The sequence below is a fragment of the Helicoverpa zea genome, chromosome 28 (assembly GCF_022581195.2).
Source record: "Helicoverpa zea isolate HzStark_Cry1AcR chromosome 28, ilHelZeax1.1, whole genome shotgun sequence".
Taxonomy (NCBI): domain Eukaryota; kingdom Metazoa; phylum Arthropoda; class Insecta; order Lepidoptera; family Noctuidae; genus Helicoverpa; species Helicoverpa zea.
This window is the reverse complement of record NC_061479.1, coordinates 1,234,885-1,306,973: the sequence shown is the minus strand read 5'-3', so window position 1 is coordinate 1,306,973 and position 72,089 is coordinate 1,234,885. Positions and strand designations below refer to the sequence as shown.

At 40.8% G+C, this 72,089-nt stretch overlaps 2 protein-coding genes across 2 annotated transcripts; both read left to right on the top strand.

The window, feature by feature from the left end:
- The first annotated feature begins 46,258 nt into the window (after window positions 1-46,258).
- On the top strand, window positions 46,259-68,606 carry LOC124643818 (fatty acyl-CoA reductase wat-like). Its single transcript, XM_047182923.1, has 10 exons — window positions 46,259-46,455; window positions 57,421-57,514; window positions 58,104-58,226; window positions 61,141-61,295; window positions 61,821-61,937; window positions 62,827-62,936; window positions 63,867-63,928; window positions 64,557-64,776; window positions 65,720-65,900; window positions 66,799-68,606. The coding sequence occupies exons 1-10, from the start codon at window positions 46,262-46,264 to the stop codon at window positions 67,154-67,156; spliced, it is 1,614 nt and encodes a 537-aa protein (XP_047038879.1). The 5' UTR covers window positions 46,259-46,261; the 3' UTR covers window positions 67,157-68,606.
- Window positions 68,607-69,203: 597 nt separating this feature from the next.
- LOC124643786 lies at window positions 69,204-71,849 on the top strand. The gene is given in 3 exon segments (XM_047182881.1): window positions 69,204-69,255; window positions 69,258-69,455; window positions 70,120-71,849. Coding segments are annotated over 3 exon segments (1,968 nt in total). The 3' UTR covers window positions 71,838-71,849.
- Window positions 71,850-72,089: the final 240 nt, after the last annotated feature.

The following is a 72,089-nucleotide window of genomic DNA, read 5'->3' as shown; positions in this document are numbered from 1 at the left end:
GGGATCGCTTTGCGCACTGTACACTTATGGCAATAAACCAATAAATCACTTCTGCGCAGGTGAAGGTCAGGGCTCAATATCCTTGCCGATGATTATACCAGCGCCGCGGTAACTCGCGCGAACAATCCCGCAGATGCAATCCACGCTAAAGCATGATATAAAATGCAAACCGGTTATCAATATGATACAATTTACTGTATATTACGCAGGCAGACCGCAATGACGCATGGACCTGACTGTTGTTGTACGGAAATTTTATTTATTCGTGGGAATTTAACAATTCTCATTATACCGTCTTAATAAATTGTTAGGGTTTTGGTAAAAGGTTCCGGGGGTAATTTTATGAATATTTTTTATTGGACTGTTTCTTTTAACCGACTTCAAAAAAGGAGTTTGACGGATTAATTGTATCTCCCGTTTGACTTAACGAAAATTTAGGTGGTTGCAATATATTTCTTTTATCTCGCGGAATTAACGGTACATATTTTTTCCATTCAACATTTTAAAATATAATTTTTCAGACTTAGCAGAAGTTTATATTATTGAAGTCACTTTTTTTTGGTTTACAATACAATAAGCCTTAAAATTCAGCCCGCGGTTTTACCTGCATCCGGTGGGACTACTTCTCATATCCGGATAAAAACAGCCTTCCTCGGTAAATAAATTAGTTCCTGAGATTAGCGCGTCAGACAAACTAACATACTCTTCAGCTTAATAAATTTGTCAGTAAGTATAGATATTAAGGACACAGGTATAGTTAGTCCCTTTATTAATTCTACATTTTATTCACTATTCCACTTATCTACTTACACCCCAAAATTTCAGTCACATTCTGTTAACCCATTTAAAGCTAACTTACCCCAAAACCATTAAACCGACTCCATCCAAAAAAAAAATAACCCATTTATAGCTAAGTATATCTTGGACACCAATGGCTGATAAAAAAGGTGATGGAAAACATCTCAAGGAAACCTGGACTATATAGTCTGAAATCACTAACACGCATTGAGCGAGCGTGGTGATTAATGCTCACTCCTTCTCCGTGTGAGAGGAGGCCGCAGCCCAGCAGTGGGACGATAAAAAGGCTGTAACAGTAAAGCTAAGTACCTTATATAATAACAAATGAACTCTACTTTAAAAAATTAAACTACTATCCAAGGAACCGCCTAGCCCGATAAAGACTGCACTAAATCCAGGCCTAGGTCACATGGTAACACTCTCGACATGCCTTACATTACATCATGTAGTCGCCAACTTTCCCCACGTGATGTTACAGCGAGGAGTGAGAACTCGGTGCTTGTAGAAAGTTCCTGTTTGTGGGAGTTTGTAATGGTTGAAGTTGCGGTCTTATGTGCGGTTTGAGTGTGGAGTTGAAAGTTAATTTGTTATATTATATATGATATAATAAGTACAACAAAAGTCGGTAAAAGCCACTAATATTATAAAGCCGAAGAGCTTGTGCGGTCTTCCTTGTGAGAACTTCTTCGAGCACTGAATAATATATAGCTTTCCTCAATAAGTGGGCTATATAACACCGTAAAAAAATGAGAAAAATCTGTCGAAATTAACATAAGCCTAGTTCCACGAAAAAAGAAAGAAAGATTAAATCTAATTTGTTGACACTCAGAAATATGAAAGAAAATAATGTGTGTACCTACGGATTATTATGCACTTAAGTGAAAGTCGACCAAAAATCTAGAAAGTTTTACTTCTACCACAATTTCAACTTTGTCAGTAACTTAATGAATAAGCAGGTCATTATGTGAATTACATATTGCGCTCACTTATTCTATACCTGCCTATATAACTATATAACTAGACAGTACGCGACTTAACTATTTTAACCGGAAAATAACAAAAAAGAAAGTAAAAACAAAATAGTTTGTCCTATTTTCATTAATAGGACAAATTGACTGCCTCGTTGGTCTAGCTGTCGCAAGTGCGACTGCTATTCAAGCTCAGTTCAGTGCTGCGCAAGTCTCGGGTTCGATTCCCGAGTCTGGCCCAAAATTTGTGGGTTTTAGAAGACTTTCACAAAGCAGCCCGGAGCCTGGAAGTTGGTGATTCATTCACTCGTGCATCGGAGAGCACGTTAATGTCGGTCCTGCGCCTGTTCTCTCTCCGGTCGTGTCGGATTGCCGTCCCGTCGCGCTATTAGGGTGAAGGAATAGGGAGTGCACCTGTGTCCAAGCAAATGCTTGTGCACTATAATATGTCCTGCGCAATTGGCTGCGTAGTTGGTTATATAACAGTTGAGAACAGCCACCGTGGTCGAAATCAACCATGGGGTCTATTATTAGTCAAAAGCCTTGAAAGATTGTTGACAAGCTGTCTCCGGGTAACAGAATTGAGGAGGTCAGATAGGCACTCGCTGCATGTGGCACACAGGTACTCAGCTGCATCCAGTTATACTGGAAGTCGACCAAATCATAGTTAGGAAAAGGCTAGGCCATGGTAATGATAATTTAATTTACAATACTGTAACTGTATACCCGACATAACACTGAAAATCTGACCGCTCATCAAAAATAATAATTTGATGACTTTTTAAATACAATGTTATTGTTTCAGTTGAATGCACTCAAAAACAAAAGGGTTATTGTGTATTAAAATTTCATCATACAAAGAATAATAATTTGTGATGAATTACTTATTAACATTTATACAAAATTTTTGGTATACTTAAATCATTTTTTCTTTTGTCTTATTTAAATTAATGCATAAGTTTGGTTCGTTGTTAATTACTGTGTGAAACGGCAGGACTAATTATGATGAAACTTGGCATAGAAAAGTACCTACCTGGCAGACAACTGTAGTACAATTTTAGATTATACAGGGTGTGTCGTTCACAATCACATTTAATCCTATCGCATATACTTAATGATATTCTATGGCGAATTGTAAAAAAAATAACCTAATCCATTCAGTGGTTTAACCACAGGAGTCATTTTTAGTTTTTATAATTTACAACATCATGTGTAAAGCAGAGATAAAGTTAGGAATATCGAATGTTTTGACCAGTTGACAGCTGTCAGTTTTCAAGGGAGAATTTCAGTTGTTTGTAATGACTGACTTTTATATGGTGTTCTAATTTTCGCACATTTTTATTCTATTTAGGTACTTTGTTTGAAAAAAACATTTTTTTATTTTTACGTATTTTTATTTTTTCTTTGTGTTAATCGACATATTATATTAACCAGTAAATTAACGCATTTCATTCAATGTGAACGACACACCCGATATAGAACGAGCCGTTTTCCCAGTTTCACCCGCGTCCCGTGGGAGCTACTGTCTGTGCCAGGATAATATTAGTCTATGTTACTCGTTGAGAGAGTAACTTTCGAACAGTGAAAGAAATCAAATCAGTTCAGTAGTTTCGTAGCCTTAGCTTAGGTTACAAAAAATAAACAAAAAATCCTTTACATTATTTTAGTGTGGATTAAGTAGAACACAGTATTCAATAGTATCTATACAAAAACTGCCCTGTATGTATTGGCTACCTGCGTATCGGTTGCGCGGGTAACTGGGTTGAGGAGGTCAGATAGGCAGTCGCTCCTTGTGGCACACTGGTACTCAGCTGCATCCGGCTAGACTGGAAGCCGACCCCAACATAGTTGGGAAAAGGCTAGGCAGATGATTGATTTGCTAGACAGCAAACTTTTATAGCTACCGCGGAACATATTATATTGGATTGTATTGCGCAGTTTAAAGTAATTGACTTTTTAATTTATTAAGATTTAATCGCGTTTATGTCTGTGCATAATTACCATTTTAACAAATTGTAATTATTACATGCGATTGTACCTTTTGTATGCTCGGGTTACTTTTATGAAATTTTCTTTATTGTTATCTCAAAAACCCCTGAACGGATATGCATAATATAATGTTAACCAGTGGATAAAGTTATGAGTAACGTTGAGCCTACCTGCACACTGCATACTAAACAGTTGACCGACAGTTAATGGGTGTCCAAATTTTTCTTTAAGAAAATCTTGATTCCAATCAAAGTTTTCAGTCCGTCTGATACCGGCTAAATACCTGATCTTTGTAATGTGCGTACTATCATTCATCTTCATACTGATTTATGAGCCCAAACAAACTATCGACCGACTAAAAGTTTGACGTGTACTTCTAATTATCTGCATCTCTTTCTATTTATCTGCATCTCTTTCTATTCTAGAGTTAGAATTTATGAGAGAGTTCTCATAACGGGCCAGCTGGAAGAGATTTCTAATAAAATAAGCTGTGCCTTTGTACTATCTGTTCTATTTTTCTTCTTCTCTGTATTTTGTGTGTGTACATAAACTGTAAACTGTTAAATAAATGCGCTTACTACCATTCATCTTCATACTGATTTGGGCCCGAACACGTAATCGAGCACGTGAATGTCAGTCCTGCTTGTGATCTCTCTCCGGTGGTGTGGGATTGTCATCCCATCGCGCAATGAGAGAGAAAGAACAGTGAGTGCATTTGTATCCAAGCAAATGCTTGTGCACTATAATATATCCTGCACAGTTGACTCATCTCCTTATATGAGAACAGCCGCCAAGAGCGATAATCGGCTAGGAGGACATCATCATCATCAACCAGCCTAAAAAAACTATCGGCCGACTAAAAGTTTGCAGTACTCTTAAACTATAAAACTCAGAACAAAAGACTGATAGAACCGGCACAACAATAGCTACATTTTTAAAGTTAAATGATAATCATTGAAACTAATTACTGACCTAGAGTTAAACCAGTTACGTTAAGTTTACAAAGGAAATCGTGTTTATCTGTAATAGCCCTAAACCAGTCTGTGATATATGCGTAAAGACCACAGATTTGAATAATCTATACATTAGATACTCAACGGCCATTTCGTCTATTGCAGACGATTTATGTGGTGGTGTCTGTGATACAACGCCTTTCGTGGCTGAACAGACCGATACGAGAGCGACATCTCTTACCACAGGCTTGACAAGAGAAGTAACTGGACATTAGTGTCGAACTATGTTCATGTCTTTTCTGTCTCTTGTCAGCAAGCATTCCGAACCAGGCTTCATCGCAAAATTTGCGACCCTCTGCAACACGTTTGCGCCATTCAGGACGTTTTTCCGCGAGCTTCTCCCAGTCACGGTGGTCGATTTTAAATGCTGCCATGTCTCGCTTGATGCAGTCTTTGAAACGAAGCAATGGCCTCCCAACATCTCTTTTTGCATTCGCTACTGCACCAAGAAGAACACGTCGTGGTAATCGAGAGGGTTCCATCCTATGCACATGCCCTAGCCAACGCAGACGTCTCTGTTTGAGGAGCGCCATCAGACTAGGCAGCTGTGCAATTTCTAGAACCTTCTCGTTTGTGATCCTGTCTTGCCATGTTATACCCAAGATCTTTCGTAAGCAACGCATGTAAAAGCAGTTAAGACGACGTTCTTGTTTTGCATACGATGTCCAGGTTTCAGCTCCGTACAAGAGTATGCTTAAGATGGAAGCCTGAAAGACAACCATCTTGGTCTTAGTAGTAAGGTGCTTATTGTACCATACCCTTGTACCTAGCTTCCCGAACATGGTTGCCGCCTTGCCGATGCGGATGTCGATCTCGGCATTAAGCAAGAGATTGTTCGACACAGTCGACCCTAAATAACTGAACTTGTCTACTACTTCTAACGGCGCGCCATCGAGTGAAATCGCCGGGGTGGTAGAAGCACCTTGTGTTAGCACAACTGTTTTTTTGGGATTTATAGACATGGCAAACAGAGAGCAGGCGTGCGAAAATTTATCCACCATGGACTGGAGCTCTTGTGCGGAATTAGACACGAAGGCTGCGTCATCAGCGAAGAGAAGACTATCAACGAAAAGATCCTCACGGGTTTTCTTAGATTTCAGGAGAGAGATATTAAACAGCTTTCCGTCTGTCCTCGTGTGCAGATGGATACCCTGTTGGTTGTCACCGAAAGCTGCACGTAATATCAGCGAGAAGTAAATTCCAAACAGGGTAGGAGCTAAGACGCAGCCTTGTCTGACACCTCTACATACGTCAAACGGCTCAGATGTACCGCCATTAAAAACTACTGCGCCCTTCATACCCTCGTGGAAAGATTTGACGAGGCTCAGGATCTTAGGTGGACACCCAATGCTCTCCAATGCGGAGTACATACCCTCCCTGCTGACTGTATCGAAGGCTTTATTAAGGTCAACGAACGCCACGAACAGGGGAGTTTTCTGCTCTCTACATTTCTCCTGCAACTGTCGGAGTATAAAGATCATATCCACTGTGGAACGCTGGGGACGAAAACCACACTGGGACTCAGGATATACGCGTTCTGCAAGCTTTTGGAGTCTAGATAGGATGACTCGACCAAAGAGTTTGCCAACAATGCTCAGAAGAGAAATGCCGCGGTAACAGTTACAATCGCCACGATCGCCTTTCCCTTTATATAATGTGACGATGTTAGCGTCTCGCATATCTTGTGTTACTTCTCCTGCCTCCCAGCATTTACACAGTAGATTGTGCAGAATCGGTCCCACGCAGTGAAGTTTTATAATCTCAGCCTGAATGCCATCTCCACCGGGACTCTTACCGCTTTTAAGCTGATTGACAGCCCTGATGAACTCCTCTACGGACGGTGGGTCATCTAGCTCGGTCATTACATCCAGTTTGGGCAAGTTCTGCACTGCCTCTTGTTGTAAATATACCGGACGTGCATAGAGACCGGTGTAATGCTCAACCCAGCGGTCGAGTTGCTTTTGGCTATCCCTGATGATAGCCCCATTGGCGTCCTTAAGAGGCGCTGTCTTTTTTGCAACTGGGCCAAGGGCCCGTTTAATACCTTCATAGACACCACTGATGTCTCCCCTATCTGCACACTTCTGAATAGTGTGGCCGAGGTTAATCCAGTACAAGTTGGTAAAGTTTTCCCACGTTTTCCCACTCATCACTTATATTTGTATTAGCATTCCATGTAGCAAGCTGGGCTTGAACCATACACTTAAATTTTTTGATATTTTCGTCGACCCTGATATTGGAAAGGTTAATCTTCGAAATCAAACCCGGAACGGAGTCTCCGTTAGACGTGAGTAGAGTTCAACTTGAAATACGCGGCAGATTCCTGCATCCAACCTAGCTCCACACGTATTGGTTCGCCTTTCCTGTGGGACCGGCTAGCGAGGCCGAGAGGGTAATGTAGGTCCTGGGCAACCCTGCGTTTCCTTAATTCCGTCCCAGGCGGTGTAATGTCTGTGGAGAGGTCAGTCCACCCGCGTCAGCCTTGCTGCGTGGGCAACAACACGGGAAGTGGCAGTTACCAGTAATAAGTCTGCACATATGGACGTAAGTGCGGACGCTAGGGGTCACTTTCGACAGTGGGAGGGCCCATCGTAGGTCCATTGTTCGATTACCGCCCGCTTCAACCCGGGCAGCCCCCGGTCAGTTAGGTATCGTTCCGTCCCGGTGCTGGTCTGTTCCTTTTGGGTGTAGGGAGCACTAGTTTTAAGCTAGATGGCTGGTACCGTTATCTGGTACACCTGCTGGTACAAAGAAGCAGTTTAATAAAAGTATGCCCCGCCAATCCATGCGCATTGCAACATGGAATGTCCGTACTATGAGGACAGGTCTCCCCGACACCTGTGGAGGCTCGCAATTACATTCCGCACAAGATCTGCGCAAAACTGCTGTAATCGATACAGAGCTAAGCAGGCTTAATATATCGGTCTGTGCTTTACAAGAGACTAGATTACCCGACGAAGGCTCAATGCGCGAAACCTCATACACATTTTTCTGGAAGGGAAAAGACTCCGCTGATGTTCGCGAACATGGTGTTGGATTTGCCGTCCATAACAATTTATTGTCTGCCATAGAAGATCCTCGTGGAATCTCAGAACGAATTATGGTCATAAGGCTCAATAGTAATTGCGGTTTCGTTACTCTTATTTCCGCATACGCTCCGACACTAACATCTACGGGCGAGTCAAAGGACCGTTTCTACGACCAACTAGCCGAGACAGTAAAGAATGTCAGTAAGGGCGATCGCCTCTACATCCTTGGCGACTTCAACGCTCGTGTTGGCAAGGATCACTCCTCATGGCCAAACTGTATTGGTTACCACGGTATTGGCACGATGAATGACAATGGCCAACGTTTACTAGAATTTTGTTCTGAACATCTATTATGTGTGACCAATACATATTTTAAAGGCAAGGAGTCTCGCAAAGTTTCCTGGAAACACCCACGATCCGGTCACTGGCATCAATTGGATGTAGTACTTTCCAGAACCAAGGATCTTCGCGAAATCCTCCACACACGTTCGTTCCAAAGCGCCGACTGCGACACCGACCACCCCTTAGTAGCAGCACGTGTAGCCTTCACTCACAAAAGGATTTATTCATCCAGAACATTAGATACACTGCACGACAATAAAAGTGGGCTAGTACTAATGTCGGTCCTGCTTGCGATCTCTCTCCGGTGGTGTCGGATTGTCGTCTCATCGCGCTAAGAGAGTGAAGAAATAGTGAGTGCACTTGTGTCTGAGCAAATGCTTGTAATAATTAAATGTCCTGCGCAGCTGACTGATCTATTTACGTGAGAAAAGCCGCCGTGGCCGAAATCGGCCTGGACGCTTTTATTAACAAAAGGTTATCTAGAGTATGCCAAATAGCACAGTAAAGAAAAATATGTAATGAGAAACGCTGTGGATGGGTTGCACTCTTAAATCACAGAATTAAATTGACATTAACAGAGTGACTGTGACAGAGTGCACGGCTAGTAAAGGTATGGTTATAAATAAGTAAATAGTGCAATCCATCGTATAATTTCAATCGACTACCCAAAGAGCTCTGGCTCATAGAGACGCCATGGCCACGTCGCTAGCGGCGCATGCCTGGCTACTTCTGGCATCCGCTGGTCGCCAAGTCGAGTGGCCATGGAGTCTCGACAGTCAATTATTTACGTCGTCGCTGAAGAAATCGCACGCTGACTGGCGACCACACTGGCGACTGAGTGAGCGAAGTGCGATGTACCGTGTACATTATAGTGGCAACAGTGGCATCGTCGCCAAGCTGCCAGAGTATCCAGGAGCCACGTAGAGAAGTGTAGCTCCTGGCCACGCTTCCAATTTGGTGACGTTGCCAAACCGTCGCCAAGTGAGTGAGGTACCATACATTTCAATATTAACTGCTTGGATACTTAGCCGGCGACGTCGCCATAGGCGTCCTAATGAGGCAGAGCTCTTTAGGTTCTCAATTCGGATGTTTTTTTTTTTTTCTAAAATTAAATAGAGTAGATGCTAACGGCGCTTTCAAACAAGCATTTTCCTCTCAGTTTTGTACGCGCGACACGCCACGCAAAATAGCTAACACATATAATGGTAAAACTGTTCCACATTCGTGGCACTACAGTGTACTTAACTTAAACGCAATAATTTGTTAGGCACTCAGTTCGCAAAATTATTGTCAATTTACTCAAAGTAGGTACAAAGTCGAAAATGACACTTACCTATATGTAAAAAAAACAATAATTTTAAACATAAACTTGATATGGGTCATATAAGAACCACTTTCTTAAATATTATGTGTGGCATAACCGAGTTTTATGCGATTTCGACGTCGTTTTTTCAAAATGTCGTATAGGTAGGTATATTCAGCGAAAGGATTTTGACCTTCGGGTCAAAAACCTATTGAGTAATCTGTACTAACATCATATTAAAAAGCCGAAAAGTTTGTTTGTTTAAAATCGCTAATCACAGGTTAGGTAGGCCCGTTAGAAAAACAATTCGGTGTGAGATAGCTCATTTATGAATGAAGGCTATTAGGCCTGGGCTGCAGGATTGTTCGCGCGAGTTACCGCGGCTCTGGAACATAAACGGCCTACGATGGAACACGACGGTTTTTAGTCAGTAAGAGTCTGACACTCCCTCACTGCTGCTAACCCACAGCGGGATGTTTGATGATTTTTGACGTCGTTACAAAAAATGATAGTTCAGTAATTAATGAAGGTTTTTAAGCCTGCACACTGAAGACTAAACTGTCGGCCGACAGTTTCGAATTTGAAGGCAGGATTTTCGATCATTGTAATGTGCGTACTACCATTCATTTTCATACTGAATTATGAGCCCAAAAAAAACATCTATAGACTAAACTTTTCAGTATGCGAGGGCTCTCAAAACACAATATTTATTTTTGTACCGGTCCAAAAACATTGTAAGGTACAAAAAGGATTCAAAAGCAGTGTTTTAAGAGGAACACGTTAATTGAAGCTGGCAAATATTTTTCCCTCATATTTGCATAATGAGAAGTAATTTTTGAAAGATTTTTCGAAAGGACATGGTCTAATGCAAATATTAATTTTGGGACTAACTTAAACAGAAAATAAAATGGTTGGATGACATGCTACTTACAAAGAGTGTTTAAAGTATGAATGTGGATGGATAGAGAGGCGGAGGTAGACCGAAGAAAAGATGGATTGATTGCCTGAAAGATGACATAAGTAAATAAGAAGGGAGTGGATGCAAGTATGACGGCTGACAGAGAGGAATGGAAGCGGAAAACATATTGCACCGACCACAAATAATTTGGGAACAAGATAGAAGAAGCATATTATAACGGTTATTGTTACAAAAATATACGTAGAATCTGAGTACGTGAAGTAGTTCTTACAAGATACGATGAAAATCGGAAACCAATTATATTATCAATTTTCTATCTTCTTATTTACCTAAATATTCCTGAGGAATAACTATTTCTTTTAGTGAAAACCTTACGAAAATTCCCGTCGTTTCTAAGTTATCACGCGCAATCAGTCAGTTTTATAATATTAAAATAATGATCATATACATAATAATGAAACCAACAATAATTTTGTATGCAACACAAAAAACGTGTTCTTATGACATTCACAAAATAAATACAAATAATTTACTTAAACATCGGAAGTATTCAAGTTATTGCAATATTAGTATGCCGTGTCAAGCAATTTTACTACTACTTACTCATGATTTTGTCGCAGTATGCAATAATGTGCATTGCTTTGTGCACACAGCTTTATTTCTATTAATTAATATTAATAACCACTATCTATTGTCTGAACTTTGAACATCCTTGGCAGTCGTTACTGGTAGTCAGAAGCCAGTATGTTTGACATCAGTCTTACCATAGAGTTTTGGGTTGCTCAGGTAACTGGGTTGAAGTGGTCAGATAGGCAGTCGCTTCATGTAAAACACTGGTACTCAGCTGCATCTGGTACCTAAGACTGGAAGCCGACCCCAAAATAGTTGGGAATCGGCTAGGCAGATAATAATAATTCATCAGCTTCACTACATAGTATAAAACAAAGTCGCTTTTTCTGTACCTATGTCTCTTTGTACGCTTAATTTTTTTAAACTACGCAACCGATTTTCATGCGGTTTTTTTTAATAGATAGAGTGATTAAAGAGGAAGGTTTATATGTATAATAACATACATTAAATAGTGGGGAAATACTGTTATCCCGTGCGAAGTGGGAGTGGGTCGCTAGTCTGCTATAAATTGTCTATCTTATTTTTCATGCCCTGTTCCTAATTTTATTTGTTGGCACGATATGTTTTCCGCTTCCATTCTTCCCTGCCACTCGTCATACAGTCTCACTATCACGTTTCATAAGATACAGCCTGGTGACAGGCGAACAGACAGACAACGAAGTTCTGGTCCCATTTTACCCATGGTTTACGGATCCCTAAAAATATTGCAGACCATATCTCACGTTTGCATATTATCTAAACCTGTTTACCCTTTCCAAAAGGTATCGTAATACCCGGGTAACTGGATTGAGGAAGCCAGATAGGCAGTCGCTCCTTGTAAAACACTGGTACTCAGCTGCATCTGGTTAGACTGGAAGCCGACCCCAACATAGTTGGGATAGTGTTAAACAGTCTTATTATCAAAGGATTTATAATATTATTAGACCCGTAAGTGTTCACCGACAACATAAACGTCTATTTTCTTTTAAAAAACTTCTAAGTATTTTCACAGGTTAAAAGTATTTTTTTAGACCACGGCCCAAATTCAAAAACGTCAGTTTTTTTTTTATCTTTTCAAAGCAAACATTTTTTTTAAGAAAACTGTCGTCTAAAAGACAGTCAGACAATCTGACCTTTCTATTGTTTACAAAACGGGTCACACAATAGGTACACAACGACCACAGCCGAAAATTGCCGATCGGGCTTTCCGAGCCGTGACGTCAGATGCGCGCGCGCATCTCACGTACGAATTATGAAATGGCCAGTCAGCAGTCCGTTTCTGACCGGGAATGAAACAACACGTCTGTGGCTTATGGTCGACCGTAAACTAAAATTGAAAATTTTTAGTTTTGACGGTTTTTAGTTTTTAATTTTTTTCGTAGTAAAAAGTGCAGTTTGTGTGTTTTTTTTTCGCTGTTTGTGTTTTTTTTTTAATTTAGCAGGTGAGTTTTAATTTTTTTATTTCGTAAATATTTTTTTGTTTAAATTGTAAATTATTTTAGTGTTGTTGTTTTCAAAGAAATATTATACAATACTTAGACAATTTTAGTGCCAATAAATTCTAACTAAGTTGCGTACTTACAAAGTAGTTTATTTTGCAAACATTTAACTTAATAATGCTTAGTGAAGTTTATGGTTATTTTGCTATTGTATTTAAGTTTTGCGGTTATTTGTGAATTTGTCAATGTCTATTATTATTAATTTTATTGACCAATAAAACTTAGACTTAGGTTTTCAAATAATATATTGTAGCTACTTAACAGTGTTGTAGATACTTCCAAAGTAGGCTTTTCTTTATTTATTCGTATTTTGTAACTTTTGTTTTTTATACTTTTTAAAAATATTTTTTGAGAAAAAATATTAATTCCTATCTAAACAGACATATAAAGCGAGCAACACCGCAGGCATAAATTAGTATACAATAGACGCATTCTTAAATGATTTACGATAATATTTTTTAGAATATACCAAAACCCCTTCCCCTAAGTCCGAAAAATACTTAGCTCAAAACCACATCAAAATCGGTACAGCCTCACGTGAGATAATTGCGCACAAACATGCATACATAGATACAAATGTTCAGGACAAACTATGAACCTCTTTTTTATTTGGTGTCGGTAAAAAAAAAACGAATTTAACTGTTATAAAAAATATGTGTAAAATGTTACCAACATACAAATTAAAGTTTCCCATTTATTAGTAGTGATCAAATGATTCAGTCAATCTATTGTTTGAAAAGAATTCAAATACACAATTAAAATGGAAAGTACGCAAACGATTTGCTTTTCAAATTGTCTAAAAGGCAACCTTTGGAAAGTCAACAAGCTAAATAATTATGCTAGACTAGCTTCCGCTCGCGGCTTCGCCCGCGTAGAGTTCGGTTATATCGCGGTTCCAAGAAAATTCTTCAAAAGTCCGGGATAAAAACTATCCTATGTTCTTTCTCAAGGTCAACTCTATCTCTGTACCAAATTTTATTAAAATCGGTTCATTGGTTTAGACGTGAAAGCGTAACAGACAGACAGAGTTACTTTCGCATTTATAATATTAGTAGGGATTGTTAAAAAGTATGCAATTGGAACGTATTCGTTTGAAATAGGCCTGTCACAGCCTTTTCATCGTCCCACTGCTGGGCTGCGGCCTCCTCTCACACGGAGAACGATTGAGCATTAATCACCACGCTTGCTCAAAGCGGGTTGGTGATTTCCGACTATATAGTCCAGCTTTCCTCGAGCCAGCGATTGATGTCTAAGGTACACTTAGAAAGTACATACAAACTTAGAAAAGTTGCATTGGTATTTGCCTGACTTGGAATCGAACCCACACACTCATACATGAGAGGTTGATGCTTTACCCACTAGGCCACCACGACTTTTTTGAAATAACAAAGTTAAAAATGTAGTCAGTTTCCACATGCATCTCGAAGTAACTGTTTCCCGCACCTGGATAAAAAGTACCCTGACTTAGACGAAAAGTAGACCTTTCTTAGACTCTAGACTTAAAAAAATTGTTTCTGTAGTTTTCACATGAAAAGACAGAATTACTTACGCATTTATAATATATGCAAATGAACCAATAAGTACATTTTTTTATAAATAATGTAAAAATATACATACTAATAAGTATTTTACTTGCCAAGCATCGAACCTGCACTCCTAAGTTTGAAATGCACACCTGACTTATTAACCACTGTGCTACTGGCTTCATCACAATATTTCTTTGTTCTTCCCAGAAATCAAATTAAGATAGGTAAATAAAGTTGTAACTTTAATTCCTCAATTGACTAAGATATCAATAAATGATGCAAAACAAATTCTTAGAAAATCAATACCGCGTGGATTTACGTAGATGATAATCTTATTAAGAATGCAATATTCTAATAAATACCTACTGCTTATAATAAATTGGCTTCTATCTATTGGACTGATACAACCTGGTTTGACCACCTATGTCTTGACGAGATCCTCCGTCATTCGGAAGTCACATTACTGTTAATATTACAGCCTTTTTATCGTCCCACTGCTGGGCGGCGGCCTCCTCTCACACGGAGAAGGATTGAGCATTAATCACCACGCTTGCTCAATGCGGCTTGGTGATTTCAGACTATATAGTCCAGGTTTCCTCAAGATGTTTTCCTTCACCTTTTTATCAGCCATTGGTGTTCAAGATATACTTAGAAAGTACCTACATACAAACTTAGAAAAGTTGCAATGGTACTTGCCTGAACTGGAATCGAACCTACGCCCTCATACTCGAGAAGTTGGTTCTTTACCTACTAGGCCAAAACGACTTCGTAGCAACGACTCCATAAAATTCGATAAGTTCCAACTGTCATTTGAACATTTGCAGTCAACTTTGGCAGCCGTTACGGGTAGTCAGAAGCCAGGAAGTGTTACAACCAGTCTTGCTAAGGGGTATTGGGTTGCCCGGGTAACTGGGTTGATTAGATCAGATAGGAAGTTGAGGAGGTCAGATAGGCAGTTGAGGAGGTCAGATAGGCAGTTGAGGAGGTCAGATAGGCAGTTGAGGAGGTCAGATAGGTACTTGCTCCATATGACACATTGCATACTCAGCTGCATCTGGTTAGACTGGAAGCCGACCCCAACATAGTTGAGACAAGGCTAGGCAGATGAAATGTGTATACTCTTTGATTTCTGTATATTTTTAGAACTTTAAAGAGTATCTAGAAGTAAGAAAGTCTGTTGTGCTTCTATGAAAATAAAAAATTGGTAAAAAAACTTTTAAGTTAAACGGTTTTATCTTATGTGCACTGAAAACTAAAAAAAATAAAAAAAGAGTACTTACCTGTCAACCTACGTAGGTGGTCCCGGTCATATTAGACTAAAATAAAAACGTGGGGCCCATTAACTATAGCTGTAGTACTTTCTTCTAGAGGTATAATAGGTGTGGATTGCATCGACTTACTATAATCGTAACTGGAGATTTTGAAAATCAATAATCAGCCGTAGCGGCTTCACCAGCGAACGCCGAGCTCATGATCTACCAAAGTATAAAGATATGCTTTGCCATAGGTAGGATTTCAGAGGGCCCCACGTTTTTATTTTAGTCTAATATGACCGGGACCACCTACGTAGGTTGACAGGTAAGTACTCTTTTTTTATTTTTTAGTTTTCAGTGCACATAAGATAAAACCGTTTAACTTAAAAGTTTTTTTACCAATTTTTTATTTTCTAGTTTTTAGTATTTAATGATAATGCCTACCGAATATTCTTCATTCTATATATGGTTCAGCAGCGGTGAGGGAGTGCTAGACTCTTACTGACTAAAAACCGTTGTGTTTCGTCATAGGCCTTTTATGTACCACGACCACGGTCACTCTTTCGGACAATCCCGCAGCCCAGGCAGGCCTTGGCCCTGTTGGGCCCTGCTGGGGTTGCTGACAGTATTCTACTTGAGTAGCCCTTTCATTTGATACCCATATTGAGGGGGTTGTAGAAAAATATGTAATCTGCCATTTTGTATCGGCGGCCATATTGGATTTACAATGTTATTGATATGACTATATTGTATTGTCATCGGAATTAAAGGTGTGTACCAAATTTCAGATCAATTTGACAACAGGAAGGTACTTAAATTTGAATTACTAAATTTGACCCAAGAATAAATAAAACAAACGGGTTGAGCTAAATAAAACCGTTTAAATAGGTGCAAGAGGAATTAGGCATAAAACGTGTAGTCTTCCAAGTAATTTATTGTAGAACACCCAGGATTATGGCACCTATCTCAGTAGCAGAAGTTAATGAATTAGGTATGTTATCAAAAGATTTTTAGGGGAAATTAGAAATAAATTATAAACACTTTAGGTGTACTTACCCAGCAAATATATTTCTTTCCAATACACAACTTCCAATACACTTCAGCGTTATTTCAAATATAATAGTTATAATCTTTAGCTCACGGTTACAATTATAGTTGTTCCAGAGATGATTACTCGGCGACGTCCAAAGTAAGACTGCGCCGGGCATGGCACAACTCCGCAAGAAAGAATTATCCCCTCCATTATTTCATCACAGTGATTGCACAAACTCTTGTCGGGTAGTTGTGCCATTCCCGGACATAGATGGCGCCAGTGTCTTTACTAAATCATTTATTTATCATGCAAACATATTGGTAGCTAACAGTCGGCCATCCAATTACATTAAACGTCCTCGTATAATTCAACACCACATGGTGAATAACATAATAATTAATACTTAATCGTATAGTAACACTTTCTTGAAAATAGCGTACAATTTATGAATGACAATAATTCGCATAGCTTTTCCATAGGTACATAATATTATATATTAACAATTAGTTATACATTGGCACAATCAAGCCATATTTTATAACAAATAATAACATCAATTCATGTAATCAATAGGTAGGATTAGTATGTGGGCTTTATTTCATGGCCCGTGAAGACTTTCTTTAGACATTATTTCATGGTCTAAAGGCCTTCTATAGTTAGTACTAATGGGCATTATTTCATGGCCCTTGTACGATGACTGGCATTATTTCATGGCCAGAGGAGACCTCAAAAGACATTATTTCATGGTCCTGAGGTCTCTTAAGAAAATATCAGTAATGAGCATTATTTCATGGCCCAAATACCGAGAAAAAAAAAACTAATTTGAACTGAAATAAAGAATGATTATTGATTTATAAGGCTGAAATAAAATTATTAAAACATAATAATTCTTCAATCATATTTGTAATTTAATATTACTCACTATCATCGCCAGAAGATTCATCATGCGGTCTATTGAAGTTCAACCAAGCCTTAATTTTGTCGCTTGCCACTACCGTTGAATATGATCGGTTAGACTTTCGAGTGAGAGGGGTGTCCTCAATTTGGTACCTATCAAAGTCATACACCTTTGTAATTCTATAAGGTCCCTGAAACTTGGGCACGAGTTTCTTACTAGTTCCCGTAGCTGGGACTTGGCGTTCAACTCTTACTAAATCGCCTACTTTATATTTTGGAGCTCGACAGTGCTTGGCATCGTACGTTTTCTTTTGCGATTGTTGGGAAGAGCTTACATGGGAGTTTATTTCTTCTCTGATTTGGGTCAGATCCTGACTATTAGAAGAGCCCGACAGATCGTCTGAAAGCTCAGTTAATACCTTGCAGTCACTTGAGCCAAGTGGTCTACTTCCAAATAAAGCCTCTGCCGGGGTACGATTTATACCCTTGTTGAAGGTGTTGTTCATGCCCCATTGAATATCGGGTAGATGGTCATCCCATTTATTTTCTTGTGTGCCAACACATTTTGAAGTCAAAGCATCAACAAGAGTCCGGTTGTATCGCTCTATCTGACCGTTGGCCCTTGGAGTGGAAACAGCGTTCAATACGTGTTTAATGTTCTTTTCGACCATAAATGACTTGAAGCTGTCACTAGTAAATGAGGTACCTCGATCCGTTATCACCCTTCTTGGGACACCAAACAGACCAAAATATTCGCGGAAGACCTTAATGGAAGTGGCAGTTTTTGTGTTCCTCACAGGTTTTAAGTAAATGTACCGAGTAAATGAGTCAATTAGTGCTAAGATATACATGTTTCCTCTAGAACTACGAATAAAAGGGCCAACGTGGTCCGCGTGGATTGTATCGAAGGGAGTGTCGACCTTTGGTATAGGATGTAACGTGCCGGGTTTCTTACCACCTGAAGCCTTCGAATAGGCGCATTCCAAACATGAACCAATATACTTCTTGACAAAGTTACGCATCTTTGCGAACCAGTATGTCGCTTTTATGCGTTCCAATGTCTTGTCCACCGCGAAGTGACCAATGTCATCGTGGTTCTGTTTGACAATCTGCCATCGAACACCTTTTGGCACAACCCACCTGTCGCCGTTACTAGTTATCCTATACAGCCTATCGTTCTTCAGCTTGTAGTTGGATTGAATATCAACTAGGTCCTTCAGCTGGGGATCTTTTAGAATACCAATTATTCTTTGGATCTCGCTGTCTGCACTTTGGACTGTAGCTAGCCAGTCGCAATCAGTGACCATTATGTTAACGTCATAGGACTTCTGAGTTTCCTGAATGGGGTTACGACTGAGTGCGTCAACGTGATTCATGCGATCACCAGGTCTATATTCAATGCAAAAGTCATATTCTTGCATTTGCTCCCACCACCTAGCGACTCGTGGGATCATATCCCTCTTTTGGAAGGTTGCTCGTAGGGAATTACAGTCCGTTATTATTTTGAATGGTATGCCCACCAAATAAACACGGAATTTCTGTAATGCAGAGACCACAGCAAGAGTTTCCAAGTCATATGACGAGTAATTTTGTTCCTCGGGTGTCGTCTGCCTACTAAAGTAGGCAATTGGCCTAAGGTGATGGTCTTTATCCTTTTGCAGCAAGATACCCGCCACTCCAATCTTACAGGCGTCTGTATGGAGTTCTGTATCTGCTGCTGGATTGTATAAAGCTAGTGTGGGGCGCTGCACAAGCTCTTTTTGTAGCGTGCGAAATGCAGTCTCTTGTTCAGTACCCCATGACCATTTAGCATCTTTCTTGAGGAGAAGGGTGAGAGGCTTAGCAATAACAGAGAATTTATGAACGAATCTGCGGAAAAAACTAGAGAGTCCAAGGAACTGGCGGACGTTATGTTGATTCTGAGGGGTAGGGAAGTGCTTCACAGCCTCAACCTTCCTTTCACCCGGACGAATACCACCTCCGGAGATTTCGAAGCCCAAGTATTCGACCGAGCTACAGAAAAAGAAGCATTTAGCCAGTTTTAACGTGAGACCTGCATTAGCGAACAAGCGTAATACGGACTCTAGCCTTGCCATTCCTTCGTTTATGTCCTTTGAAGGGATAATAACGTCATCTAAATAAGCTAGAGCCTCCTTGTGTCGCAAGGATCCAAGGACTTGGTTCATAATGCGTTGAAACGTTGCTGGGGCATTCGCTAGACCAAATGGCATTCGATTAAATTCATAATGACCATCTGGCGTTACGAAGCCAGTTTTATGTCGATCTGCTTCTTGAATTGGTATTTGATAATACCCCGAAGCTAGGTCCAAAGTTGTGTAATAATTGTTCCCTGATAAGACATCTAACTGATCATCGATTAGTGGCATAGGGTAGTTCTCACGAACTGTTTTCTTGTTGAGGGACCGATAATCTATACACAAGCGAAGTTCTCCGGTCTTCTTTCTAACGACTACTATCGGGCTGGCATAACATGACGTAGATGGTCTTATAATGTCGTTATCCAACAATTCCGAGATCATATCTCGGACCTTCTCTTTTTCGCAAATTGACAAACGGTAAGGCCTATAAACAACCGGTTCATTATCATGTAAATCTATCGTCATGTGACCGACCGTAGTACTACCTAATTCGGATAGATTGAACGCAAAGCATGATCGATATTTGTTTAATAAATTAAGTAATTGTATTTTGTGTTCAGGGGAAAGATTGTCATTTAAATTTAGGTCAATCTCGGTAATAAATTTCCATTCATTATTAGGGGTGGAGGACATAGTCAAGACTTGAACATTGGACTCCTTGTATGCCACTCGGCCACGAGCAATCAAGACATCCTTTGGGAGCAAAACTGGTACCGAAGAAGTATTCGAGACTACTATCTGTCCAGTTCCAAGGTCTCCTATATGGAACAATCCGGCGGCTACTGAATAACGAATGCCTTTTTGTGATCGGATACTCCCGTCAACAAATATGTCTCCCTTATGTGGAGGATCAGTATAAACATTCACGAGAGTAATACCTACAACCTCAACAGAGCTGGTACAGAATAGTTTAATTTTACTATTGAGTACTACGTCCTGATGATCAAGCTCGGAAATTTCTAAGGCGTTACTAGTTTTGTGTATTACTATGTGAGGTTGCTCTGTATATGTTTGTCCCACTAGAAGTGGCACATGCATGGTGTCATCCGAGACAATCAGTAATTCGAGATCGGCACCTACAGAATCGATAACAATTCGAACTTGTTGTTTTCCGATGCACGGAACAACTGAATTGCCAAATCCTCTAAGTGTAGGGAGATTATCGGTCTGGAACCCTGAACCTATTTTCTGAAACTCAGACCACTTCACCATTGAACATTCGCTCCCAAAATCGACAAATGCGGGAATCGGGAAACCGTTCAAATATGCAGTTTTAAAGAATTTCTCATTCGGTTCAGAGCCTAGGAATGTAACTTCTGGAATAACGGTCGAGTATATATCAGCCTCGTCCACAATTCGCATGACCTTTTTCTCTTCAGTTACTGGCAATCGAGCAAAGCACTGTTCAGCTTCATGACCTATCCTACTACACCGGGTACACTTCTTAAGAGGTTGAGTGCACTGGGATGTAACATGGCCATCCTTTTTACAATTTGAACAACGTGTAGGTCTTGGGTTAGGGTTATTCTGCGATTTTTGTGGTTGACCTTTGTTAATTCTACGCTCGTTGTATAGTTTTGTGTTCCGAGCGTTGCGTAAATACGAAAGGAGCTTATTAGGATCGTCGAATTGGGCTGCCTCGGCTCCCAGTCTAACAGATCTATCATCAATACCATGTAGAATGCACTCGACAGCCCTTTTTCCCGATATACCACACCTATTAATCAATGAGAGTTTGTCATAATAATATTCTTCTAAACAATCCGAAAATCTAGCTCTTTTTGCCAACATATCGCTTAACATCTGACCATAGTTTTCCTCGGAAGGAAAAGTGGATAAAAGTTTTTCCTGCCATTCGGCCCAAGTAAACAAGACAGATGGAAGACCTTCATACCACCTTTGGGCAATACCTTTTAATTTTGGCAACGCAAAATGAATAGTTTGTCTCTCCGACCATGTATAAATAGTTGCGCACTCGTTGACTTTGTGAAGCCACATGGTCATTGTCTGCTCCTTTTTACTTGGGTCGAACTCGGGGATGGTGTTATTCAGAGAGCCTAACTTTTCGAGATTATTACTAGACATTGATTTTAAAACATTAACAAGGTCTGATAATATAGGTTGTTCAGATGAAGAAGTTGACTCACCGGTGATCTTGTCTGGAGCTGCGAATTGATGACCCTTGGCATAGTTGGCTCGTGGTTGCTTCAAAGGACTGCGCGAACGGTAGCCCGCACGACTCTGCGTCTGGCTGGGGTCTTTAGACGACTGCCAGCCGCCTGGTGAGTCTTCATGCCCTGGTTTCCCTGTCCGCATGCGGCCTGTTGAACTGGGTTGCGTGGCCCTTGAATGTTCAGGATGCTCTTCGTTTGATGACACGCCTAGGCGCGGAGACTTCCGGCTCGGTGACCTCCGTCGCAGTCTTGACTGCTGGCGGCCTGAAGACCTGGGTTGCGAAACCCTTGAAGATCCAGGATGCTTGTAGCTTGGTGACACGTGTCTAGAGTAGCTTGGGGTTCTCGACTTGGCGCGTCTTGTTGTCCTCTGGCACGGTGACCTCGGAGACTTCCGGCTCGGTGACCTCCGTCGCAGTCTTGACTGCTGGCGGCCTGTAGACCTGGGTTGCGAGACCCTTGAAGATCCAGGATGCTTGTAGCTTGGTGACACGTGTCTAGAGTCAATTGGGGACCTCGACTTGGCGCGACCCGTTGACCTCTGGCACGGTGACCGCGGTGATACCGGTGACCTTCGGCTGGCTGATCTCCGACGACGTCTAGACTGCTGGCTGAGCCGGCTACGGGACCGACGCCTTGCAGCGGTGTCCGTCTCAGCGAGGACTGGAGGGGATCCCGTAGCCTCCGTTGGAGTGTAGACTGCACGTCCTCTATTGTTTGCTTCCATAGTTCAAACCTGCAAAGTAGATTAAATCCCAAAGTATTTGTTTAAAAAGAAGGAGACTAAGGTTATAGTAGCGGGCGCTTTCTAAACTATAATATACGATAATAAATTTCAAATGTACTTATTGGTTGAGAAAAGGTTATGGTCAGATAAAATAAGTCCATTCGTAGTTGGTATAACACTATTTATCAAGTAAGGAAAGTAACTTTGTCTGGGCGTTCAGTATTTATAGTAGCTACTCGGTAAGGTAGGTATAAAGCACTATCTTATCTTTGGGAGTTCCTAAATCGATGACCGAATTGATTTAAAAACAGATTCATAGCTTCACGTACAATATGTGGTCAGTAGTGAAGCAAACTAGACAAAAGCAAAATTAGGTTATGTACTGACCACGTGGATTTATAGTTGATAAAGTAAAAGAAAAATGCGTTAAAATAGTCACATCAATTTACGTAAAGCGAAGAAAAAAAAAAGAAAATGGCCAATTCGGGTTGCAATCCCACTTCTGAGATGTAGAACACCCAGGATTATGGCACCTATCTCAGTAGCAGAAGTTAATGAATTAGGTATGTTATCAAAAGATTTTTAGGGGAAATTAGAAATAAATTATAAACACTTTAGGTGTACTTACCCAGCAAATATATTTCTTTCCAATACACAACTTCCAATACACTTCAGCGTTATTTCAAATATAATAGTTATAATCTTTAGCTCACGGTTACAATTATAGTTGTTCCAGAGATGATTACTCGGCGACGTCCAAAGTAAGACTGCGCCGGGCATGGCACAACTCCGCAAGAAAGAATTATCCCCTCCATTATTTCATCACAGTGATTGCACAAACTCTTGTCGGGTAGTTGTGCCATTCCCGGACATAGATGGCGCCAGTGTCTTTACTAAATCATTTATTTATCATGCAAACATATTGGTAGCTAACATTATGTATGTAAGTAACTTTCTAAGGTCAAGCTGTCATTAGGTGACCTCACACTGCATTGCATGAAAAATACCTCGTTTTTACTAAAAATATATTTCTAACGTTATCAAAGTGTTTTGATGGTTAGTACAGTTCTCGACCTGCCGGGGCTGCGGGATTGTTCGCGCGAGTTACCGCGGCGCTGGAACATAAGGGCCTGTACGCACTGTCGACTAGTCGCTGGTGACCAAGTCGCCAGTGACTGTTACTTTCATTAGTTTTAACAAGGTGTTACGCACTTGGTCGCCGGTAGCTGCCTATCTTTCGGTCGCCGAGGGACTGAGTCGCCGCCGACTAGTTGACAGTGCGTAACAGTCCTAAAGGGTTTAAGAAGGAACATGGTGGGTTTATTCAGTAAGAGTCTGATGGGAGTATCAGACTCTTACTGAACACGCTGCACTCCCACAGCGGGAGGGGCCATTTGATAATTTCCCATTTGAAATTTAAAATTCAATTTCGCATCAATAGGAGTTCTTGCATTTTTACAAAAAAGGAATGAGTATAAATATGTATGAAAACATTTAAAAGTTGTTTGTTTTTTCATATTAAAAATATTGGATGGATATTGATAAAACGTTTCAGTAGGTAATATAGCTTTTATGTATATAAAAATAACATAGGCTATATACGGGAAATACCGTACAGTCGCTCCTTGTGGCACACTGGTACTCAGCTGAATCCGGTGAGACTGGACGCCGACCCCAACATAGTTGGGAAAAGGCTCGGAGGATGATGATATACGGGAAATACCCCCTCAGAAGTCGGGTAAAACCACAGTTGAAGGCTAGTGGAAATATGTTTTTATTCTTGAATCAACTAGGTACAGCAGAATCGAAGTATTTACATACTTATATAGCACTTTACTTTACCCCAGCGTAGCATATTTACATATTTTATGTGTGTAACTAGTGACTCGCCCCGGCTTCGTTTAATACACATATATCTTATACATATGTATGAAAATGAATTGCTCTTCGATAGACTCTTTAAAACTCGGAAATGTTTGAACTAATTTGGCTTATTTTGGTTTAAAAATGTTTGTAGAGATCTAGGGACGGTTGAAACGATACGAAGTTCGCGAGATCAGCTAGTTAAATATAAATTACTTTGCTATCCTGATCTTAGCCATAAGACGCTTCACATTATCGCAGTGTTTTTTTTTTTTGTTTTTACTATTGTGAAGCCAATAGTAGCCAACTTCGGACTAGCAAAGCTTCTCAACAATATATGTATGAATAAATGCGGAACGAGTCAAATGGCTTCAGAAATGCAAACTTATTTCGTATGAAAAGTATAGTTATCGGCACGGATATTGAGCTCTCGGCGGAAGGGTGGGGATCGTTTTGCACACTGTACACATAAGGCAATAAACCACCAATAAACCAATAAATCGCTTCTGCGCAAGTGAAGGTCAGGGCTAGGGTTACCATATCTCAGGATTTGTCCTGAGATTTCAGGATTTTTCGACTCTTCTCAGGATTCCGGCCGGATTTAGCAAATCTAGTGATAGCTCAGGATTTTGAACAAAAAACAGGTTACATTTTAAAGATCTCTTATTAAACTACTAAAAATAATCTTGTTTTGGTAACAATTGCAGTTAAAATCAATACTTATTTATCGAAGTAAAAGATCCGCAGTGATCACAACGATAATAATACGTTTTTGAGAGAAAATTCTCATCTTTAGAAAATCTCAGGACTTTTCCATGGAAATCAGGCCTTTTCTCCGGACTTTTGATTTTTTCATCTGGTAACCCTAGTCAGGGCTCAATATCCGTGCCGATAACTATATGCTACAAGATGTCTCAGATAGCCAGTCGCTCCTTGTGGCACACTGGTACTCAGCTGCATCCGGTTAGACTGGAAGCCGACCCCAACATAGTTGGGAAAAGGCTACGCAGATGATGAGAATGCCGAGTACAAGATATCAAAAATTACATTGGCAGTTACTGTTGATACAAACAAACAAACTCTATAACTTTGTAATATTAATACACATAGATGTTAAACAACTGCGTGTTTCTAGTTAGATTTATCTAAGCCTAAGCAATTCGTATGTATTAGATAAAACAGGTTTCTATCTTACAGGTACATCTGTATCCTGACGTACTTACTTATTCTCAAAAGTAACTTGGTCTGTCGCGGTTTCACGACAAAACAACTTAACTGATTTAAATCTTTCGTTCGCATTTACTTCCAGTTTAACAAAGCGACATATGATTGATATCCAACTAAGATTCAATCAGGACTCAACTCGTTTAAAGCATATGTGGCATTCCGCAATTTTTGTTTTATATTTAATAAACTTTTTTTACTTATTTAGTTTATTTAATAAACTTTTTTATCTTTTTCTGTGATTCAATCCGCAATTGATTTACGATTGCAATACGATTGTAGAGCAAACTACCATATAGACCAATGGAATGGACCATTGGAAAACGATTGGTTTAATATTAGTAGCAGAATTGAGCTCCTCATAGTCTAGAACTCTTCTTTAACACAGTCGGATAAAATAAAACGCAAATCATCATTAAAACAACAAATATTTGTTCTTTTAACTGGTTGTCATCAGTTTGTTTGTTAAATACTCAAAAATTGACCTTGGACGGAAATGACCTTACATTACATACTCGTGGGTCCTTGGTTTTCGACATGTGTAACAAGAAATAAGCTGAGTGAGGTTAAGTAAATCAAGTTAGACTTAAGTTGTTAACCCACTATTGTTGCAGACGGCAGACTAAACAGTCGGCCGATAGTTGCCCTGGTATTTGGCAATAATTTTTTTAGACGCTGACAACAGCCAAAACAATATAGGAGAGAAGCCTGACGACAGGACTTTCGTAATGTTTTACAAACCATAATATTAAATTATTAACTTTAAAATAAGTTGAGAAGTCAAAAAATCTACTAAGTTCTGTATACGTTAATGTTATAAGTTCTGTATACGTTAATGTTATAAGTTCTGTATACGTTAATGTTATAAGTTCTGTATACGTTAATGTTATAAGTTCTGTATACGTTAATGTTATAAGTTCTGTATACGTTAATGTTATAAGTTCTGTATACGTTAATGTTATAAGTTCTGTATACGTTAATGTTATAAGTTCTGTATACGTTAATGTTGTAAGTTCTGTATACGTTAATGTTGTAAGTTCTGTATACGTTAATGTTATAAGTTCTGTATACGTTAATGTTATAAGTTCTGTATACGTTAATGTTGTAAGTTCTGTATACGTTAATGTTATAGGTAAATTGCAATGTATGGTGTTAAGTATGTAGGTAATAAACATATATTTTTGTTGGAACATCATTTTAAGATGTTACTTTATTTATTTTTTTGTATCAAGAAAAGGGTTTGCATAAATATCTACGTTCCACATTCATGTATATTTTTTTCACCATCAAAAACTGTAAAGATTTGTTTGAGACAAGCCAATTTATAAGAAAATCTTGATTCCAACTAAAGTTTCAGTCGGTGTGATACCGGCTAAATACCTGATCTTTGTAATGTGCGTACTACCATTCATCTTCATACTGATTTATGAGCCCAAACAAACTATCGGCCGACTTAAAGTTTGCCGTGTACTTAACTGGACGTGTGTTTCAAGTTCTAACTTAATTTACTTAACAAGAAGGTTAAGTAAATTAAGTTAGAACTTGATTGTCTACTCATAATGGCTGTTCTTCATATAAGGAGATCAGCCAGCTGCGCAAGACATATTATAGTGCACATGTATTTCCGCAGACACAAGTGCACTCACTATTCCTTCACTCTCATAACCCGATGGGACGGCAATCCGACACAACCGGAGAGAGATCAGGCGCAGAACCGACATTTACGTGCTCTCCGCTACACGGGTGTATCAATCACCAACTTCCAGACTACGGGCTGCTTTGTGAAAGTTTAAAAGACCCGCAAAGCGATTTCGGCCCGACCCGGGAATCGAACCCGAGACCTCTGTCATATACCACATGATGTCCTCCTAGCCGATTATCGGCTACGGCGGCTGTTCTCATGTAAGGAGATTAGCCAACTACGCAGGACATATTATAGTGCACGAGCATTTGCGCAGACACAGGTGCACTCCCTATTCCTTCACTCTCATAGCCCGATGGGACGGCAATCCGACACGACCAGAAAGAGATCAGGCGCAGGACCGACATTTACGTGCTCTCCGATGCACGGGTGAATCAATCACCACCTTCCAGGCTCCGGGCTGCTATATGAAAGTCTTCTAAAACCCACAAAGCGATTTCGGCCCGACTCGGGAATCGAACCCGAGACCTCGTGCTCAGCAGCCGCACTTGCGACAGCTAGACCAACGAGGCCTTCATATAGTCGAGAGTTCTAGACTATCTCTGTACTAAACTTATTTTTTGGTGGTTCAGTATTTTTGGTGTCAAAGTACATAGACAGACGGACTTAATAGGCATGATGACAAATTTTTAAATTCCTTTGTATGATGTAGGTATACGTCTATTTTATATGAAAAATTATTAATTTTAAGAAAATGCGAAGTTTTTTTATCAAATAATTGCATTTTTCTCTGTCCACTTTGAATCCGGCGCGAAAACGCTTGTCAGTGTCATGTCGTCACTTGTGACGTCACGACTGAAATTACAAGACGCAAGTAAACAACGCTCGTGCAATAATTAAGTTTTTTGTGTTATTAAATATGAATTCGAAAGGGCATAGGTGTTGTGGGGTCCCCCAGTGTAAGAACACATCCAAAACAACTCCTGATAAGTTATTTGTGTACGTTCCTCACAATAAAAAAATACGAAACAAGTGGCTTAAACTTGCAAGGCGAGATTCAAAAGCAATATTGCCCAGGGTACAACTTTATTTTTGTGAAGATCACTTTGATGTAAGTTATTACATAGTTCTCTAGATTCTAGCATAGTTTATAATGTAAATAACTATTTCGAGGTTAGGTTTCATCTCTCATTGTTTTTTAATTAAACTAGTATACTTACATGGAAGTTTTAACATTTCTAAATTCAGCTGAACAAAAATCTTTATTTGATGCCAAAAACTTTCCCAGCATTATGATATCAATTCTAGGCAAATTAGCGCTGTTTGCCTTGATAAATCCGGGCTCCATAACTCGTGTTATAAACAATTAATTAATTAAAAACAAAGATCGCAGTGGAAGTTCACAATAACGAAATATGACGTTCGCGCGCTTTCGCGCGAGTTGTTTTGAGAAATGACGTCACGAGCTCTGATTGGTGTTCAAGATATCATGGCGGATTGCCTTATTTCGTAATTTTATTTTATAAAAATACATATTAATCACATTATTAATAAAGAAAACAATGCGCGTTTTATATTCCAAGCTTCAAGTTTAATTTAATAAATATATTATTTTAATGATTTTTGATTACTGTCATCATGCCTATTTCCCATGTTATTAAAAAACACATACATAAACCGTTGAAAATTATAAGTAGACAGATAATGCATGTGTCTGTATGTTTTGCACGTCGAATCACATAAACGCCTAGATCTAAAGTAGCAATCATTATAATTTGATCATTGTTTAGAAGCCCCTAATGACTGCCTGACTTTAAAGGAAGCTGAATCTTGTATTGTTCAGCAATGTACTAATGTATTATAATCGGTATATAATATACTGTAATAAGCGTGGAAAATTTTCGTTACTATAGACTATATAAAATTGATTGTTTTACTGTCCCATGTGCGGGCTGCGCTATCTTCTCACACAGAGAAGGAATGAGCGTTAATGAGAAGATTTTAGACTCTAAAAGTTTTTCTTCATTATGTTTAGAATAGGTAAATTAATAAACATAGGTAATAATAGGTAAATGTGTGTCCGATGAGGCAGCTTTGCTTTGACCACTGACAAGAAATCTAATTATTATTATTTATGATAAAGTAACAATAAATCCATATAAATAAGGAGAGTAGGGAAAAAGAAAACATGCTGCGCCGACCCCAAATAAAATATATGGGATAAGTATTGTAACAATAAATACCACAAATTGAAAAGTCAGATAGGCAGTCGCTCTATGTGGCACACTGGTACTCAGCTACATCCAGTTAGACTGAAAGCCGATCACAACATAGTTAAGAAAAGGCAATTCAGATGATGAAATTAACCATATTAAAGAATGTTCTAGAAACAGATATTTTTATGCAATAGGATAAAGATTTACGTAGTTACTCGTTAGATCAACGAGCTACATTTTAGTACATAGATGATAATTCTACTTATTAGCAACCGGTAATTTTGACACTATAGTTAGATAAGTCAACAGACGATCATGATTTGAGAACAGTGTTTAGTATGTAGATAAATAAGGAAAGGAAAAAAACGTTTTTGGTATATATAGTTTACTTACAATAGTTATCTATCATTATCGTCATCATTTCTACGACTATTGGTCGAATTTTCGAAAAATTCTTTCAGTGATAGGTTAACCACTTCACTGTCCACGATGTAGACACAATAGTTAAACATATCTGTGTGTATCACATATGACTCATGGGACGGGGAAGTTATTAATTTAGTTTAGTTTCTAGTGTTAGGTTGGGTTAATTCGACGACCTCAATGGTGCAATGGTCACCGAGGTCTCGGGTTCGATTCCCGGTGCGGTCGACATTTGTGTGATGAGCATGCTTGTTGGCCGTGGTCTGGGTGTTATAATATGTATTTATAAATATGTATATGTGTAGCTATATGTAGTTTATCAGTTGTGTTAGCACCCATAACGTAAGTTAATTAATCACTTCCCATAGGGCTTACCGACCGTGTGTGAAAGTGTCGCGACAGTATTTATTTAAATATTTTAGGAATTAGAAAATTCGGGAACAAAAATAATATTAACTAATGATTAACCGTCTTACCACAAAAACTTTTAAACGTCAGTTTATGCCTTGTCTAAAAAAATGTCAAATTATGACGTTGACATACGGTTCATTTTGCAGCCAAAATTTTATTAGACAAGTGTAAAACAGGGGTTAAAGTTTTTGTAGTAAGGCCATTAATGTTTTGCGGATGTAAAATAATTTAAATTTTATAACATTATTTAGCCTTTGCTAAGGCAGTTTAAGTATGTCTAAGTTAATATTGGAATAGGTGTTATTGTTTAAGTTGACGTAAGATTTGTCGAGCTGTAGAACTAATATTTGTTGTTCAGTTCAATATTTGTACAAGTTAATTAAATTTTAGACGAGTACAGTAGTTGCTTTTTGAATATTAATCTTTTTTTAAGACTGTCTGGTTATGACGTGTAGTCGATAAAGTCTCTGATAGTGTATCAGTAACTTATCTGAGGGATAAGCTATGTAGGATAACTTTTGGTTTCACTAGCTAGTTGAGAATAAGATTTCGGTTTGAATTCCAGAATTCTGGGTTTGGCAAAGTGAGAAATTACATATTTCTCTTGACCCTGTTAAAAATACTGAAACCTAGAGTAACATTGATATTTTGGAAAATAAGAAGTGATTTTTTGACATTTAAAACATATCTGTACCGAAAGCTTCGTGCCGACTCCTAATTAAACACTTTTGATCAAGACTGTAGTGCAGGACGTCCTCAGGCACGGTGGAGTGATGACTTGCGCAAGACGGCTGGCAGGAGCTGGATGCGAGCATCCGAAAATCGATCTCAGTGGCGTGCACTTGGAGAGGCCTATGTCCAGCAGTGGACTGCGATAGGCTGATGATGATGATGATCAAGACTGCTAAATAAATATCTGTAAATGTCATAATTATAAATTCATGAAAAATCCTGAATTAATAATCTGGTTACGATAACCGGAAGATTTTTTTAGGTTAAACCAACCAATATATTATTGGTTACTATTTGCATACTTAACCAGTTAGTTTAAGTTATAAATAGTGTTTTATGAGTTAACAACGATAAAATTATGATTTGATCCGATTAAAATATATATATCTACTACCTCTAAAATCATAAAAAAATACTTCCCAATGTTATTCATTCAAATTAGGATGAAAATCAGCACTTATTGGAAGTCAATTTTACAAAAGACAGCCCCCAAGACGCCTGCTCTTCACCACTTCCTATGTGTTTTTGCTGGGAAGAAGAAATGGTGGAACAAACTCCCCAGCAACACAATTCTGTCTATATGGTTTGAAGAACCGTTGATATACAAAATATGTACTAGAGACATTCAGTTTTAGGATATCTCCATGCCAAATTTCATGAAGATTTCAGCAATTTCATAATGAAATCATAAGAAATTGATATTGATAGATTTGCATGTAATAAACCGAATTTTAAAACAATACTTATTTATATAACATCTGATCATTGAACTTGAAGTAAAATCATGCGACTGCATATTTTATTTGTCTGTGTGAGTACGTCTCATAAACTGCTGACCTCAGGGTCACGTGCAGCATTACATAGTTTACTGCGCAAACATTATAAAATCAATACTTATTCGTAGTTTTACATTTTACCCTATATTGATTGTCAACACGATCACTCAGTAATTATAATATACTAGATATTACCCGCGGTTTCACCCGCGTCCCGTGGGAACTACTGCCCGTACCGGGATAAAATATAGCCTATGTTACTCGGGAAGAGTGTAGCTTTCCAACAGTGAAAGAATTTTTCAAATTGGTTGTTTAGTTTCGGAGCTCTATGGTACAAACAAACCTCTTTCTAAACTTAAACAATTGACAGTATTCAGTCCGTTCCTAAATTTTATTCTCGTTTTAAAAAATATTTTGAATTTTCCTTCTGGGTAGGTTTACCTATCTATTTTTAACTTTTTCATAAACTTTAACTTAGTACCTACCTGGTACTGGGAAAAATTAATAATCTCTTACTAGGAAACTCATAGGAAATTCCTGACAGTTAATATAATATTAAGTATTCAACCTAGGAATGGAACTAGAAACTTTTCGGAAATTCGTGACATCCGATTCACCCAAACAAACAAAAAATAATTTACAACATAGGTACTTCTATCTACTTTTATTTATAGAAAAAAACACGTTGACTTTTATGATAAATAGTTAGTGGACTCGATTATTATGCGAATAATTAGTTAATCGGATCGTATATTTGTGACGTGATCGAATAGAATTCTCGATAATAATATATTATATAGTTACAACTATTATATTCGAAACGATTAACGACTGTTGTAATCGGTCAAGTGCAAGGTTGAAAGTCCGAAATATGTACAAAATGTATAATTTTCTTTGATATTTTGTAGAAAACTATTATAAATCATGTATTCTAGTCTTCATTAAATCATCACCATCTCCCGAGCCTTTTCCCAAATATGTTGGGGTCGGCTTCCAGACTAACCGGATTCAGCTGAGTACCAGTGCTTTACAAGGAGCGACTACCCTATCTGACCTCCTCAACCCAGTTACCCGGGCAACCCAATACCCCTTGGTTGGACTGCCGTCAGACTTACTGGGCTTCTGATTACCCGTAACGCCTGCCAAGGATGTTCAATGACAGCCGGGACCTACAGTTTAACGTGCCATCCGAAACACAGTCATTGGTGTCCAATATATACTTAGAAACTAAGCTTAAATCATTTCATAAGTATTACAGACTTTTCTATTAACTGTACTGTGTCTGACTTAGTGTTCCAAAAAAAAAAAACGTTTTTTTTTTCTAATGTGAAAAAAAACCTTGAAAAAAAAACCTGATAAAAAGCTGTTTTTTTTTCTGGGCCTTTTTTTTCAAGAGTATAATAACTCTAAAATGGTTAGGGCATTTACTGTTAAAGATTAATACTTAAGATTACATAATAGTCCTAGGTTTATTCTTGAATCTACGGTACTTTTCTGATAAAACAGTACCAAAATTTCATAAAAATATTGGCAACATTCATTGATATTAACTCAACGAAAGGGAAATTTTGGAAATTGAACTAAAACGTAGGCTAGAAAAAAAAAACAAATTTAGAAAAAAAACAACGATGCAAAGTTTTTTTTCATGTTTTTTTTTTCAATAAAGTGAAAAAAACAAATCGTTTTTTTTTTCATTTTACATCACTAGTCTGTCTGTTCTCATCGATATGATAAAATACAAAACTTTTCTTCCTATTTCAACTTTTCTAGAAGATTAATTTTACAATGGTAGCTAGAAAATTAATTCTTTTTGAATACCTACGTGAAATATTTGACATTAAAACATTAAATAGGTACTTTGGGTACTTAGCATTTGCAATATTAGTAGGAATTGTGCAAGTTAGGCTCAATGTTCTAGAAATATGGTAATTAGGTACAAGAAACGAAATAACTGTACTTAGTTATTTCTGTCACTAGAATCAATATTAGAGTGGTTTGGAATGTTTGCCAATGTGCAATGGCGATGCAGTTGCTTAAAATTGCAATTATTATTGTATACTATTTCCCGCGGTTTCACCCTCGCCTCGACGAAGATGCATACACCCCGACGACCAAGTATACATCCCGCTCCCTCGGATTAAAAGTATATGCCTATGGCTTTAGACTATTTGTATATAAATAATGTCTGGACAAATAATGTCTGGACACATTTTCACACACGGTCGGTTAGCCCCATGGTAAGTTATTAATTAACTTGTGTTATGGGTGCTAACACAACTGATAAACTACATATAGCTACATATATACATATTGATAAATACATATTGTAACACCCAGACCACGGCCAACAAACATGCTTATCACACACATGTCGACCGTACCGGGAATCGAACCCGGGACCTCAGGTTTGGCAGTCCGGCATGGTGACCATTGCGCCATCGAGGTCGTATGCCGAATTCCATTTAAATCGGTTCGGTAGTTTTGACGTGAACGTCGAACAGTTTAAGTTTTTTGACTACCTAGTTAACACTTACAGGCCCCTCTTCTCCACTGGGCACTATGGGCAAGTGCCCAGGGCCCCGCGATCGAATGGGGCCCCCTAGTTCCTGCCACCCCGGTCCGCCCCGGGTGCCACATCTCGGGGGGTGCCATCTTGGTCGGCACATATCTGCACGACCAGGATGGCGCGGGCAGAAGGGACAAGTCACTAAGGGTGTCATTCTAATTTGCGAAGCCTAGGTTGACTACCAATTTAAAAAAAACCTACAACAGTGCATGTGTGAGACATCGAGGCAGTCACCCCACTCAGTCCGACTGTCACCCTTTTCTTTGTATTTTTGCTTTTATCTGATTACTTTTAATGAATTCCTCAAAGTTAGAAAAAAAATGTCTCTTCTTCATTTCAATTTGTTCTGCGCTTATTTTTTGAGTCCTCAATCTAGCAAAAAGTTAAAGCACTGAAGTAGCAAAAACAATTGACGCTCGCTTAAAATTTTCGCCGCTTCTTTTAATTTGTGCTTAATTCTGAGGTAAATTAGAGAGTCCTCAAAATAACAATTAAAAAAAATTCACTTTACAGTGGATATTTCTAAGCTATTTAGGCGCTATTTGTAAGCGGAGGTGGAGAACTTTTGCGTCCCAAATGTTAAAAAATGTTGACCTCGCTACGCTCGCGCTTCTTCACTTTCTGGTCGCTTTTTTTTTTAACTTGTTTGAGTACTTTTGTGTTCCAAAACTCAACAATTTCGCGCTCGCTGCGCTCGCACCCTACACTTTACGGTGATTTTCTCTAATTTCTTTAGACATCTTTTTGCGTCCCAAATATCAAAAATTACGCGCTCGCTGCGCTCGCGCCTTCTTCACTTTACAGTGCTTTTTTCAAACTTGTTTGGGTACTTTTGGTTAAAAATCTCAAAAATTTCGTTCGCTGCGCTCGCGCTTTACACTTTAGCAGTGGTTTTCTCTGAATTCTTTACATCAATAAGTACCTAGCCCGCCCCGGGTGCTACCCGACGCTACGCCGCCACTAGCGGAGAACCCTCCTTCTCCAAATTGAAACGAATAAAAAATGAATTAAGAAGTACAATGCTTCAAGAGAGATTAACTAGTTTGTCGCTGATGTCCATAGAATGTGATATTCTCAATACCTACCATAGATTTTGAAGAAGTGATTAACGATTTTGCTCATCTTGAATCTTGAAGGGTACCTTTGCAATCAACATAGAGTTAGTCTAAGGATTTTATGCAAAGCGAGTTACTTTTGTAGATTATTTTTTATGTATCCTATTTTTTAATAGTAACTAAATAAAAATAAATTTAGAACCTTGTTTGTCTATTTTCTTTATATATTATGACTAAATAGTGTTTTCTCAAGGTCATAGGGGCCCCATGATCCTAATGTGCCCAGGGCCTCAAATAGTTTAAAGACGGCCCTGAACACTTAGGTACTTGCTACATTAGTAATAATGTCTGTGGACACGTCGTAATTGTGCCGATTGTCATTACGGCCAATGGTCTAATAGCCAAGAGCCTCGACCAACACCTCAGGAGGCTCTCGTTGGGCGGCTGGATCAAGGTATTGATTCAGAAGGCAGTACTCCTTGATACGGCGCGTATTGTGAGGAGGTTTCTGTCTCTGGGACCCTAACCACCGGTACCTTGGACCCTGTGCCCGATATCGGTGGCCATCTATTTTTTATATTTTTAAATGTTTTTTTTCTTTTTTTTTATATATATAATATAATATTTAAAAATATAAATAATATGTTGAAAGATAAATAAATGCACTACAGAATGTCTGTGGAACAATATTCGGCCATGGTAGTTGTTCTTGAAGGAGATTAGCCAGCACAGACTAGCGGATTTTGAAACTGGCAGTGCAGTAAACAATATTGACAACTGCCGATTCAAGCCGCGCAACTCACAAACGACCTAAAACCCGAGCAGAAAATCCACTAGTGTGAAATCGCTGTCAGAAAAAAGGCTGCCAAGACGATACTAGACAATATATAACAACTTGGATGGAATCTAGGACCTCTAATTATATAATTCTTTAACTATTGCACGTGTTTCTATGATACACATTGCGATAGTTAGACGAACCCTTTAATTTAAATCTATTTATATCTAAGCCATGATAATAACCATTATAGCTATCCAAATAATTATGTCGATTTCTATTCAATAACAGTACTTACAAATGCTTGAAATATTTTCGTTTTGCTCAGGCACATACCTACTTACGGATGGATTTCTCAGTACGTCTGAATGACGTTTACCACTATATATTTAAATATTCTATCCACGGTATATTATGTATTAAGTAACTGTTTTGTAACTTGTGTGTCGGCCAACTGTGCTATCAACTACTTTATTCTCGCACAGTACTCGCACTTGGCCGGTTATTTTTAACTAACAACCGTTTTGTTTTCTACAACTATGTTATCACTGAAATTACAATTTAAAAAACATATGACATGTAGGATATATATTTAAAAAACTAAAAAACACGCTAGTCATGTATTGTCATCAGAATTCAGAGTCAGAGAAGTGGGTCACATTAAGATTCCAAGATTTTTTTACATACATATGATAGTTACAAGTGAAGCTGATATAAGCGTGTTAAAGAGCTGAACAGTTTGATTGAACTCACTATAGAAAAAGATGTTTAACTGTTGGTTAGCCCAGTAATGGAATAAGGCTATAGGTTTTTTATCCAGATGCTCGAAGTAGTTCCCACGGGACGCGGTCTAGACCACAGAAAACAATAACACTCTAAAATATATCCAGGATTATGTAACATTATAACAATGATGTAACATTTTAACAATGAAAAAACTAAAATCACATCAGTAGTTTTAGAATTAATTAGTTACAACTAATAAAAAGCTCTTATAAATATAACCATACACTATTATACTACACAGCTATTTTTGGACAAAAACACTACGTTAAGTACCGCTATATAATATATTATATAACTCATTTACATATATTTTTAAACTTGCTTTAACATACTTTTTTTTTTTTTTTTTTTTTTTTTTTTTATCGACGTAAAATCATCAAATGACCCCTCCCGCTGTGGGTTAGCAGCGGTGAGGGAGTGTCAGACTCTTACTGACTAAAATCGTCGTGTTCCGTCATAGGCCTTTTATGTACCAGGGCCGCGGTATCTCTTTCGAACAACCCGCAGCCCCGGCAGGCCTTGGCCCTAAGCTGGGCCCCGCTGGGGTTGCTGACGTCTCTTTGAGGAGCGCGTGGAACAACGCGCGCCGTCGACACGGGTCTGTCGTCTAGGAAGACAGAGGGACGATGAGCCACCCGAACTCACCGCCCACAGACCCACGCCTACGGTGGCCGGGAGTCATCTCGCGACACCCGGCGCCCATGGTGTCTACCTGGTCCAGCGCGGCGGCCGGGATGAGAGGTGCGAACTCTCTGGCGTTCCGCCTCCTCCTTCTCGAGCATGACCGCTTCGCAGAAGGAGGCGACGGCATCCCATTCCCTCTCGCCCCGGACCATGGCCTGAACCAGGGCCGGACGCGAGAGGTCGCCGCCGCCCAAAGCCTCGACGAGGACCCGGCGGTGCCCTTCCCATGCGGGGCACACCTGGACTGTGTGGTCCACCGTGTCCTCGGGGCTGTCCGCACAATGGTGACACCCGGGCGCCTCCTCACGACCGATGCGGTGCAGGTACCTCCCGAAACAACCGTGTCCGGTGAGGACCTGCGTCATGCGGTACGTGAGGGCGCCGTGACTCCTCCCGAGCCACTCCTCAAAGAGGGGACTTACCGCCACGATGGTGGCGTGCCCTGCACTGGGTTGCGATAGTCGCTCCCTCCAGGCCACCATGAGATCGCGCCGGAGCTCCGCCCGCTGCGCGACAACTTGCCGCGGCAACGGGGTTTCTCCCCGGCGCTGAGCCTCCTCGCGCCAGTCGTACAGGCGCAAGAAGACCCTCGCCTCCAGATCCCACGGTGGCAGTCCAGCGAGTAGGCCAGCTGCTTCGCGGGAGATCGTGCGGTACCCCCGGATTAGCCTAATGGCTATCACCCTTTGGGGCACGTTCAGGTAGTGCACAGCCCGCGGCCGTGCCGAACGTGCCCATACCGGGGCCCCGTAAAGGGCCATGGACCGCATGACCCCCGCGTAGAGTTTACGGCAGGGGGCGTTTGGGCCTCCCAGGTTGGGCAGGAGCCGCTTGAATGCAGCACCTGCCTTCTCCAGTTTGGGGCCCAAACGTCGGAAGTGCTCGACGAAGCTCCACCGGCCGTCGAGGACGAGTCCCAGGTACTTCATCGCCCTCTCGACGCCGATGGTAGCCCCCCCCACCGTGACTTGGGAGCCTGAAGGTGGCGCGTTCCGAAGCCCATGAAAGCACATGGCCTCGGATTTGTGCAAGGCCACCTCCAGTCCCAGCAGCTGGATCCTCTCGATGACTATCGCAACCCCGCGCGTCATTATGTCGGCCGCCTCCTGGTGCGACCTCCCTTGTGCCAGAACCAGCGTGTCGTCAGCGTAGCAGACCACGCTGACGCCGCTAGGGAGGTCGGCGCGCAGCACCCAGTCGTAGCCGATGTTCCACAAGAGCGGCCCCAGTACCGACCCCTGCGGAACACCGCACGACATCTCTCGCCGGTTCCATTCCCCGTTGTGACCAGGGTAAATGATGGACCTATCCGACAGATAGGCCTCGACCACGCGACGAAGGTAGGTCGGCACCCGGTGATACCGGAGTGCCTCCCTGATGCAACTCCAGGGAAGGGTGTTGAAGGCGTTGGCGATGTCAAGAGACACCGCCAAGACGACCCCCCCCCGGGACACAGCATCCCCCGTCGTGAGAGCTCTCACGCGCATGATGGCGTCCACCGTTGAGCGCCCCTTGCGGAAACCGAACTGGTGGTCCGCAAGGTCCGGCCCTATCCCCCCAAGGTGCGCGACGAGGCGGTGTGCGACAACTCGCTCAAAGAGCTTGCCCACCTCGTCGAGCAACACGATAGGCCGGTATGCGGACGGAGAGTCCGCAGGGCGCCCCGGCTTCCGTATGAGGACCAGTTTCCCTGTCTTCCAACGAAGTGGGAACTGGCCCCTCTCCAAACATGCGCTGAGAAGCCCCCTAAGTCGAGGCCCGAGAGCCTCAAGGGCCAGGACCCAGGCCTTGCCAGGCAGGCCATCAGGCCCTGGGGCGGTGTTTTTGGCTTTCAGCCTAGCCACCGCCACTCTCAGGTCCACCCCAGTCACCTCGGGGACATCGTCGTCGTCGGAAGTGTGGTCCGTACTTGACACCGCGGGTTGCAGAGACATGGGCGGGGGAGAGTGTTCCCCGCGCGAAGGGAACAGAGCGCTCACCACCTCCTCCACCAGCTGAGGCCGAAGACTCTGGGTCAGCGGGGGGGCCCATGGGCGGAGCTTGCCCCGCACCATTTTGTACGGGCGCCCCCACGGGTCCCTGTCCAGAGACCCCAGCAGCTCCGCATTGGCCACCTCCTTGGCCTGGACGATGGCCAATTGGAGGGCGGTCTTTGCAGCTCTGTATCCCTCGTACAGCTCTGCTTCCCTGGCTTCTGCATCCGGAGGGCGGATGCGCAGCCTGCGGTGTCTGGTGTACAGGTGCCTCGCAGCGACGCACGCCTCTCGAAGGGCCGCGATCTCGCAAGACCACCAGTACACCTGGCGTCGGGCGCGTCCTGGCGGGACTCGGGGCATGGCCACGTCACAAATCTCGGACATGGTCTCCCGGAACCACTCCGCCTCGTCGTTGATGTCGGCGGGCCTGTCCGGTGATGACACCCAGGCCTGCACGACTGAGGCTTCCAGGAGAAGCTCCCGGTCAAGGTGCCTCAGCGCCCAACGTGGACCACTCGGGGTCTGCAGGACCGGCGCGCTAGGGTTCTGGGCGGAGACGTCAAACCGGATGTACCGGTGATCGGAGTAGGTCTCCACCCCCTCCTCCACGCGCCAGTCAAAGACACGCGGTAGCAGAGCGGGGCTGGCGAACGAGATATCCACCACTGACTCGCCCCGCATCCGTACACACGTGGGGACAGAACCCCGATTGAGGACGACCAGGCCTGCTTCCAGCGCCCAGTCCTCCACCATCCTACCCCGTGCATCTGTGCGTCGGGAACCCCAGGCCAAATTCTTGGCGTTGAAGTCCCCTAACACTAGCACAGGGAGGGAATAACTTCCGACGACGACGGACAACTCCAGGAGGGAGTTGTGGAACTCGGCGAGAGTTCGGCTCGGGGAGAAGTACACCCCCACGACGACTATCTCCCCGAACCGTGCTGCGACGCAACCCCTTCCACTCTTCACCCCTTCGAGGGAAGGAGTACCAGCGGCGGCCGACGATATGATGGTCACTGAGCCGCTAAGGTCCTTAACCCAGTCATCCCTGGGAAGGACAAAGTACGGCTCAGCGACCACGGCGATGTTGATCGACCACTGCGCCATGCTTTGGAGCAACAGATCCTGGGCACGGGCGCAGTGGTTGATGTTCGCCTGGAGGAAGCGTAGTGGAGCCAGGCTAGCACTCCATCACGTCTTCCTCCTCTTCAGACGCGGGCGCAGCGGCAGCAGCAGTGGCGACGGCGACAGCGGCGGCAGCGTTGGGAGCGGCGGCGGCCGCAGGAGCTGCGGTGGTGGCCACTGCGGAGGTGGCGGCGGTGGCAACGACGGACGGCCGACCCTTGCCCTTACTCGGCTTGGCGGGTGGGGCACAGGTCTTGCTCCCCGCCCGGTGTTCGGCCGGCTTGCCAGCAGCCGCACATGCAGAGCAGTGCGGCGTGGCGCTGCATTCCACGGCCTTGTGACCGGGCTGACCGCAGCGGAAACAGAGGGCGCTGCGGTCGACCTCCGAGGTGCAACGGACACCCACATGATGCCCGACGTGGCATCGGAAGCACCTCAGCGGTCTGGGGTCAAGCAGCTTAACCTGCGCCGACACCCAGCCGACCAGCAATCTTCGGCCGTCCACAATGTTCTTGGCCGCCGTCACGGGGCAGCTCACCGTGATGGTGCACGTGCCCCTGAAGTCGGGACGTATGGTGCCCGCCTTGACTTCGTCGGCGGAGCACCCACCCGTCCTAGCGACGGCGGCCACTACCTCCTCCGCAGTAGCTGAGTCGTCCAGGCCCATGATGCGCAGATCCGCGCACTTATGGGGCCTGGAGACTCGGGCGTCGTCCGCACTTATGGACGCCCTAAGCCTCTCGGCTAGAGCGTCTGCGGCGGGCCCACTGGCCGCTCCTGGGACCTCCAGCATTCGGGCGCCCGTTGCGGTCACCCTGAGCCGGAGGCCGGAGGCGATACCCAGCTCCTGCAGGTTCACCGCCTCCTTTGCTTGGGCGAGCACGTCGCGGTACGACACGCCCCTTTTGACCGCGTCCGGCTGTAGTGTGACTACTACAGCCGCGGTTTTGGGGGCGCGGAGTTGCGCCGCGGCGGCTCGCTCCCTGCGCCGCCGTTTCTGGGCCTTCTTTTTGGCCGCTTTGGCCGCCCTCCGTTTCTTTTTCTTTTCCCCCACCACCTGCCACTCTGACTCAGTGGCAGAAGAGGTAGGGGCCGCAGACGATGTCGGCTTTGGAGGGCGTTTCGCCACTGGTGCCGACGACGGAGCCGGTGCTGACGGTGGCACCGGGGGCCTCTGCGCCTGGACCGCCCTTGCGGTCTTGGGCTTTGGCTGAGCGGGCGCCCTCCTGGTCGGTCCGTTCGGCGCCGCGACAGGGGGCTTGCTCGGCGGTCCCCTTCTGGGTGGGGGTGCCGCTGCAACCGCAGCCGCATAGGAGGCCCTTTGGGCCGCTGGGGGCTTCGACGCCGCGAGGGGGGGGCGCAGAACCCTGCCCTCCAGGACTGAGAAGCGAGCCTGGAAGGCCGCCATCTCCTGACGGACTAGGGCCAGGATCTGGCTCTCAGCCGGCGCAGTCTGCGCCTGTTGTCTGGCCCCGCCGCGCTCCGCCTCCTGCTCGCGCATCTTAGCGAGCTCCGCCCGGAGACTCCTGTTCTCGTCCACGAGAGACTCCAGGGCGGCCGTCAGACGAGCCACCTCCTGCTGCAGTTTGGCCAGCTCGCTCACGGGAGCCCGGCCAAAATTGCTCACCGCTGCGGCGGTGATGGAGGCGGTGGCGGCCTCAATGGCGCCGTCTTTGCTGGCCTTTTTTCTTTTTAGGGCCACCTGCCTGATGGCGGACTCCACCGTCTTCTCGAAGTCCGCCCTCCGCTCCCGGTCGGAGCCGATGGCCGACTCCTCCTCGGAGGAGGAGCTCAGATGAGCCGCTCCTCCGCCACCCACAGAAGCCCCAGCGGACCCTTCGCTGACGGGCCTCCTGGCGACCTTTTTGGCCGAGGCCCCGCGACCACCAGAGGAGGACCCGGGGTCTTCCCTCCTCCTCTTGAGGAAGGCGTCGGCCCGGTGGTCCTTCTTGTTGCGGGGGAGCTTAAAACCCCCCGCATCCCCCTCGCTGGACACGGACTCGGATTCCGAGTCCTCGTCCCACTCCTTTTCGTCTTTTTTGTTTTGTTTGTTTGTGTTTGTAGTTTGTGAATCCATATAGTTCCCACGATCATGAGAGCAATTGTTCGTCCACCCCGGCAGTGGCCTCATACCGGGGCAAGCCTACATACTGTTGGGGGCGGCTGGCCCCAACAGGGGGGAGCGCTAACGACCGTGTCCCCCACGGCCATTCATCCCCTCGCCGCGCTCCCGAAACTTGGGATTGGGTGGTTTTTTATCATGAGGTGTCCTTCCTCTGGGCCGGGCGATTAAGCCAAGCCCTCGGCGGCGGCATTATACATGCCTCCGTCTGCTGTCCGGCCAACCCGGCTCAGCAAACCCGCCGAAAGGTTTGCTCTTCGTTGTACGAAGAGCAAACGACCACCGCTTTAGTGCGCCTGCACCTCCGCGGGTATGGCCGCATCCTTGCCATGTCCACTAGCGTCGACTGGTCAGGAGCGGCCCCTCCCTGGGTCCCTCTTTGTCTGGCCTCTCCCCTGAACCTTTCCGGCATGAGTATCTCTACCGGCAGAGCTTCAGGATCATTGAGGCACGCAAGCCCCACCACGACGACAACGTGGGGACCCCCTCGGTGGGGTGCTTTAACATACTGACATTGAACTGGTTTTTAGAAATCAACTCTTTGTCTAGTTTTGGCCTAGGTCAGGGACCAGTTTATTAGTTTTTTTGCTCGTAAAATTTTATTTTTAAGATGTTCACAATAATAGTCCCAAAAAACCGGCTAAGTGCGAGTCGGAATCGCGCACGAAGGGTTCCGTAACATTATTTAGAAAATGAGCAAAAAAATCACGTTTTTTGTAAGTATGGGAGCCCCCCAAAATATTTATTTTATTCTACATAGTTTTCAGTATTCGTTGTTATAGCGGCAACAGAACTACATCATCTGTGAAATTTTCAATTCTCTAACTATCACGGTTCATGAGATACAGCCTGGTGCCAGACGGACGGAGGACAATAGGGTCCCGTTTTACCCTTTGGGTACGGAACCCTAAAACTGTTACGTGAATGACAAGTTTTGAAGGTCAATGTACTCATACGAAGGTACCCACAAAAGGCTTTATAGAGGGCTCCAAAAGGAACAATGTTTTAACCGACTTCTCAAAAAGGACAAGTAGTTTGTATGCTTTTAGTCAGTAAGAGTCTGACACTCCCTCAGTCTACACCCACAGCGGGAGAGGTCATGTAATCTTAAAAAATAGGGATATGTCTTTATACCAGACTTGTTCCAAAGGTAACACCCGTGTCCCGTAGAATCTAAAATATATTATTATATGGAAATAAAAAGTAGCCTAATATCCTTCATCAATAAATGGGCTGCCTAACACTTATATATTTTTTTAAATCGGACTGGTACTTCCTGAGAAAACGTTCAAGCAAACAAAGAAATTCTTCAGCTTTATAATATGGCTTATTATTTTCCGGGTGACTAATAACTTAAAAGTCGACAAATGTTGGCAACAAATAAAATAACTTGCCAGCGATTAAATATTTTCGCGACTATTATAATATGTAAGGTTCAAAATTAAGGGTGTTATAAAAACTAAAAACTAGCAGCTGCGTTTGGGTAGCAAATAAACTATACCAGTCAATTGAAATATTAGGTGAGGAACTATTTATAATGACTTGGCGACTAATAATGTTAGTTGGGTGGCAAAGATAATATTATGTTACCAACTATGTCGTGCCGACTAAAAACCCAGTTTCAGGCTTCGCTTTGTGGATAGCTCTAAATCAATAAAAATTAATAAGAGTTAATATTAATATTGTGTATCATAATTTCATGAAAACGGCGGAAGGTGCGGTGGTATTATCGCACTTGGCGCACTATGAAGATGGTATAATTTAATTTGGTTTCATTTTATTTAGCACATTGCCAATATTGCCTTCAATTAAAAAAAAACATTGTATTAAAAATTGAAGTTAGTGACGAAAACGAATCGCTGCAAAACCGACTCCACGTAGTCTTGTCTGCCCTACCCCTAGAGTGCAATTCAAAACCGCGTAGGCGCGGAGGGGCGAGGCGGCCTGCGAGCTGAGGTGCAGGTAGTTTTAACGCTCGCCGACGCGGCTGAGGCTGGCCTGCACCTCCGGCCAGCAAGCCGAAGCTGTGGTGGTGAGCGTGAAAACCATCTGCGACGATAAGCTCGCATGGGACCGCCGGAGCCGTGACAGAAGTCATGCTTGCTGCATGTTGCATGCTTACTTCCATGCTATTCACCTATAATTTTGAAAATAACAGCCGCAAAATATTTTTTCTTCATGCCATTTTAGACTTTATTTAAAGCTATTAAAAAGTCGCACAATATATTTATAATATGAGCTAGTTTATATTTATTCTTCATCCAAACAATTTTAAATAGAACCTGATTTGTATTATTTATGAATGCCCATTTTCTATTTTATTATCATCATTAAGCTTTCGCTTAGATATTAATTCAGTTGCCAAAAGAAAAACTTGATGCTAGTTTAAATTAAAACGGACCTCATAACTGATATATTAATATGCTACCTTTGACTTATTATGATACTCCTTATTAGCTGCCAACCCATTATAAATGGTACCCACTCTATTATTTTTTAAAACCTATATTCGTTTTACTTAGTCGCCGCGTTAAATACATGCCTTATAATATTAGTATAGATTCCAGATAGTATGGTTTTCAAAAAAAACTTGCACAAAGCTGCCCGTAATCTAAAGTTGGTGATTGATTCACCCGTGCATCGGAGAGCATGTTAATGTCGGTCCTGCTTGCGATCTCTCTCCGGTCGTGTCGGATTGCCGTCCCATCGGGTTATGAGAGTGAAGGAATAGTGAGTGCACCTGTGTCCAAGCAAATGCTCGTGCACTATAATATGTCCTGCGCAGCTGGCTGATCTCCTTATATGAGAACAGCTGCCGTGGCTAATAATCGGCTAAGACGCCATTATAGATTCCGGAATTTAATAATCAAAGCATATGGTCTTTGGTCGCCAATTATTGTTAATGGAGGCTTGACAACCATTTTTTTAATAGTTTTCCTCAATATCTCAATCAAAACGAGTTGTTTCTTTATAAATAAATATGTAAAATAACTGTTAATGGTGATATATCTGTATAAAAGGCACGTGTATCTATTAAATATTGTTGGATTATATTAAAGTGGACTATAATACTTGATTTTGTGAAGAATAGTGTCAAAGTTAATTTTATAATCTACTAGCTTCCGCCCGCGGCATCGCCCGCATCAGGTTCGGTTATATCTTGTATCTAAGAGAATTTTTCAAAAGTACGGGATAAAAACTATCCTATGTCCTTTCTCAAGGTCAACTCTATCTCTGTACCAAATTTTATTAAAATCAGTTCAGTGGTTAAGGCGTGAAGAAAAGCCAAACAGACAGACCGACAGAGTTCAGATACTTTCACATTTATAATATTAGTTGGGTTTTTCTTCTTGCCATTCCTTATTCATTTGTGTTCAGCACAGTAAGTTTTTTTTTCCTATCCTCTCTGTCAGGCATTACTAACATCCACTCCCTTCTTATTCTTCTTTCTTGTCGATGACATGTCATATATTGAGACTACACTATGTCAGCCCAATATGCCGCCACAGCGAGAGCATGGCCGGATGCGCTCATTAGGTCCTGCCGCGAGCAAGTTTCAACTCCCTTCTTATTCATGCCTTTCCTCAGACAACCATCTCAACAAGAATTATGTTATTAAAAATCCCTTTATCTTCTTTCCAGCCATGTTAGTAGACATGATAACGCAGAACCAGCTGTTCGAAGCGAAGCAGGGAGGGGATATCACGTTCATGGACATGGTGGATGAACGGGAGGCGCTGGGAGAGTCGCAGATACAGAAGATGTTTGCTGGCTCCTCGGTGCTGCTGACTGGAGGGACTGGCTTCCTTGGGAAGCTGGTCTTGGAGAAATTGTTGAGGTATGTTGAGTTCAGTTCTGTTGAAGGTATGTCTCTTTTCTGGTGGTTTGTAATTCAATAGATATGATTAACTAGATGACGACCTCGATGGCGCAATGGTCACCATGCCGGAGTGCCGAACCTGAGGTCCGGGTTCGATTCCCGGTTCGGTCGACATTTGTGTGAGGAACATGCTTGTTGGCCGTGGTGTGGGTGTTACAATATGTATCTATACTAATATTATAAAGCTGAAGAGTTTGTTTGTTTGAACGCGCTAATCTCAGGAACTACTGGTCCGATTTGAAAATTTATTTCAGTGTTAGATAGCCCAGTTATCGAGGAAGGCTATAGGCTACTTTTTATCCCGGTACGGGAAGTAGTTCCCACGGGATGCGGGTGAAACCGCTGGCAGAAGCTAGTATATGATATGTAGCCTATCATTTGTGTTAGCACCCATAACACAAGTTAATTAATAACTTAGCATGGCGCTAACCGACCTTATGTGAAAAGGTGTCCTGACATTATTTATTTATTTAACTAGCTGTTTTCGCCACCTCCAATGAAAACTACTTCCCGCAACCGGGTGAGGTAAGCCTATGTTCTTTCTCAGGCTATAGACTATCTGTGTACCTTTGTATACCTATGGTAAAAAAATAAAAAAATATCTTACTTGAAAACCTCTTCCTTTTTGGGACGTCGGTCAAAAATTAAACTTACAGTCAGTTGCACAATCTAACTTTAACGATAACTAAAGCTTTTCCAGTTGTCAAATCGCTAATTTGACCAATGCGCGGCAAGTATACGGCTGGTTATGGTTTGGTTATCGTTATAGTTTTTAATGCAACTGGGTCTCATTGTGTCAACCTGCTTTGTAACAATCACAAAGGTAGGTACGTTATGATTCACGTATTGTCTCACGATTCTAGTTAAGGATTTTCCTTATAACACAAGCAGTACCTACTCGTCTACGAATCTATGACACAAGATTAGTTCCATACATCTATTCTAGGTTAGCTCTTCGCACAGTTTCACCCACGTCCCGAAGGAAAAACTTCGTGCACTGGAAAAAAAGTAATAGTATAGTCTTGTTCGATAAATAAATGGGCTATAGTAACATCACACGCGGTCTACTCATTAGAATGACATATAGCAGGCCACTTTTCATACGGGTGTGGAAAGTAGGTAGTTCTCTCGAACTTGGATGAAACCCCAGGAAATAGTTGAAGAATAAACTGACCCGTATCTCTTGGTTGGTTTTAGATTTCTGGGTTGGGTCTAAAGTACTTTGTGGGTTTTAAAATATAAAAATGAAAGCCTGAGTCTATGAGCGGCGTCCCCGAATGCTACTCAGTAGCAGTCGTTGTTACAATTCCACGTCAGAGGCCGTCAGGCGGATTTGAGAAAACTCTGACACTAGGGCTTGTTAGGTGATTAAACCTGCAGCTCACTTGATAAGAAGAAGTAGGTACATTAAATATATTTTTTATATTATATGTAGCTTTGTCACACTAGTATGAACTAAATATAAAGCCTATTGCAATCTGCAATAACCACTAATTTGCATTTGAAAACCTCGTTGAATATACATTAAATACTAATGCCATAAACTGTACCTAGTCCTTTACTTAATTAACTTTAAATAACTTGTTTATGTTACTGGTTATTATTAATTTACTTATTTACATTCTAATATTAGCGTATCTCCTTTTTAAGTCATGGAGTACCTATGGTGTCACCAAATACAAGTAATTTAGGAAAACAGGAGCAGATATATTGATATACTTTTACTAGATTCACGGCCAAAATCCGCGTCCAGTGGATACTAAATCAATAAAGTATTCAGCTGTACAATACCAGTGCAATTATGTTGATTATTTTTGACATCATGCATGTTAGTTATCTTTTTTATGGAAAATCATCAAATGACTCCTCTCGCTGTGGGTTAGCAGCGGTGAGGGAGTGACTAAAACCCATCATGTACCTTCGTAGGCCTTTTATGTACAAGGGCCGCGGTAACTCGCGCGAACAATCCAGCAGCCCCGAGAGGCCTTGGTCCTGATGCATGTTAGATTTCACAAAAATATCATCAGCAAGTCTGTATGTTTGACAACAAAGCTCAATTATAACTACGGAACACAACCTTGTTGCCTTAGAACACGAATTTGCAATAAGCACCTACTTCCTAAATTACTTCCTATGTCAATTTACTATATAGTATCCTTATTGATGGCAAAGACGATTGCTGAATGAGCAAAAGATAAGGTATTACATTGTTAAGATCTTTTTTACAATACATACATATAAAAAACTTTCCTAGTAAAACAAACAAAAAAACCACTACCTATAACTAAAACGCGTCAAAAAATTCATCCCCATCGCTGTCGACTGGGAGCGCGCCCAAAAGGCTGGCAGCATTATCGTTGGATCGCCATGCTGATTCTTTGTCCGAGGTAATAGCCAGCCTTTTGGTCACGAGAAGCGTCAACCAGCCGCCTAGAGAATAGACCTTTTCTGAAAAATAAGTTAGGCTTTTGGCCAGTTTCTATAAAAATTGGACATATCTTTCATCATTTTGCCCGCGGCACGAGTCAGGTCAGGTCAAAAAGGTTGCAGTTTCGCGGACATTTTAGAAATTTTCGCAAGAAAATTACTGTTTGCTACAGCGAGTAGGCCAGAAGAAACAATATCCGTGTTTTTTTCGAGTTCCGTGATAAACAATTCTTGTTTATTTTTTATGTTATTTTCAATTACACAAGGAAATAGTTAAGGGCAAGCTTTTTGAAAGCAGCCCTTCGCTATACACTCAAGGCAAAAAAAGTTGTTAAATTTTAATAGCCTCAATTAACGAAAATTATTATCTTTACTTTGCGTCTTCCTTAAATTATTTCCTTTTATAATGTAGAAGTAAGAACTCCTGATTTAAAGTTACAGAAAATATCAGAAAGAAAATCCGACAACTGTTTTCAAGGGTTATCGGGTTGCCCGGGTAACTGGGTTGAGGAGATCAGATAGGCAGTTGTTTCTCGGGATACAGGTGAAACCGTGTGAAAGAGACTGTTTAACATACATAAACGTATAGCACGTAAGAAATATAATTTCGTAATAAAACTACCGACATAATAATTTTCGTTTTTTGCATACAAATGTCGCAGCGAATAGAGATATTTTGTAGTTCTTACGAAGTCAAGATTTTTTCTGTCGTCTATTTTTATGTATTTCGAAAATAAAAATTCCTTTTCTTCTTTTTAATGGTTTTTGGTTCAGTGTAAGTTTAATAAAGGAAGGTATTCTATACATTTAAGTACGTAAATAGGAGTGCGATACTTAACTTTTTAACAAAGTCTGACCATTCTTATCCATTCTTATCTTATTACTTTCTTATTGTTATTATTTTGTATGTCTCTACCAGACCTCGGGACTATGGAGTCCCGGATTTTTGGGAGGCGAACGTGGGGCCGAAGCCAACACGCTGAAGCCCTTTTGAGACAACTTTAATGAGACGGTGACATAAAACCGACGATTATCCCTGTATACACTATAGAAATGTACACAAGGACAATCCCCGGTTCTATGCTATTCTATTGCTAACTGTGGATGAAAACTACTTGGGCTATTGAGATGGGATGCTAATGGACTAGGAATGGGGAAACTACGGGAACTATGGCACCTGCCGATGACAATGTATTAAATACATGTAAAAATGGCAGGTGGAGACTCGCCACCTCACTTACTGGGCCTCCGGGAATCAGTCGCTAAATCGCAACAAGGGGGCAACAGGTACATGAGCGGCTGAAGGGTGAGGATACCTCGGCGGACCTTTATTATTATGGCCGGGTTACTGGGTTGAGGAGGTCAGATAGGCAGTCGCTCCTTGTGGTACACTGGTACTCAGCTGCATCCGGTTAAACTGGAAGCCAACCCCAACATAGTTGGGAAAAAGGCTCAGAGGATGAATGCTCGGGAAGAGTGTAGCTTTTCAACAGTGAAAGAATTTTTCAATATTTTTTTTAAGGTAAGTAACACATAAAAAAATATTTTTTAGGATATCATATATTAGTGTAAGTATATTAGATAGAGATTGTGGTATGTTATGTATGGTTCACCGCAGTGAATATTAATTATACTGAATAACTTTGACATTTAATGAATGTAACATTATAAATAAAGTTTATTATCCTCATGAAAAGGTCTTCATTCTACAGTGAGACGGCAAAAATTCTACATTATATATTCATAGTACAAAATCGTAGTCACCCTTTTATTATACCTACTAATAAAACTGAAAGGCTAATACTTGTACCTAATAACATTTAAGTTATTCAATATTAGACTTTATAAGCATGCAGACTAAGCTTAAAATTGTAAAACAGCATTGATTCTGATTTAAGTTTAAGATTTCCAACAAAAGTGAATGGTTTATGGTTAATAGTTAATCCATCAATGATTGGATCAAGTAAATGTTGTAATAGTGCTTATTCCGAATTATGTTCAAGAATTAGGTGTACCCACATGTACCACCCCTGGTACATAAAGTTACCGTGACGATGGTACAAGTTGCAGTCCTGGTACATAAAGTTACCGCGACGACGGTACAAGTTACAGTCCTGGTACATAAAGTTACCGCGACGATGGTACAAGTTACAGTCCTGGTACATAAAGTTACCGCGACGATGGTACAAGTTACAGTCCTGGTACATAAAGTTACCGTGACGATGGTACAAGTTACAGTCCTGGTACATAAAGTTACCGCGACGATGGTACAAGTTACAGTCCTGGTACATAAAGTTACCGTGACGATGGTACAAGTTACAGTCCTGGTACATAAAGTTACCGTGACGATGGTACAAGTTACAGTCCTGGTACATAAAGTTACCGCGACGATGGTACAAGTTACAGTCCTGGTACATAAAGTTACCGCGACGATGGTACAAGTTACAGTCCTGGTACATAAAGTTACCGCGACGATGGTACAAGTTACAGTCCTGGTACATAAAGTTACCGCGACGATGGTACAAGTTACAGTCCTGGTATATAAAAGGCCTAAGAAGGAACATGATGGATTTTAGTCAGTAAGAGTCTGACACTCCCTCACGCTGCCTACCCACAATGGGAGGGATCATTTGAGGATTTCACAACAAAAACGTGTTAATAGGTATATATATACCGTTCCTGAATCCTAACCTTACCTTTATTTTTACCTAATGTCCCGTGGGAAACACTGTCCGTACCGGGATAAAATATAGCCTATGTTCACCAGGGCTAATGTAGCTTCCTAACAGTGAGAGAATGTTTCAAATTGATGAAGTAGTTTCGGAGCATATTATGACTTAAACAAGCAATGACATCTTTCCTCTTTATAAGGGTGCGTCTACACGGTGCATGTAGCTGGAGCCAGTTAACATGCGCAAGTGACAAGAGCACGCGGGCGGGTATTTCACTTTGGTACATGCGCGAGTCGCTGGACCCACACGTTTTTAACATGCATGTAACCTGCGCATGTGCCTTAACTTGCGCAAGCTACTTGCACCGTGTAGATGTACCCTTAGTGTAGATAAGTATATGGTAGATTATATACTTGGGGTCTCTACTCGCTTGAGAACATCACAGTGGCTCAAGTGGATGTCTTGAGACGGTTTCAAGTGTATGAAACTCATGCCTTTATGAGGCTTATAAAAAACTTTGTATTCATTTTAAGAGGTTGACAAACATGTAGATACCACACTTAATTTTTCGTCGAAATTTCCTCAAGATGTTCCTGATTCACGTAGTAAATAGTGTCTATGTTTATGAGTACTTTAAACATCTTTAGCTAGTAAGCAGTAATCAGAAGCCAGATATTCTGACAACCAGTCTTGGTTGCCCGGGTAATTGGGTTAAAGAAGTCAGAAAGGCAGTCACTCCATGTGGCACACTGGTACTCAGCTGCATCTCATTAGACCGAAATCCACATACATGGATATACATACTATGACATGGTATAAATATAATACTAGCTTCCACCCGCGACTTCGCCCGCATAGAGTTCGGTTATATCGCGTTTCCAACAGAATTATTCAAAAGTCCGGATAAAAGCTATCCTATGTTCTTTCTCAAGGTCAACTCTATCTCTGTACCAAATTTTATTAAAATCAGATTAGTGGTTTAGACGTGAAAGCGTAACAGACAGACAGACAGAGTTACTTTCGCATTTATAATATTAGTAGGGATGATATGACTAGGCAGATGATGGTATACTCGGACTCAAACCCACACTCTTTCTTCAAAGACAGGACAAAACTGAGACATCCCTAATTAGCTACCACTAATTACAAATTCTACTCATACCGATCAGAAAGAGGCGTGTATCAACCAACAATACAGTCAGCTGTCAATTGATTTATATAAGTTTGTTCTTAATTAGTATTTTGAAGGCGTACGGCCTCACCACGTACAGCCTTGGTTGCGCAAGCAATGTACGAACGCCTAGAAATGAGACTAGAGCTTGCTCGCGGTTTTGCTCGAATCCTGAAGGAAGTACTGAAGGAATCTTGATGATAAGTAGCCTATGTTGTGTGGCAGGTTTCTATGTATGTCTGTGTGAAATTTTGTGTAAATCGGTTGAGCCGTTTTAGAGTTAAAGACAGTTTTTTGTGGTTGTTTCGTGTTTTTAGTGCAGTAGACGAGTTGGTTCAAATGTTTTGTACTAAACAAATAACAAGTCGTGGTTTAGCACGAGTAAATTGTATACGTGAACCTTTCCTCATAACCATCTAGTTTAGGTGAGAACCATATGAGAATCAGTTCAGTATTTTGTAGTTTATCGCATAAAAACAGACAGACGGTGGAATTCTTTGTTTATATCTAGTGAAGCGTAATACAGATTAACTTTCGAATTCAAACCTATTATTTGTAAGTATCTATAGATTATGTTATTAACATTCGTCACAGCAATTGTTAGTTAACGGTTGAATTTAACTGCTTGGTTAATGTTACGGCTGGTTAAGTTTATTGTGAGATTAGATAAGGATGGTTAAGTTGCATCTTAAATTGATGCAGGTAAAGTTACGGTTGCGTATCGACCGATAAAAATAAATAATTATGGAGTCATTAACATATTTATAAAGAAATTTTTTCAGAGGAATTTACAGTGGCTATATCCCTATGCACGTATGCTTTGTGAAAGTCTTCTAAAACCCACAAAGCGATTTCGACTCGGAAATCGAACCCGAGACCTCGTGCTCAGCAGCCGCACTTGCGACAGCTAGACCAACGAGGCAATTAGGCCCTGGTACATAAAAGGCTTACGACGGAACACGACAGTTTTTAGTCATTAAGAGTCTGACACTCCCTCACCGCTGCTAACCCACAGCGGGAGGGGTCATTTGATGATTTTTGACGTGGTTAAAAAAAAGGTCGCTAAAACCGTTGGCATAAGCTAGTTTCATATTTAACTTTACTCAAACAATTCAAGTTAGCGAACTGCGTATATTATTAGATACAGGAACGTGATCAACATTCACATAACTTAATAAAACCAAATTTACCTACAAACATACATAAAAAAGGCAAAATTTTCCTACATTACCACGCAGAATTTAAATAACTGACTTACCGCACCGCATACTACAAACTTTTAGTCGGCCGATAGTTTGTTTGGGCTCATAAATCAGTATGAAGTTGAATGGTAGTACGCACATTACAAAGATCATAGATATTTAGTCGGTATCAGACCGACTGAAAACTTTGATTGGGATTCTTTACAAAATGTTGGCCAACTATCGGAACAACTGTCGGCCGACTGTTTAGTCTAATTTTATTTGGGGTCGGCGCAATATTTCTTTCGCTTCCATTTTCCCCTGTCACTCGTCATACTGACACTCACTCCCTTCCTATTCATGTCATCTTTCAGGCAATCCATCCATCTTTTCTTAGGTCTTCCTCTTCCTTTCCATCCATCTACATTCATACTTAGCACACACTTTGTTGCATGCGTATCATCCCTCCTCATTGCATGCCCATACCATGTCAATGAGCGGGAATTTGCAATGTTTACATTAAAAAATCTCGCGGACATTATTAACTCGACTTCTATCGTTAGGAACGAGGGTAACCGCAAATCATCATTTATGCATCAGATAGCCGATGCACTGTGAATATCAATGATGCTTATTTAAAAAAGAACCTTCTTCTTACTAATATTATGAATGCGAAAGTTAGTCTGTGTGTCTGTCCGGTTTTACGTAAAAATGTATGAACCTATATAAATGTATGGTACATACACAAATTATGCTGTTTTATGGGAAATCAGCAAATGAGCTCTGACAGGGTGCAACGTGAGGAAAGTCAGACTCTTACTGAGTAAAACCCACCATGTTCCATCTTAAGCCCGTTATGTACCAGCGCCGCGGTAACTCGCGCGAACAATCCCGCAGCCCCTTATGCCCATTTTCACCAACAAATACCTTAATTTAGGGATCCCCTAAGAGCATTTAGGGAACACCTAATACGAATTTCGTTTTCACCAAAGTTTAAGTGTCCCTTATCACCATTATTATTGGGGAGCCCTTATTCTAAGTAATACTTAGTTAGGGAAACGTTAAGAGATTGTTGGTGAAAACGGGCATTAGTCAACCAACTCCCCAGTAACACAATGATTTAATATTTGGTAGTCATGTAGTCTAGAGCCTGAAAGAAGACAGGATGCTTCTTTAAAGTATTGGGGAAGTAATTCCCTTGGTACAGGTGGAACCGCAAGGAACATCTAGTTATAACATATGCAGGTAAAATTGCACCTGTTTGTAATAAATAATGCATCATTTCTGGGAAATTTTCTGAAGCGTGCTTTTTAGGGTAAATCAGGAGTTCTCACGATCCATTTTTATGGGTAACAACCAGGTAATAAAACGCATCATGAGTATTCCTATTGCACATTATATCCTATATTATGTATGCTGAACTTATTTCTGTTCAAGTGAATGTTTAGATATAAACTAAGTATGTACCTATGTTAGTTTCTTTTCACGCAATATTAAGGTAAGTCTTACTATATGATTTTGGAAAAAAAGTTTAAATAGAACAGGGCGTTACTAAAATACCCTTAAAGCCGAATGAACAATAATAATTGATAAATCGCTTATCGCAAGAAAATCTTTTTCATGGATGCCTCTTGTTCAGCTAAATCGTAGATCTACATTTTTACCTAATACTAGCTTTTGTCAGCGGTTTCACCCGCATCCCGTAGGAACCACGGCACGAACCCGGATAAAAAGTAGCCTATAGCCTTCCTCGATAAATGGGCTATCTAACACTGAAAGAATTTGCGCTTGATATTAGCGCGTTCAAACAAACAAACAAACTCTTCAGCTTTATAATATTAGTATAGATTTACCTACTTGCGGCTAGGCAAAGAATCACGTTTACCCGAGTGCGAGGGGTAGTTCCCACAGGACGCAAGCAAAACCACTGACAGGAGCTAGGTCTAACATACCAGGTATTGAAGTACCAACTCCCAGTTAGCTAGTACCTTTCCCAGGCACGATGCTATCAGACATCTATCACTGTTTGTAAATGCATTAAACGCACTGTCCATCAAGATAGCTTACATTGATTTATATGCTGGACACAAACGTGACGGACAGCTACCGCTGGACGCTTGAACAAGTATAGTAAGCAGTGGTGTAATGTAATTAAAGGTATGTTGCCACATTTGGCCTGTGAAACGGTGGAAAGAAAACAGTGCTTGAAGAATAATGAGTCATCTCTTTTATTTTGGGGTCGGCTTCGTGTCTAAACAGATGCAGTTTAGTACCAGTGTGCCACAAAGAGCGACTGCCTATCTGATCTCCTTAACCCAGTTCAATCCTTCACCCAGGCAACCCAAATCAGTCTTGGTAAGAAGACTGGTGGTCAAATTTTCTGGCTTCTGACTACCCGTAACGTCTGCCAAAGGTATACAGATGACAGCCGGGACCCACAAACCTATCGTGCCTTCCGAAACACGGAAGATGGATAGGCTATCGTCATCATCCGCTTCTTTAAATTTCGTTATAAAATAGCTGTTCCCTATTGCACTCGTGTTATGATAGAGCTTCTCGCACCCAGGTAAAAAGTAGACTTTGTCCTTTCTCAGGTTCTAGACTATCTGTGTACGTTGTAGGTATTTAAAATCAGTCTTGGCGTGAAAGCCCGACAAACAGATAGACAGAGTTAGGTAATTTCGCATTCACAATATAAGTAAGGATAAGGTTCTTTTTAAAATAAGCATCATTGATATTCACCGTGCATCAGCTATGTGATGCATAAATGATGATTTGCGGTTACCCTCGTTCCAAACGGTTTACGTAAGTAGAGTTCAAATCCTGTCTGGGGCTTCCCACATCCAAGATACAGTCGAACCGATTGCAGTTTTAGTAAAAAAAAAAAATGTCAAAAATAACACCGACTCCAAACTTACCTAAAACTATATCTTAAGTCTCAGGTCCTTATTCTATGTTGCCGCATCGCAATCGGTTCAGACAAACGCGTGCAAACATATATGCATTGTAGACTGAGACCTTTTTTAAATATGTTAAAAATCAAGTCGAACCACGCTGCCACTCTATCGATACAGTTTTGACTGAATTCATATTTCATCTATTTTTACTTATTGCTACTGATTTTACAATATAACCGTCTTACCACAAAAACTTTTAAACGTCAGTTTATGCCTTGTCTAAAAAAATGTCAAATTATGACGTTGACATATGGTTCATTTTGCAGCCAAAATTTTATTAGACAAGTGTTAAACAGGGTTTAAAGTTTTTGTAGTAAGGCCCTAATTGTTTAGTTGTAACGTCAACAATTTGTAAATGTTTGCACGCCGAATGGCAAAATATGGCAGGACTTGTTTATTTTATAACACCATTTACTTTTGTACCCATTTGTTCAAAATAAATATATATTATCTTTATCTTTAAACCAATGCATCTTTATCGAACTACAGCTGAAGTAAAATATTGTTTGTTACAGATCCTGTCCAGATTTAAAGAAAATATACCTTCTAGCGCGACCTAAGAAGAATAAAGACATTACCAAAAGACTACAGGAACAGTTTGATGATGTGGTAAGACCAAAGTCTCCCTTTTAATAATAATTCCTAACAGACAAACATGTGTTGCTGGGGAGTCTGTTCCGCCACTTCTTCTTCCCAGCAATAACACATAGGAAGTGGTGAAGAGTGGGCGTTTTGGGGGCTGTCTTTTGTTTTTGAATAAAAAATTGCTATTTGAATAAACGTTCTTAGGGTTCCGTACCCAAAGGGTAAAACGGGACCCTATTGTTTTCGCTCCTCCGTCCGTCCGTCTGTCACCAGGCTGTATCTCATGAACCGTGATAGTTACAGCGCTGAAATTTTCACAGATGATGTATTTCTGTTGCCGCTATAACAACAAATACTGAAAACTAGAATATAATAAATATTTTGGGAGGCTCCCATACAACAACCGTGATTTTTTTTACCGTTTTATAAAATTAAATAATGGTACGGAACCCTTCGTGCGCGAGTCCGACTCGCACTTGGCTGGTTTTTGAGTTTGAGTTCAATTCCCTTAGAAAGCTAGTGAAAAAATAATTGTAACAATAGTTTTTCCCAAAACTGCGCTCATTCATCTCCTAAACGACTTGACTGATTTCAATGATATCTTTATTTTCAGCTGTACGACAAACTACGCAAGGAATGTCCGAACTTTATTCAGAAGATCAGAATTGTGGAAGGTGATATGGGACAGTTAGACCTCGGCATGTGTCCTGAAGATAGAATCAAAATTATGAATGAGGTGTGTATTTAAACATTATCTTGCAATTTCAAGCTCTCTTTTGGTGAGTTGTTATAAAGAAAACGCCAAATGACTGAATTTTTTGCAACTTCGTCTTTTTTGAAAATTAACATAATCACAACATAGTATAAAACAAAGTCGCTTTATCTGTCCCTATATGCCTATGTATGCTTACATCTTTAAAACTACGCAACTGATTTTTATGCAGTTTTTTTTAACAGTCAGAATTCAGTCAGTCAGATTGTAGAGGATAGTTTATAAGTATAATAAAATCCATTTAATAGCATTGCACCCGTGCAAAGCCGAGGCGGGTCGCTAGTATTATTTTGAAAGCCTTAGAGAAGGAATGAGCGCAACACACCAATTGCGCGAGAGGCGAAAACTATTTCATACTTTTAGACAATCCAGGTTTTCTTAAGATGTTTTCCTTCTCCGTTACATTATAAAGTATATAAGTTACATTAGTATTTGCCTAGTTAAACCATTTTTTTTATAAACTGACGTCTATTTGCAATAGTTTTTGGCAATGAACGTAATGTTATCTCACAGTTTGTTTGCGACATTAATATTCTAGGCAGTTTTTCTTCTAAAATAGTCAAATATTTGCTTTTAAGTAAGTGTTTCGTAGTTACCATGAAACGTGACGTTTGTTGACTGACTAAGCAAGAGGAAGGTGAAGTTCAGATCATGTGATATTTATGTAAAATAGCTTACTTATTATACAATCTTCTAGAATGATTTGGATCGAAGTAAACTCTACAAAAAATCGAGTATAATCTAGCCAATATTATGACTTTATTAAGAGTACGATTTTTTAAAATTATAATAGTTAAGTAAGTATTCAGTAAAACTGCAACGTAGTTCAGAAAATTTAGGTAATGCCGATATTTTACACAAATTCAAGTTATTATCGAAAGAACAATGTCAGACGTCCATAGTAACTTAGGCTCAATAAAAATATTTCATGTACAGTGAAAATTCTTACAGTTTTTGTGTAGTTTAATGTCAGAAGCTTTTCTATGTTTTCCACTTTTGCATTGAACTTCTCAAAACCAAATTATTCAAACGAAAAACCTGAACTCGATAAACAAAATAATTACTTATTAACATGATATTCTTTTTTTTGGAAAAGTTCTAGATAACAATTAACTATTTTATAAGAAGTTAGTATTTTATATGTAAATTGTTGTAGTAAAGAACTTTGTGTACGTGAGAATTCAGTTTTAAAAGTTGATTGGGTGGGCCGAAACCTGACATTGTTCTTTAACGATAACCGCCATTTTCAGTTGTCAAATCGCCGATGTGACCAATGGGCGGCAAGTATACGGCTGGTTATTGTTTGGTTATCGTCCGTTGACTATAGTTAAGTGATGCGACTTGGTCCTTTAGGTATATATAACGTAAATAACAAACTACTAAAGATACTATCATAAAATGGATACAAGATACATAAATTCTTTCAAAAGTTAAATTATCCCAAGTAAAATACCAAGTAGTGTGTTAAGTGTTAAGATAGACTTCTGTTACTGCATAACTCTAACGGCCAGTTTCTTCATCAAGAGTTAAAGTTAAAGTAATGTCTAAAGTAAAAGTAACGGTCAAATTCGTTTTTTCAAGGCTAAAGTGACAGCAAAACTAATAGAAAAATTGAATTTGACCGTTACTTTTACTTTAGACATTACTTTGACTTTTACTTTGGCTTTAACTTTTGATGAAGAAACTGGCTGCAAGACCGTACATATAACTTAGTCATAAAGTTATTACAAATAAACAAGCTAAGCATACAGGTTTATCTAGTTCATGTATCAAGTAAATGAACAAGAATTCACACTTGAACTCTAGTTGACGACGGGTTTAGGAATGGCAGGCCTGTTTATAGAGGAAACTCGTATTCGAAGGATGTTAGAGGCTGTGTTAGTGATGTTTTATCTGCCCTGAGCTGTCTGTAATATTCAAATGATTGCATCAACGATAAATGTAGGTAAAAACGTAAATCTATACTAATATTATAAAGAGGAAAACTTTGTTTGTTTGTTTGGTTGTAATGGATAAACTCAAAAACTACTGGACCGATTTTAAATATTCTTTCACCATTAGAAAGCTATATTATCTTATATTATCTGCGAGTAAAATAGGCTATATTTTATCCCGGTGCGGGCAGAAGTTCTCACGGGACGCGGGTAAAACCGCGGGGAAAACGGATAGTTATGAATACATTTCAAGTAAAAGTTTCGTGGCTTCAAGATTTTAAGAAAAACTTGGCGAAACCTGGACCTGGAAAAATGGGTCCCGTCTTGAGCAAGCGTGGTAGTAGACGCTCATTCCTTCTCTGTTTGAGAAGAGGCCTGTGCCTAGGGGGCGAAAAGATTAATAGAGATTTTATTGATTCCTTTGCATGATTTCTAGTAGTTTTGGCAAGGAGTAGAGATGTAGGTACATTTGTCATCCGATGCCGATCTTCTTCGTAAACGAAAGTTTGTGCGCATAAATGTTGGTTTGCTTCTTTCACACGAAAACTACAATATAATTTTTGATTATACTTAACAGTAATATTGCTTATATATCCAATTATAATATAAGCAACTATTCATCCATGTGCGAGAAAGAGTTCCCTCGGTTTGACGAACCAAGCCAGTATATTTAAATTTTATCTATAAAATGCTTTTGTGATATATAGTTATCGGCACGAATCTTGAGCTCTGACCTTCACCTGCGCAGAAGTAATTTATTGGGTCCCTTTTGTGATATGAAGTGAGGTGCGGGGGCGGGCTAAAGCGGTGATTAGCCCGCAGTGCATCGCGTCATAGCCGTCACTCGGGATTGGTTCTTTACTAATAAATCACTTCTGCGCAGATGTAGGGCAGAGCTCAAGATTCGTGCCGATAACTATAATTATAAGTTCTCGTCTGTCCAGGTGGATGTGATATTCCACGGGGCAGCGACCGTGAGGTTCGACGAGCCCCTGAAGACGGCCGTGGAGATCAACGTGCGAGGCACGCGGGAAATGTTCAAGCTGGCTCGAGGATGCACCAAGTTGAAGGCTTTCGTACATATTTCTACAGCTTACAGGTATTTAATTTGGCTTTAGTGTTTCTAGTTTTTGGAGACGATTCTTCACAATTTTTAAACCGACAAGGAGATCGTTACCTATTGGTGTAAGAAACGCGAAAATAACTTGCCACCTATGATTTTAACATTGTAAAAACAGGAAAAGCATTTGAAACTGTAGCATCAAAAGATAGGAAATATAGAGAAACAATAAAGTTTTCACAGAAAACTGGTAATTGTAAATATACAGAGTGTGTCGTACCTAATCACATTAAATTAAATACGTTAATATATATATGTCGATTAGCACAAAGAAAAAAATACGTTAAAAATAAAAATAAAACTTTTCAAACAAAGTAAATAGAATAAAAATGTGCGAGAATTAGAACACCATATAAGAGTCAGTCATTACAAACAACTGAAATTCCCTCTTGAAATCTGACAGAATATGTCAACTGGTCAAAACATTCGATACTCCTAACTTTATCTCTGCTTTACACATGATGTTGTAAATTATTAAACTAATCTTTCTCGTTTCTTCTGCAGCAACTGCCCACAAACCAACATTGATGAGAAGTTCTACGAGAGTCCGTTACCAGGGGACAAACTGATTGATATGGTGGAGACCATCGACGCCAGGACTCTAGACAGCATCACTCCAGGGTGAGTAGTCTTCAAGGTATCTACTATGCCTTGCATTTGCCAAACTATGTTGGTGGCTTCCAGTCTATCAGGATGCAGTTGTGTACTTAATAATAATGGCGTCCACGGCCGATTTCGGCCACGGCGGCTGTTCTCATTTTAAGGAGATCAGCCAGCTGCTCAGGACATATTATAGTGCACAAGCATTTGCGCAGACACAGGTGCACTCTCTATTCCTTCACTCTCCTAACCCGATGGGACGGCAATCCGACACGACCCTTGTGTACCTATGCTTTACATAAAGCGACTGCCTATCTAACCTCCCAGTTACAGGAACCCAGTATGTACATGCTGCTTGGTAAGACTAGGTGTCTGGCTGATTACAGCTAGGACTCACCAATTTAAGATACCATCCAAAATACAGAGAAGCTTATAATGACATGATGGTCAACCATCCACGGATTGCTTGCCACGATTGCTTAACCTTATGATCGATTGACCTGTGCGGCTGTTACTTAGCCAGGTGATCCTCCTTTTCCGAAACACATGTTAAGACAAAAGTAGATAATCACGTGGTCACCCATGCTTGCGCTCTAACGCGACGTTGAATCACTTATAATAATGAGCTTTTGGGACACTTGAAGTGTCAGCAAGTCGCTTTGCCAGATCTTCAAAAAGCAGATGAGCACTTGGACCCCACGGCCTGAGGGTTTCAATCCCAAACGGCCAAACCTTTTTTTTATTTTGGTTAAAAATTAAGCTTTGCCATCCAACGTGGCAATGCTGCCAGCTTCTTGGGCACACTCCCGGTGGGCATCGATGAGGAGTTTTTGATGCCATTTTATAATTGTTTTTAGTTGTATGCATGAATAAGTTTATTTTTAGGTCATAATGATGATATTTCTTTCAGTCTACTGGGCGACTTCCCGAACACATACGCATATACCAAAGCAGTGGCAGAGAACATAGTGCTGGAGTACTCACAGGGTCTACCTGTGGCCCTCTTCAGGCCTTCCATTGGTAAGCAAATAAATACTTATATAATAGCTTTAATTAACCATCAGCCTTTCCAAGCCGAATCATGAAAAAGCCCTACACAGCTTTTAAAAAAGCCTACCCCCACGTAAAACAGTGAAGGTGGTCCCAAACGCTCGCGAGGCACTGGACTCTTAGGCTGGAAACAGAGCTCGTAGCTCGTAGAGAGACGTAGCTATATCTGTGCAAGTCTATCAACGCGCACACAGCTACGCTGACTTTGTATGTGGTTCGTTCGGGACGTACGGTCAGCACTGACCATCGGCCGAGCACTGTTTCCAGCCTTAAGCCGGATTTACATTTGTCTGACGTGTTGTGTCGTGACGGGCTCTGACGTGATGGCTAGTGTTCACATCTATAAGTTGTGTTCTGACGGCCTGTGACGATATTTTGAATCAATACAGTCATAGCTCTCGGAGAGTACACACGTTTACAATGTTTTCTCATGAATCATCCGACTCTGATTCAGAGTATGAAGAAGATATTGAATTTTTGGTGCTGGCAACTCTTATAAAAGAGAAAGAAATAAAGAGAAGAAATTGAGTGGATAGACATACGTAAATAAAAACGCACGTGGCTAGCTCTGACGCGTCATAACGCAATACTGTCGCGTTCACACTTGTTTGATGCGTCGTACGGCAGCCGCTCCCCCGCCCACCAACCCCCACCCCACTGATGCGATTGGAATCTCGTCTGACGCGTCGCATCAGAAGCCATCACAACAGATAGCGACACACAAATATAAATCTCACCATACTAAATGTATGAAACCGATACCATTCTGATGCGTCAGAACACAACACGTCAGACAAATGTAAATCCGGCTTTAGACTGGCCAACATTTTCGTTTGCTTAATGTCTCCTGTTTAGCCCACATTTGTTTTCTCTCTCAATAAATATAATGTTTCTTTCCAGTTATTGGAACAGCTAAGGAGCCCGTATCAGGATGGATAGACAATGTCTATGGACCTACTGGTGTAAGTGTATTTTTATTACTTTTGCTTCAAGTTATTACGAGTGATAGAGTTTTTCACAATCAATATTCTGAGAGAGCCCCCATATGGATACCTAGACTCTTAACAGCTACCACAAAAAAAATCGTTCAATATTTCTGTGAGAGTATAGCGAAAAGACCAACGCAGCGGTTGTTTGCCTCATCATTGCCACATCTCGTTAAAAAGAAGGATTGCAACCATCTCTAAACTCTAAATTAACATCTGGTTAAATAGATAAAATAAACATCTAACTGCAAACTAAACATCAATCTGTTCTACCACAAAAAATGTGAGAAAAATACTATCAGATTTCCAATATTAACCCCTTTAGTATTTCTTCCATGAATATATAATATACTAGCCGTTTTCCCGCGGTTTCACCCGCGTCCAGTGGTAACTACTGCCCGTACCGGGATAAAATATAGCCTATGTTACTCGTGGATAATGTAGCTTTCGAATGGTGAAAGAATTTTTAAAAACGGTCCAGTAGTTTTTGAGCCTATTCATTACAACCAAACAAACAAACAAAGGTTTCCTCAATATTAGTATAGAAGTACCTATAGATAAGAATTAGAAAGATTAGAAATATCATCTTCTTCCATTCTCGCAGGTGGTAGTTGGAGCAGCAGTAGGGCTCCTTCACGTGCTGAACTGTGACGCGAAGGTGGTGGCCGACCTGGTGCCCGGAGACATGGTAGTGTGCGCCTGTATCGCTGCTGCTTGGAGGACGGCCAGGGATTCCAGGAGTAACCACGAGGATGCCCCACCTCCGGACCTACCGCCGCCTGTTTATAATTACGTTTCTTCGGAGCAGAAGCCTCTTACTTGGGGTATGTTGCTTATTTTTTTGTACATCATCCTTCGAGCCTTTTTCCCAACTATGTTGGGGTCGGCTTCCAGTCTAACCGGATGTAGCTGAGTACCAGTGCTTTACAAGAAGCGACTGCCCTGCCTGACCTCCTCAAACCAATTACCCGGGCAACCCAATAGACCTTGGTTAGACTGGTGTCAGACTTACTGGCTTCTGACTACCCGTAACGACTGCCAAGGATGTTCAATGACAGCCGGGATCTTACAGTTTAACGTGCCATCCGAAACACTGTCATTGGTGTCTAAGATATACTTAGAAAGTACATCCAAACTTAGAAAAGTTGCATTGGTACTAGCCTGACCGGGAATCGAACCCGCGCCCTCATACTTGAGAGGTTGGTTCTTTGCCCACTAGGCCACCACCCCACGCTTATTTTCTTGATAAGTTCATAAAATATCCAAGTGATAAGCCCATGGAAAACAAAATTACTGGTTTAAAACTGACTGTTCTGACCATCGAGTCTGAAAATTACTATAGATACTGTTTATGTCAATTTTTAACGAATGATTTGATGATTTCTTCTTATCATGATGAGTTCTATCGTGTTTCGGAAGACACGTCAAATTGGTGGGTCCCGTGTGTATTGCATTTATCTACATGTGTACATCTTGCGCAGGATGGACATTAGCCAAAAAGACAACACAACACCGAAAGATAAGAAAGGATATTGAATAGCCCTGGTAAGGCGATTATCACTCGGTACCGAGCACCGCCATGGAGGGCGGTGGTGTGTTAATCGCCTAACTGGGTGTAAAAAATCAGTGTTTTTAATTTGTAGCTAGGTATCAACCTAGCTGTATCCAAGTTGATTGAAATCCGACCGACATAGTTGGGAAAAGGCTAGGCAAATAATAAAATTACGGCAAAAATACCCTTTACTTATCAACAAAAATCTTTTCCAGAGAAATTCATGCACTACAATGAAGTGTACGGGTTCCAAGTGCCCACAGTACAGGCTATATACTACTACTTATTCACGATCACGTCTTCCCGGTTCCTCTACACTCTCTACTGCTTCCTGCTGCACTGGGTACCAGCCTACATCATCGACGGCATTGCTGTCATCATTGGGAAGAAACCTATGTAAGTGTTTATCTAACCTCTATTCACAAATAATCTAGATATTTAGAAAGGTACGATACCTTTTTCTCCATCCGACGTTTCGGCCGCGTACAAATTGCAAAAAATTTCAAAACCTTTTTTAATGGCGTCCACGGCCGATTTCGGGGAAGGCGGCTGTTCTCATTTAAGGAGATCAGCCAGCTGTACAGGACATATTATAGTGCACGAGCATTTGCTTGGACACAGGAACACTCACCACCTATACCTTCACGCTCATAGCCCGACACGACCGGAAAGAGATCAATTTTTGCATAAAGGTGTCATTGAAGTGATGATGACATGATGATAACATTTATGACTAGCAATGCCACCCGCATCCCGAAGGGCACTACTTCACGCACCTATATATACAGGGTGTGTCATTCACAATCACATTAAATCCTATCGCATATACTTAATGATATTCTATCTATGGCGAATTGTAAAAAAAATAACCTAATCCATTCGTTAGTTTAGCCACAGGAGTCATTTTTCGTTTTTATAATTTACAACATCATGTGTAAAGCAGAGATAAAGTTAGGAATATCGAATGTTTTGACCAGTTGACAGCTGTCAGTTTTCAAGGGAGAATTTCAGTTGTTTGTAATGACTGACTTTTATATGGTGTTCTAATTTTCGCACTTTTTTATTCTATTTACTTTGTTTGAAAAATTCATTTTTTTATTTTTACGTAATTTTCTTTTTTCTTTGTGTTAATCGACATATATTAAACAGTATATTATGGCATTTAATGTGATTATGAACGACACACCCGATATAGTAGACTTTTTCCCAAGTACCAGACTATCAGTTTAATGGTTTTGGCAAGAAATCAGAACAAAACAGACACTGTTAAGGAATAATTCAATTTCTCTTCCAGGTTAAGAAAAGCCTACACGAAAATAACGAAATTCTCCGAAGTGATGGCGTATTTCGCGACACGGGAATGGAAATTCGACAATAGCAACACACAAAAACTTTACAGCGAAATGTGTGAAGCTGACAAGCATCTCTTTGATTTCGACATGAGCACCATGGATTGGAACGATTACTTCTACAACTACATACGAGGAGTCAGGGTCTACTTATTAAAAGACCCTGTTGATACCGTTCCAGCCGGTCTCAAAAAACTTAACAGGCTAAGGCTACTCCATTACACTTTCTGTGCGATCTTAGGTCTACTATTCTTAAGGTTACTATGGGCAATTTTCAGTGGAATCCTAGGCTTTTCTTTCTGAATTTAGAGCTTAATTTCAGGGATGTGTAAAAAGGTTTTAAATAGGTGTTATTCGAGTGCTACAAGCTAGTTGATCTTTAATTTAATTATTGTGTCTTTTGAAATACTCGAAAAATATAGCTGATATTAATGTGATAACTGATAAGAATGGCAGTTAAGTAATTTCTTTCTTAAAGTAGGTGCTCTGGTTTCGTATTTTTGAAAATGGGTTGGAAATAAAATCCGACGAACCGTTTGTGAAAGCAGTTCTATTTGATTGGGTCCAAATAATTGTAAATAAAAGACTTAAAACGCTTTTTTGGTGCCAAGCCTCAGTAAATGATTTTTATAACGGTGAATTTACTTTAAAAAACTGTGGAATAAGTAAAGACAACCTACACCTTTTATTTTTATCATAGCAATGTGTTGCTACTAGTTAAGATAATTACATGCAGTGTTTTATGACCAAGGCGCAAAGTTAGCCTAGAACTAGGTAATAATTGCGTAGACTTTGGCTGTATACCTACCTAGCCTAGATATGTACTTATTAAGAAATATGTAGGTATGATCAGAAATAAGTGTCCATGTAGGAATCGAAATACCTTAATGTTTTTTTGTTGAAGATCCAACTTTTATTAATTTACAAGAAAAATATACACACCTATTTACAAGATTATGAAAGAGTTATTTACATTAAAAATGAGACAATTAAGATCCAACTGTTTCACTAGAAAATGTTTGGAAAAAGAGTGCCTAATGTAAGAAACATAGGAAGATGAAAACTTGTACCTAATCACGGTCAAAGTAGACAAGATAAATGGAAGTAGACTTTAGGGTGTTTATAAAACTTTTACCTAAGGGTTTATGTACATACATAGGTATAGGAATAGTGGGATTTTTATAGTAAAATGTAACAGAAGAAAAAAAAAACTTTCCAAAATAAATGGTGCCTAGGTTTCAATAAAGAATGTTGACACCAACATAGTTGGGACATGGCTAAGCTGATGATAGAGAAATGTAGCTTGAGATATTTCTTTTGTTTTGTAAGTAGTAGCCAATGTTATGGTATTGGTACGGTATAATCAATACAAAGTAGAAACTTCAGAGACCGTCAGGCGTATTTGAGAAAACTGACACTAGGGCTTGTTAGGTGATTAGACCTCACTCACTCGATAAGACGAAACTTACGTAAAAAAATATTCAAATAAAGCGATGGACATACGAATCGCCTGAATTTTACAAAAAAAAATATGGGAATGAGGTAACAATTATTGTCATTATTTTACATAGGTCCTACATATACATATAAAATGTACCTACTATACGTATTTATAAATATTTAGTATAATTTGTGATACATGACGTGTTTTGCTCAGTACTTAGTTTTTAAGACATACATTGTTACTATATACTACAGTTTGTAATAAATGCATTTCATTATAATAAGAATGATATTAAATAATTTAATTAAATGTCTTTGTTTCCTTTTTTTGTGTTGTCGTACTTACTTATAGGCCCTAAAGTCAGTGATTCCTCAAGCAATCCTTCTTCAAAAGTATAATGATATTCTCCTAGCCGATTATCAACCACGTGGCAGTTCTCATGTAAGAAGATCAGCCAGCTACGCAGGACATACCTGCTATAGTGCACGCACATTTGCTTGGACACAGGTGTACTCACTATTCCTTCACTCTCATAGCGCGATGGGACGGCGCGGCGATCCGATCCAAATCCGACTAGAGAGATCATAATTAAGTAGGACAGGCATGTAACGATAAGAGTATAATGTGTGAGTGGTATGGTCAAAACGGAACCTAATATGTTCATTCCTCAGACAACATGTAAATCGTTTATATTTTTGATACCTATCTGCACCTTTCTTAGACGAAAAAAAGCGTGATATTACGAAACGTCAAAATAATAAAAAAGTTTAACCCACGAAACAAAAATTTCTATGGCAGAGTATAGACAACCTGTCAATTTCTTCACAGAGTTCTGACGGTCTGACAACAAACGTAAACAGTCTGACACAAGAACTGTAACTACGATGACAGTACTGAATTATTCAGATGAATTTTTACAAAAGTTTTATATTATTTAACATAATTATGGTTGTGTTTAGTAAAATATTGTTTCGAAATCAGGTTTGGGTCAAGTGATACCGTGTTCTATTGGCCTGCAGTTTTACGCGGAGATAAATAATACTAGCGGTGAAGATTGTACGGTGGAAATACACCCGGATGAGTGTTGCTTAGACGCGAATGACGCGAAGTGTAATATTGTTGAAGTTATCGGAACCGCCGCTGACCATATTCCTGAGGGTAAGAGTACTTGATGAAGAAGTAGCGTAGATTAGTGGTAATGACATACAAGGAAAGGTATTCGCATCAAGCTGAAGATTAAATCACTTAGTTCTCTTTATAACACTTTAGCTCGTGCATATTCATATAACCAGATATAGGTATGTACCTTCAGAGGTCGGTTACAGCCTTTGTATCGTCCCACTGCTGGGCTGCGGCCTGCTCTCACACGGAGAAGGATTTAGCGTTAATCACCACGCTTGCTTAATGCGGATTGGTGATTTCAAACCTTATAGTCATGGTTTCCTCAAAATGTTTTCCATCACCTTTTTTATCAGAAATCTACCTTGAGAGGAAATACCGAAAAAAACTCTAGCGTCATTCTTTTGTAATGTTCTAACATTATTAACTAGCCATTTTCCCGCGGTTGCACCCGCTTCCTGTGGTAACTACTGTCCGTGCTGGAATAAAATATAGCCTTGCTACTCGGAAAGATAGCTTTCCAATAATTATGAAATCAGCTCAGAGGTATCGGAGCATTTAAAGTAGAAACAAACAAGAAAATGTTTCTTCATTAGTAGCAATGTTGTTTTTTCGAACGATCAATAATTCGTAAGATAAGAGAGATCTATGTCCAACAGTGCATGATGAGAATCATGTATACCAACTTGTAATATTTCCACAGGCTCAACGAAGACGCTACAACTAGTAGCACCCCTGCTTGACCCATACGATAGAAAAGGCTTTTGCACTATATACGTAGACTATAAATCAAAATCAAGACCGAAGAAGTTCATAAGGGATACTATCAAAATAAAATTTGACACCACGCTTCACAAAGACAATCTTCCTGAGGACACCAAAATCTGCAGGCACGTGGATGAGGATCCATTGAACGATTGTAAACCAGTGCATTGTGACACTTATTACAATGGCAAGAAGTCTTACTTTAGTCTGATAAAGAAACGATGCACTGAAATACCCACGTGTTTAACAAACGAAAGTTCTGAGTTGCCATTCAGTGCGTACAATCCAGTTTCTAATAAATGTATTAATAAACCAGCTATAAGCAAAGATGACATTGAATTTATTAAAGCACTAACTGGAGGCAAGGACAGGAAAACTAAGGACATCCTTATTATCAAAATGATGGAAAATAAGACCGCAGAAGCGATGCCCTATCCTATGAGCGATGACTTAGACTCTGAGATGGTTCCTGAAGAAAGGGTTGAATTTAATACAATGAACGAAGCTCCTAAACCACCGACTAAGCCGCCGCCGTGCAAACCGTGCAAAACAACGACAACAGAAAAACCCGTAGAGGAGAAGAAGAAGTGCTGCTTCGTGAAGTATTTCACCTCAAAAAAATACACTATGGTGATCCTATCTACGGTACTGGTAATCCAGTGCTGCCTTATATGCACCATGATCCTTTGCCTTTCTAGGAACTGTAGCTGCTGCAAGAAAAAGAAAGTCATCAAAAAGATCTTTAACTACAGACAAGACGCCTCCGTGACCACACCCCTCATTTGCACCAGCAATATTGACACGGAGACCACGGACTACCAGTACCTCAGTGAATCATCGAACTATATCGAAAAGAAAATCAAGTGCTACAAAGCGTGTCAGAAGGAAAGGAAAAACAATGTAAAGTTGAGCATGTCTGATGATATACTCTCCAAATGTTTAACAAGAAGGGATTGGAATAGGCTGCCTCGCTCTGAAACAATACCTGAAATTAGAAACGATGACGACTCAAGGACAGATAGACAGAAAGATACAGTTGTAGAACACAGAAAACCAACAGACACAAAAGTGAATTTTCAAGAAGAGGTTCGTGATCACAAAAAACCTAAATCGGTCAAGAGTATTGTAAAGAAAAGTGAAGCGAAACCTCCCGGAGAGCAGTTGAGTGATTCTTCTGAGAAAGTGATCAGATGTCACAGCTACAATTACGAAGGCGCGCCTTCTGGTTTTAAAAAGAGTTCGCATAGTAAAAACTTCGGTTTGTACAAACAGGACAAAAAGACTGATTCTATCGAGCAAGCCGCTCAGGCTTACTTCTCTAATGACTCCATAGAAGACTTTTTATCAGAAAGAGGCGTCATATTCATTGGTGACAACGCTTCTAAATACTCTTTTACGAGCATCTCAAGCGGTGCCAAAAGTTCAGCTTCTTCGCAGTCGAGTAAAACATCGAAAAATAATGTGGTTAAGAATGTCATATCGTTGTTGACGAGGAAGGCGAAAACTCCGATGTCAGACCCTGGTCTGAAGAAGTCTAAACCTGACCTGGATCTGGAATTATTGCACATATCTCAAGCGTCTATGTGTTCCTCGAGCAACGAGTCCGATATCTGCAAAGACTTGAAAAGAATCAAAGATTCCACTAGTTCTCTTTAGGTTATTATTGTAGATTAAAATTGTTGTACATATTTAGTTGCTTTTTTCTTGTTCTTCAACTGCCTAACTTTTTCCCATCTATGTTGGGGTCGACTTCCAATCTAATCGGATACAGCCGAGTACCAGTGTTTTACAAGGAGCGACTGTCTATCTGACCTCCTCAATCCAGAGACCAGGGCAACCCAATATCCCTTGATAAGACTGATTCTTACTGGCTTCTACCCGTAACAACTACCAAAGATGTTCAATGAC

What these genes read in the sequence shown, in the direction of transcription:
- LOC124643818 (XM_047182923.1), top strand. Translation starts at nt 46,262, where the DNA reads ATGTTAGTAGACATGATAACGCAGAACCAGCTGTTCGAAGCGAAGCAG. An exon ending in GTCTTGGAGAAATTGTTGAG is followed by an intron (nt 46,456 to 57,420) that starts GTATGTTGAGTT and finishes TGTTTGTTACAG; the next exon opens with ATCCTGTCCAGATTTAAAGA. An exon ending in AGGAACAGTTTGATGATGTG is followed by an intron (nt 57,515 to 58,103) that starts GTAAGACCAAAG and finishes CTTTATTTTCAG; the next exon opens with CTGTACGACAAACTACGCAA.